The sequence below is a fragment of the Gambusia affinis genome, linkage group LG16 (assembly GCF_019740435.1).
Source record: "Gambusia affinis linkage group LG16, SWU_Gaff_1.0, whole genome shotgun sequence".
Lineage (NCBI taxonomy): Eukaryota > Metazoa > Chordata > Actinopteri > Cyprinodontiformes > Poeciliidae > Gambusia > Gambusia affinis.
This window is the reverse complement of record NC_057883.1, coordinates 14,024,548-14,085,495: the sequence shown is the minus strand read 5'-3', so window position 1 is coordinate 14,085,495 and position 60,948 is coordinate 14,024,548. Positions and strand designations below refer to the sequence as shown.

The 60,948-nt window shown below is 38.1% G+C and overlaps 2 protein-coding genes across 3 annotated transcripts; one reads left to right on the top strand and one right to left on the bottom strand.

Annotated features, from left to right (window-relative positions):
* Nucleotides 1-4,434: 4,434 nt before the first annotated feature.
* LOC122845652 lies at nt 4,435-10,426 on the top strand. Its single transcript, XM_044141963.1, has 6 exons — nt 4,435-4,560; nt 6,351-7,327; nt 7,415-7,548; nt 7,620-7,720; nt 8,699-8,795; nt 9,043-10,426. The coding sequence occupies exons 2-6, from the start codon at nt 6,353-6,355 to the stop codon at nt 9,170-9,172; spliced, it is 1,437 nt and encodes a 478-aa protein (XP_043997898.1). The 5' UTR covers nt 4,435-4,560; nt 6,351-6,352; the 3' UTR covers nt 9,173-10,426.
* Nucleotides 10,427-12,143: 1,717 nt separating this feature from the next.
* Nucleotides 12,144-41,010, bottom strand: fndc5a (fibronectin type III domain containing 5a). Of its 2 annotated transcripts, none has more exons than XR_006373097.1 (6): nt 40,333-41,003; nt 24,424-24,539; nt 22,359-22,551; nt 15,314-15,403; nt 15,020-15,219; nt 12,144-13,994 (listed from the first exon to the last, which is right to left on the bottom strand). XR_006373097.1 is itself a non-coding variant. In XM_044141964.1 (6 exons), exons 1-6 carry the CDS (start codon nt 40,391-40,393, stop codon nt 13,941-13,943), a joined length of 648 nt encoding a protein of 215 aa, XP_043997899.1. In that variant the 5' UTR covers nt 40,394-41,010; the 3' UTR covers nt 12,144-13,940. The 2 variants fall into 2 exon arrangements, 1 of the variants encoding a protein (XP_043997899.1); XM_044141964.1 differs by having other exon boundaries at nt 15,086-15,219; nt 40,333-41,010.
* Between the last annotated feature and the right edge of the window lie 19,938 nt (nt 41,011-60,948).

Here is a 60,948-nt window from a genome sequence, read left to right as displayed (position 1 = left end):
AAATTGAGATATTTATTCGGTTTAGAAAACTTTGGTTTTTAGGTGGTGATGTCATCAGGATTGCGTAGAGCAAACATTCCCCAGAAAAATAGCAAGCCGTTTTAACATAAGTTAAAACGGCTTGCTATTAGTTTTTTTGCACTTTATTTTAGAAACACTGCAGCATATTTGCTACCAAGGGGTCAACAAGTGTGTTAAAGATTTGTGAGATATGGTCGTCAGTATTTCAATACACAGTTTTTATTCTTTTGTTATGCGGTTTGGGTTGGTGAGAAATCTCACTGTCCACCTTTAAAGGAGCTTCCTACTAATTTGCACCTTGTTGAATCCTTCAATTTTCAGTTTGTGAGTGAAAATGTATCTCACAATCAGTTGTATCCTTGAACATCTGACTGTTCAAGGATTCTGAAGAGTCCTGTTCTTTAATGGAGAACTGCTCTGACATTTTGTTGCTTTTGAAGATTAACAAACCTTAAAAGCCTTGGTATTTCTTTATTTGATTCCTAGACCTTAGCATCAACCAGCCATAATGTAATCACACTATAAACAGATTTTTTTCTTTTCTTTTTTTATTGTTGTTGCTGTTTGTTCCCAGGTTTGGTTGTCCAGGTCAACAGTGCTGGTAAGTTTGACTGCACTGTCAGCCATAATGGTGACAAGACAACTTACACCATCTCTCCAGACCCTCGTGCGCCTATCACAGATATGTCTAACTGGGATTTTTCTTGGATTAATGGAACTGTAAGTTATGACCAGTACAATTTCAACATTTGAACTTCCTGCTCAAATTACTTGTTCTCCCCGGTGTTGTTATTACTGTTGTTGTTTACTAAAAAATTAATTAACTAGCATGTTCAATATTATCATTTAATACATGTGTATATATATATTTTTTTATACTTTTTGGATTTTAGAACTTCACAATTGCTGACAACTCAGGACAAATTCCTCCAGTGTTGAATCGCAGCATCTACTCTCTAAATACCTCAAAATGTCTGGAGGATATTGTTAGCACTGTTTCAAAGGTAAGCCTAAATCAAACTGGAAGACAGTGCAGCATGCAAGAACTTTACTTTACATTCAGATAATGTATAAATTAAAAGTGTGTGCTGATAATATTTATCTCTGTTATGTGTTTCCCTCAGAATACTGGAGCAAAAGATGAGTACAGAACCATCTGCAAGGGTATTCCTCACTCTGTTAATCCTTTCCCCATTTATCAAAAATAAAATGATTTTTATTCATTCAATAATTTTAATGAAGTGTATCCTTTGCTTTTGCAGTAAACTGCTCTGACAAAGACTTCAACCGTGGAAAAGAAGGTACTAATCCATGTATATTAATCAATGAATAGAAAATATGTATTTTTAATTTATCTAGACCTGTAAAACTTACCAAGCCAAGAAAAAAGATAAACAGTTTAGTTGTGAGTTTGTTTTTTGGGGCCTGAAAATGTATCACACCATAATGGTGTGATACATTATGGTGTGATACCATAATGTATGGTATCACATGCTCACACACTACTAGGAGTAAGACATATGGTATCACACTAACATGAACTAAACCTTAGCTCATGTTAGGGCTAAGGTTTAGTTCATCTGCCAGAACAATTTTTTTTTTAAATAAACAATGTAATGTTTTTATGCTGCAGAGCAAGAATATTATCAGAAAGTAGCATTTTTTCAAGCAGTGTATCAGGCTAAAAGAAAATGTTTTTTTTTTATGGTGGTTAATCCTATAATGCTGTCTGTTAATAGGTGGACATTCAAAGATTTGGATTGGATTTGGAGTCGCAGGCATAGTTATACTTGTGCTGGCAGGTCTTGCTTTTCTCTGCTACAAAATGTGCAGGTATGTCTTTTTTTATGTTGACTCATGAAACAATTTTTTATAAATCTGAACAAAGCTCTATTTGCATTGTTAGGAAAACCAGCGGCAGCCAGCGTGGAGGGCCTTACCAAACGGTGAAAATGAAAACTGATCCAACACCTGCTGCCTAGATGAGAAACGTACTGTATCAGTCTTATGTCCTGTAACAGCTTGATTGTGTTTGGGACTGTTGGGGGGGATGATTACATAATTTGGTAGTTTCAACATATTTGAGGCTCTGATCTGTTTAGCAAAATTTTATTCTGTGTTTTTATGTGGTCTGTATTTGAGAAAGAACTTGTTCCACTTCTTTATTGAGGCTGTGGAAGCCTCTTTGCTGCACCAGAGTGTGCACTCTGAGACCCATTAGCAAACCTTTTCAACCTAGACCTCATGAAGCCGATTCTACCCCCACAACGGTCACACACACACACATGCTCACACACTACTAGGAGTAAGACATATTGCTGTGGAAGCTAGTATAATCTATATACCTTGATCTGGTCATAATGTTATGCCTGATCAGCATATATTATAAAGTCAATACTGATATTGATCTATTAATATGATATTGATATCATAACTATAATAAAATATCAGCATTAAAGTGAAGTATATAGTATAAATTATTATAAATAAGGGTGTATTGTATCACCTTAAACTGTACAGTAGCATTTGTGTTTTAAAATCTATGCAGTTTTACTCTGTTGTGATTACTTGCTTTGTGCCTCATATAATCATGCACAAATCATGCAGTAGCATTTGCAGTTTTAAATTTATGCAATTTTTTTCTATTGTGATCACTTGCTTTGTGCCTCACATAATCATGCTTGTTTGTTTCTCTACCTATGTATAACTTCCTTTAAAAAAGACAATAAATATCAGCTTGAAACAAAAAAAAGGTGTCTTGATGTAAGGGCTGTGGACGTTTGGGCTGGGTTTAAATGTCGGGTGATTATATTCAGCCAGTGAGGATGAAGGAGCAGGGTGATGAGAGGGTGTGAAACCGAAAGGAAATCGTTTTTTTTTTTTCTTTTAATACATGACATCACCTCGTAACATGACACCCAGAGTGCAACTATTTGTGTGGTTGTACTTTTTCATAATGATAGTAGTGGATCCTCACTCAGGTTTCTAGTATAGATTGATCCTATTGTAAAATGCTGTTGACATTGAGTTTGCAGACGCTGTTAAAAAGCTACGTGTGGTGCGATCAGTTTGAACCAATCAGAAACGTGGAGCAGAAAACCATCTAGAATGGTGATAAGGATTTCCACTTGTTCTTAAGCAGAGAATGGAAAATACCTAAACACACAGGTTACTATAGGTCATTATAACAGGGGACAACGTGAACAACAGGGAGTCTTCCTGTGAAGACTTTGTTTACCAACTACTGGTATTCCCATAGCAACATAGACAATATTCACTGGAAGGCAGGGGCAGCTCAGTTCTTCTGGGAACTGAGCTCAATTACCGTAAGAGGTGCAGGAATCATGTGATTTCTTTTCTTTTTTTTTTTCTTTTTTTTTACAGTCTGGGTGTTTGTGTGGGTAGGTTTGAGAGTTGGTGTGCATGCTGAATTTAATGTTACTGGTGAAAAGTAACAACAGGGACATAAAATTTATAGCAGTTTGGCCACTCAATGTTTTATTTAAATTGATTATGGCGGGAGGGTCTTGTTATAAACACATATTTTATTATGTAGAAAGAGGATGTAAAACTGTGTATTGTAGGTGTCTTCTATCTTAGACAGGGTAAAAATTGCACACCAGCAGAACCACGCAAAAATGTGATAATGTTTACATAACTTCTGCATTACTGAGAGATCACATAGGTGTCTGATATCTAGGGCTGTAAACAGTACTATTACAGGAGATAGTACTGTTTATCATAAGATGTGATTCCATTTTGCTTTTACTCAGCTTTGAAGTTTGGATTGAATCTTTTTCCTGATAGCTTTAAGAAAAGCCTTATTGAAAGTTCATCTTTGACTTTTGATATCTCACTTGGAGATCTCTGACTGTAAGATGGGCTGCAATCTAACTGCCATGGAAGAATTGACCCAAAACTAAATGCTATGTTGGTGATCAGTGGAACATAACAATACTTTATTGGTCACCAACAAAAGCTGTGAACACTTATGTAAATGTGATTTAAAAAAAAATACATTTGCAAAACACTGAAAAATTTTCCAGGTACACCAGTTCTGTCAGGAACTGGCAATAATTACAGCAAACTATTATGAGAAGCTTGTGGATACGTAAAACGTTTCAAACAAATCATGCAGTTTAAAGACCGCTACCAAGTAAGCCTACTGAGTAAATGTGTGTATACTTCTGATTTGAAGACATTTCTCTGTTATATTCTGTCTGTTTTAGTGGCAGACAGAATATCTGCCACTGAGATATTAGTGGCAGGAGTTTTTTATGATTTAACTTTAAACAGCAAAAAATAATTATAATGACAAGCATAATGATAATAAATGTAGACTGTATAAATAACAAGAAAAAGAAACAAAACAAAACAAAACCAAAAAAAGGTGTAACCTGTAACCTTTAACCTTCGCGTGATCATTCTCATGTAAACACCTGTGCTGGTGTCAGTGTCAGAAAGCTAACAGGAGCGGGCAGAGTTGAGCAGTAGGTCGCACTTTTGTCTGCTTGGTTTTCTAAAAATAATAAGAAAAAGGTAAGTTAATTTCATACCAGGGGTGTTATATTTCAATGTTTGTCTTTTCCAGTTCAGCTCAATCGTAAGTTTGCAGCTGAGTGTTTTGAATTTGTTAAAGACGATAACGTAAGTTAGCTTCTGTAGCTGAAGCTATGCTAGAACTGATGCTAGCTCAAAATAACCGCCAACAGGGAATTTTGGCACAGGGGATAAATAGCATTTACTTACAGTTTCCTTTATCTGCGTGAGATAAAATGGAATGGGCTTTGCACATATACAGATTTTGAAATTAAAGTTTTGCTTGCTTTTTCGCCTGAATTCTTTCACGATTTAAGCTATTTTTAGCGAAGAAACGGTCTTGTTTTATGGAGGGAACTTTTCACCTTAAGGTGGGAGCCTCAAAAAGACCTTGTTGTCTTCAATAAAACTGCGCTTGTTTTAATTTTAATATATCTTAAGTGAAAATACCTGTTTGTGGAACTTATAGCAGTTCGTAGTGTTTTGTTTCAAATCCGCTGAGATACTAAATTTACCTACTACTTTAAGCGTCTAAATTTAAATATTTTTTATACTTTACTCATGTTGTTCTTGTATTTAATTGTTACTTTTAGAAAAATATTGAACATTTTGTTTAGTAGCCGTCGTTGTAGTTTTGTCTAATTTGATTTCTACATTCTTTGTTTCCAAAATGCAAAACGTTCTTATAATATTTCAGTCTTTTTTTAAAATAAATCCCCAAGCGTTAATGGTCCTTTTAAAATTTTGTTAACCTTACAATTTGTAACATTTTCTTTTAAATGTCTATGGAATATATCAATCGCATTAGGCTATGTGTTACGAATTATGGAAAATTAAAGAAGCGTCATTACAAACACTACAAAAGGTATCTGAGAGATCAGCTAATGGCTCTTTAGGCACCATCATGCTGCTACAGTACTATTTCCTGTGTATTTTTCATGAATATAGCTGAAGAAATGAGAGCAGTTCTATGACCATGAACAAAGTCTCTACATGTCTTATTTAGATATTCTTTGTTCTGTTTTATTTGAAATAAGAAGTACTTTCTTATGTTTGGGAACCTGTTAATCCCACAAGTCATCCTGAAGTGGGAAAAACAAAATACTTTAATAACAAAGCATTTATCAGTAAAGCAATTTGGATGAAACTATAGTAAATAAAGTTCCTTTGCAAATCAGTGTGCATGTGCTTATTTCTGTGTAGCCTCCCCTGATATTTTCATGTTAATGGAGAGAGTTTTCTCAATCTTATTAAAAAAACAACAAACTAAACTAAATGCTAAGAGCTATATGCCCTTTTATTGCTGACAGATTAAATGAATAAATGAAAGGCGTGCTCAGTATTTATCTTGCATACATCCAAAATAAGACTAACTTTATTTTGTTGTATTTGGTGCTTCACCTGGGGACTTAGAAATCAGGAGGAATGCGGTGTAATTTTTTTCTGTTTTAGGTTGATTCCTCCCAATTAAGTAAGTTTGACAAATATCTCTCTTGAGGTACTCTGGTATTGTGAGGGAAATCTTTTATTTGGTAGGAAATGCAAAGGCTGTAAACAGATTTCAGTTAATAGAAAAGTGGTTGTGTTGACTCACTGCAGGACCAAATGGCATAAGTCAGAATAATTGACTTGTATTGTTGGCGCTGGGAGAGAGTACATTGTGTCCTTCTGTGCTAATATAGCCTGGCATGAATTTGATTTGACAGTCTGCATTCTTTATACAGTTTTTATTTTTTGTAAGATGTTTAAGAAAACTGTAGATATTTAATGTGTTTTCCTTTTCTTAACAGACATGGACAATGACTCAAATGCAAACACAATATTCAGTCGCCAAAATCCACCAAATACGAACCACCTGAAGCCTCTTTCTGTCTATTCCCGGATGGTCATGTGTGACCAACAGAAAGGTCCGCGTTCCCCAATAGAGCCTTCTAATCCTTTCGTCAACTTCAAAATTAAAATAGCTAATGACTCTGGGAGAAAAAGGAAATTGGGGGATAGTGGCACAATCAATGACTACAACAGTCCATGTAAAAAGCAGAGTAGTTCCAATGCTCTGTCCCCAGATCTTGGCTGCTTTATGGACTACTCCAGTCCTCTTACTAGGAACAATTCACTATCCCCCTTTGCAGCCCCGTACCCTGTGCTTAAAGAAGAAACTCCTGCTAAGAGAGAAATTAAAGAAACGTTGAGCTCCAGGCTGGATTTGGAGCATGTTCAGTGTGGGTGCTCCAAAGAGGAGGTAGAGAAGACTGAGAAGATCGTCAAAAACATGTCATCTGTGTTTGACAATGACGTTGATGACATCTTATGCCTCGATCCACCAAAACTGGAGATGGTAGAACCAACCATTAAGGAGGAAAAACCTGACGCTGGCCTTGTGGAGGATGACAGAGGATACGTTTCCTCCGTCTTGCGTTCAGAAGAATGCAAGACAGAACATCCACCAGAGCAGCTGGGGCACGAGCAAGCTTTAACATGTGGTCCGCACTTTTCTTTTTTAATTAAGGACAGTAGCGAGACTGTGAGTGGACCACTGCTGGGGACTGTTAAGTGTGATGGAAGCTTTTTAGAGGGAGAAGATGAGGTTTTTAATATTGGACAGCCAATATTTGAGTCCTCTGTATGCCAGCCATCTGCTGAAGTAGAGCAGAAGAGTGGGCTGTCAGAAGCTCTTAAGATGCCTGTAAACATATCCCAGACCTACAACTCTGGAGACTTCACTGTGGACACTTTATATGAAACCACATTGCCCTTACAGGTGCAGGTAAGTTGCCTCAGCTGTTCTAGTATATAAAGATCAGTTCCTTTCGTTCTGTAGTATTCACTCTAATGATCTTTGCTGTCCTTTAAGGTGAAATCAAAAGTGGTGGTTCCAGGTCAGAGCGATTGGACCAGCAAACCATCATCCTCTACCCAATCAGAACAGAAAACGAGCTCTGCAGACAAAAAGAGGGATAAAACTGTCAAGCGTGGAAGGGGTCAAAGGTAGTTCAGTATCTAAACTGACCTCTAGATGGAGCTGTGACTTTCATGTACATGTATTTCTGTTTTTTTAGACCCAAAATCCTTGACAACACTATGGAATGGGAACATCATAAAAGTCAGTACATATTTTCTGTCAAAAGCCACATGACTGAAAATCCAGGTAGAGCTCAAGGTAAGAAACTATTCCCAGAGAAGGGAAGAAATTCCATTTCAGACCTCTTAGTTGTCTGCATTGGTGAAAAAGACATCTGCTTTACTAGAGCTCCTACTGCTTTAACAATGTTCAACTCAGGATAAATGTTTATCCACAGTAAAATATCAAATGTTTACAGGAACAGAGAACATCAGTTGTTGGGATCATTTGAATGTTTCTGTCAATGTGCTGTTTCATTTCTAAAGATATTAAAAGATCTCAGTTTGTTCTTACTGTAACCTGAGAGACCCAATATTCATACATGTTATGGTGTTTCCTCTGCAGGACCATTTTCACACTTACCAGTTTTATGAAGCTATTCATTTTCCTGTGTTGCTCCCACTGGTGGAAGAAAATTAGATTAACAGGGACAATGTGGAGCTAACATGGATAATACAAATTGCAATAATAATACAAATTATGATTAAAAAGTACTGAAAAATAGTTTTCATGGAACCAGCAGTAGGAAAGAAATTTATACAAGTACTAACCGCAACAATAATTTGTCATAGGTAATTGATTCTTGAAGTCTGGTTGGTCAGGCACTTGTTTTTTGTTTTTTTTATTTAACACTGTTTTATGCTTTCTCCATTTGTGTAAAATTAAAGCCATGGAAATGGTTCTGAAGTCCCCTCCCGGCTGATAGATTAGTATAACTTTTTTCCCAGTCTGTTTATGGACTAGTGGAAATGAACCGAGCTTCCCAAAAAGTTTGGTTATTCAGTTAATTCACATTTTAATAAGTAAAGCGGAGGCTTTTTTCTTTCTTTCCCACAGCTAGCGTGATCATGTTTTTCAGTTCATGAATAAAATTCATAATTTAGGCACTATTTTGTATTTTTTCAGATTGTTTATGAAATAGAAGTTGGTTGACAATCTGAAACATTTTAGTCTGTCAAACAACATGCATAACAACACTATAATTCATGATCTGCAAAATTCCTCTTTGTTCTGAAGGACCCATGACTGAACTTCTGGACTTGATGACGCATGTTGCCGGTCAGACAGGCTCTAATGGCTCTCAGTGGCAGCACCCCTCGGACCTCACATGCAGGTATGCACATCTTTTGCTTGAAATACACCGGATTGATCTGTGATTTGAGGTTATGTCACATTATTAAGAAAACTTAGAAGGTGGACAAGAACCCAAATAGACAGATCTGTAGTTTCTATGTTGTTCACAATCACTTTTAAAAACCTGTTGAGTTGCCTATAAAAACTTCTGCCTAGATGCGATATTGCAGCGACTTTACGTACATTTCCTCAGTAATAGACATATTTAAGATGCTGCTGTTTTTCAGAAATTACCAGAAACGCTTTGGGAACGAAACACCAACCATGACCCTGAGTGAATGGCAGGCAAAGAATAATACTCACCATAGGCGCTTTTCCAAAGTCCCCAAAATTTTCGAAAGAAGCCCCTATCCTTGAATGTGTACTAAAAGAATAACCACGTTGTATTTGCTCTACTCTTTATAAATCTGTATTGTATTTTATTAGACTATATATCAATGTTAGCACTGTTTCTTTTTTCTTGATTTTGTTGCATGTAATCTTGTGTGTTGGCTTTAAATGTTGCCTTTGTTTTTCTTAATATTTTGCATGCACTTTGTTTTAAGAGATTTGGATGTTATTAATGGTAAAGATTTATCTTGTGTGTTTCCAGAAAATAGGTGGACCTACATATATACATATATGTGTTATATATATACACTTTTTTTTACTAGAATTGAAACAACCATAGTTTAATACTCTTTTCATCTGTTGCTTATGATTTAAAGGATCAATCCTCTGATCCTTTAAATCATTAGGAACAGTTTTGTGTGTCGTTTTGTTTGGCAGGGAGACCAGTAATGATGTTTGGCCTGCTCAGTTCATGTAGCAGCTCTGGCTTTGTGTGATTGTCAGCTTCATTCCTCCTACAGTAGTATCTGAGCGCTCTGCAGGTGGATGCTGACAATTTTGACGTGTGAATCTTATCAGTATGGGTGTCCTGCACTGAATAATCTATGCTGTTTAAGTTGAGACTTGTGCAGCCATTTACAGTAATGCAGTGTATTTCCTTCCCTGTTTATGAGCAGGATCACTGCAGCAAAAGAGTTGTTGTTGCTCTGGCATGCCATACAGTTGTACAGCTGTGTTTAGGGTGTCCAAAACAGGGGGAAAATATACATAATACTACGAATTGTGTTACTTTAAAACTCAGTCTGGTTCTAATGTTGAGAAATTGATTTCACAAGTTTACTTACCTTTTCTATTACAAGTTGCTGACTTTTCTATAACTTGATGAGCCAGAAATCAGGTTAGCTGGGGGTTCTGATTTTGGATGATTTTCTTAAAGATTTAATTATTCTTCTATTTCAGAGAAAATCTTTAGTTTTATTTAAAGTTTTGTAAACCTGTTAGCCTTAAAAAAAAAAGAAAAAAAAAAGTGAGTCACAGTCGTGAGTTTCTTACCCAGAAAGATTGCGTGCACCAAATTAAGAGCTCATTAAAACCTTTTTTGATTGGAAAATATTATTATTTTATTTTATTTAAGCATTTACAAGTAAGCATACACCATTGTCTTCATAACTGAAGTGTAAAGATTGTGCATAATAGTTCAACCATGCTAGCCCTCGTGACCGCTGTACAATGATCATAAGTATGAAAGCACTAATAAAGCAGTTCATTTTTTTTCTAAAACATGCTTTTGATTCTCATTCCTGTGTTTTTAAAAAAAAAAACAAACACAACCCATGGGACAAAATCCACTGTCATTTTTGACAAAGTTTTTCATCACAGTCTTCTACTGTTACCAAACACATTTTAAATACAGTTCACTTATCGAATGCCACACTGAAACTAAACCTTCTGTGGTTTGACCCCCAAAGGGCTCGGTTGGAATGTTGCTTTCTTACAGTCGTTAACGTTTGTGGAGTGGTTAAGGAACAGAAATGTGTGCGCTATAAATTCTTGACATGTTCACAATCTGCTTAAAAATGGAGGATCTTTTGAGTCATTTATGGGACAGTCCACAATTACATCAAATGAAAACAAATCAGTAAAGCGATAAAATAGTTTACTTTGATTCAACTAGAAATGTTTATTTTTTTGACTTAAATTGCCAGGTTAGTAAGATCAGTGGGTCAAAGCTGACATCCAAATTTAGTAGTGTCAGTTCACAAGCATTATGTCTAATATAGTATGTTTCAACCAGGCATGCTAACAATGGTGAAAAGTTATCATTGGGGAAAGAAAAGCCCCAAACGGGTCTCATAACTTTAATGGCAATTATTTTTACCAACCCTCTGAGTCGGGATGTTTCTTTGTATGTTTCCATGATTCATTTCAGAAAGTTTCCTCCACAGTCTGGAAACTTTATCGTGTCATTTAAAGATTTAATATATAGTCTTGTCTGTCTATTCATGCATTTCTCTCTTTTCATTTTTTGTCTTGTTTTAAAATTCAATCTTCCTTGCTGAAGAGATACTTGCCATAAGCTCATCATGAACCTTTGAATTTGTCAATTCATTTTTCCTTGTTTCCATATTTTGTCATTTCCTATTCAGTATAGCTTGTCCACTGGTGTAAAAGTAAGTAATTTTAGTCTTGAATCTGTAAAAATGCATCTCAACATGAAGAAAGAGGAAAATTGTTGTTTTGAATTAGTCATTCATCAGGATTGACAGGGAAAATAAAATTGATTTCATTTTTCTACATTTAAGGAAGTTTGTCTTAAGAAAATAGGATGGTGTAACACAAAGATTTGTCTTCAAACACCTTCCACCTTGTAACTTTACGCAAAGTTGGACAGTTTCAAAAAAGCATTTCTTACAACATCCATCAAATTCAATCAATAAAATTTGAATATTTACACAAAAGGTTAAACTATACACTGAAGTTGACTGCATTTATAGGAAATGTGCTCCTTTAAAAAAAGTTGAGACTGTCTGTAAGTAGTCGTGGTATATTGGTCATAATAATAACTAATGCTGGTAAATAAGTCAAAGTGAACATCCGAGTGTCTGTTACTGTGTGAATGAGCTTTGAGTCGTGTTAAGTTTGCTGTGAAGTGCTGTTGTGGCTGCAGAGCACCCAGAAGTTTGACAAACGCTAAATGAGTTTAATTAAATGGAAAGTACCAATGAGCCTGACTTTAAAATCACACTCTGATATCAGCCTCTGCTCACTGGAGGAGCACGGTCTTGAACTTTTTCTCCTTTTTTTCCCCCTAAGAGCTGTGCCAAAGATGCAAGAGTGAGAGTCAGATAATGGTGATAAAAGCCTGCCATTAAATTAGTCATCGTTCTGTCCGCTCCACTCAACTGTAACCTTCACCGATCTCCATTTTCTTTGTGCTCAAGACTGAAGGGGCTTGAGTGTTTGTCATGTTTTGGACTATTTGCAGCCCATTTTCTGATTTATACATGCCAGAGCTTTTTCTTTTTCAGTACTCGCTCCTACCAACTCCTCCTTTGGAACATAAAAGGCATAATGACATAAATAAAAATCAAATAAAAAATAAAATAAATAAAAATTCAAAATAGTAGTTGAAGTCTTTTTTTTTTCTTCTTTTTTTGAAAAATGCTTTTCATAAAACTGAACAGTTTTGACATAAATGTGATCTAGCTTCCCTACAAATCAAGACATTTACATCAGCCTTTTTCCACAAAGCCTCTCTAGACTGACTGTACTAAATAAGTAATTTAAAATATATTTACATATTAGATACTTGTCAATTTCTCCAAACCACATGTTATGTTTCCCTTAACTTTGCACAAACATTTAAATACTGGGTGAAAGGTAAATATAATGCCACAAAAGTGAGATACAAAGCCAAACATCTTATAAGTTATGGGATACAATTATTGTTAAGGCAGTACTACTGAGTGTAAATCAGCCCTCAAATACATCATGTATGCGCTTACCACAATAGCTATTCTCATTACCATGGACTTTAGACACATGTTCGTAGTAATAATAATTCAAAAAGTCTTGAAAGAAGCCCTTCTGTCTCGACAACTGTTCAGGATGCCGTAAAGAAGTCTCAGGGTTCCCCAGTTGGGCCCGATTTAAAAAAAAAAAGAAAAAAAAATTTCCATGCTTGCCAAGAGAAATATTTTTATTTATTTATTTATTTTTAATAGGGCTGAAAAGGCGTTTTTGAGGATCACTTAAAAATGATACCCAAGGTTTATTCCAGCATATTTGAACATCCAGTTTGTTACGACATGCTGACAGTTTTCCTTTGTCAGAGGATCCAGAGTTCAAGTTCTGACTTCCTCCGTTTCCTCTGAGGGGCTGTTATTGCTGATTGAAGGGATCTCTTCTGCTCAGACGTCTGTAGAGTCCAGCCCCATTTATAGTTAATTAATTAGATGAATGAACTCCATTAGGGGAGTTCTGCTGCTCACAAAAATGACGTGAAATCCATCACGCTCAAAAAGAAAGACACCAGGAGGTACTAAAGGGCTCGTTGAGGGAGAGGAATGTTACATTTTAGAAGTCTATAATAAAAAAGACGAGAGAAATTACAGGCCAGACTTGAAGAACTATGCCATATGTATGAGTTAATGACAGTGAGTGATTTTAGTCGACTGATCCCTCTAAAGCTGCTCTGGTGACATTGCAGCCTGTACTGGAAATGGCTCTTTTGTTACCCGGGGAAAGTCTGGATTCCCTGAGGGGGGAATACAAATGTACCAGAACAGCAAAGAGTCTCTGCACTTGTAGATTTACTGAAAAAGCCCAAACAGATACCAAAACATCAAACATATTGGGTAAGCACATGAAGAAATAAGCGTTAAAAGAAGCTTAAAGTACCACCCAGAAAAGTTAAGTACAAATTCTTCTGGTGACGGTTTCTGGCTCTGTTTGATCAGCCTTGGTCCCTGGGGTTGGTTCATCTGCAGTCTCTCCACAACACTGATAACCGTGACCCCAGTGTACTGTCACTGAGCACAGACCTGCTGCTGAACTCTTCCTGCAGTCTTCCTGCTCTCCTAGAAAATGAGGCCAAACTCAGCCTCATTCCGCCACGTCCTCTGGAGTCCCTGCAGCTTCACCCTCCACACCAGAACCGGTGTTGAAGAAGAGAAAGCGGCGCCTGCACGCCTAGAGTCCCTCTGTCCCAGCGTCATCTTGACAGCTGATAGACCTAGAAGGGGCTCGTTGTTTGCATGAAGTCTTCTGAGTAAAGAAAAAGACTTAACGGCAGTCACACCTCAATGATGTTGACAGATGGCAACCTGTTGTTGTCGTTCTTGGGGAACTGTTGGAGGGGAAAAAAGAAACGTAAAGACTCTGTAAAAAAGAAACTTTAATGAGCATGAGCATGCCTCTGAGAATTTGCTTGGATCAGTAGTTTTCTGCACAGATGAGTGTGATATGGGGCTCTGCAATGTTCCAAGCAGGACAGTGCAAAGGTTTAATATCGCAGCTAAAATCTGCATGTTTTGCTTTCAAGAGGCCAGACTTTCTCACAACTGGGTTTAGTGGCCAAAATACCTGAGATCTGAGATTTTTGGTTTTATGCTAGTCTCTGCTTAAAAGCAAAAGGTAAAAGTGTCTCTTGTATGAATGATCCTATTTTTGTTAATTCACATATTATGTGGATTTTAAAAATTATTGAACTGGAAGTATTGTTTAATGTCTTAGTCTCTTGAGAATGCAGTTTTGTGGAATTGGGATATATTTTTGAAGCTGTCATGTGAGAACAGTTCTAATTAGTTTCATCTTCCAGGATAGATTATTACCTTCTTGGTCTTTCTGTACTCTGACCAATGTAATAATGTAGAATCCATCCTTACTATTGGCTGTGTAGCACAATATGGCCTTCTTGTGATTTGTTGATCAAACCTCCGGGGTTTTGGACTCTCCTTACTTTATTGAATTTAAAATGAAGATTGTTTGATGGAGAGGAAGGAATTGCTCCAGATTTGTCTCCAAAGAGTTTGATCCTGAAAGTTATTTCTTACTCAATTGTATTTAAGCACAGTTTTAAACTCATATTCATCAGCAGTTCCCCAAACAATCTGAGGATATTTCAGTTTTTTCTTTGGTTGCTTATGCACAAAAAATATTACAAGAAAGTCTGACTCTTTGGAAATGATGCATGACTCAACACTTTGTTACAGTATTAGAAATCGTGACTAAAGTCCTGTTGGAGCAGAATGACTGTAGTCATACACAAAATGTCACCATGCTCAAGCAGCAATGCGCTGATGCTGAGATGATACTGAATAAAAGCTAATGACGTGTCGGAAAATAAGTGGAGAAGTGGCCGGGACCATTCACCTGGCCAGCGTCGCTGAGAGGGGAGGCACCCTGGGAGAGGAGAAGGAGCAGAGGGGTGGGTTATACCTTACTGCGCAGCAGCCCCCCCGTCGGGTGTTCAGGAGTGCTGCACTCCGAGGAGGTTTTGGCTTTGTCCTTGTTGTTGTTGGGCTCATTGTCTTTGATTATGTCATATTGACGACAGAAGAGGGCAATCACACCTGAAGGGAGAAAACAAGTGGAGCTCCTGTTGATCCATTTATTTTTAGGAAGCAGTGATGGTGGATTTGGGTTATTAAATAAGCCTGTTCTCACCTGCCCACATGATGAGTACGACCACAATGATGATGAGCTCTCCAGCCCTCATCTGAGTCGCCTGACCCACCTCCTCCATGGTCACTTCGTCTGGAAAGGTCAAGAGGGAGAAGGTCATTGGCTATAAAAACTAAAATTAATTTCCTACAGTAACAAATGGGGATTTCTCATTAATCATTTTAATAACTTAGAAGATTTGCTTTAGGTACTCTATTCATTAAAAGAGCCAAGGTCACCTTATTTGGGTCTAGAATAAAAGTAACTCCAAGTCTTCTTTTATTATTGACATATTCATTAATATTCTCCTCACTATAATAAATTTTCTATACATCTTGACGCGCCACCATTGTTATCACCAGTGTCTGCCTATCATGTACTTTAATAAGCCAAGATTTATTAAATTAGTAGAGTAATGGGAGGGAGAGTTCAGAATAATCATGGGTATTGATGATTTTGTTTAATAATATAGATAATTGTGATATTACAGATATTGGTCGCAATAATTTTCTCTCAATTTATATCATTTAGAATGATGTGGGAAAAAATGTTACGATTCTTGAAGTAAAAAAGAAAAGTGAAATAATGTGAGGGTAAAAACAGGTTTTGACTGTAATCAAGAGTGTGTGAACGCTCTGCTTTATCAGGAAAAGTTTTGAAATTTTATACAAATATTTCAAAACAAAGATGAAATTCTTTTCACTTAATTTTTTTCAAATTCATGGCAACTTTGTCATTTTATGTTTATTTTCCTTGAAAACCTTGACTGCAGTATTATTATTTGGAATGCTGAAACAAAAGGTTACGATTAAGTACAGATCTGATAACATTTTAAGTTGGATGTTTTAATCGTATTCCTGGTATATCGGCACATTTAAAACTTCAGAACATCAATGATATTTGAGTTCACATTATTCTAAAGTATACAGAGGAGTGATATAGACTAGCAAAACTCTTAAGATTTATGTTCTTTAGCCTATTAGTATAGAGAAGCTTCAGTCACTCTCATTGAGCCTGCCAGCTTCTCATAAACTTCAGAGTGGTATTTCTTGTCTTCAAGCTCCTGTTCTCTGCAGGGATTTTTCCAAGAGTTTTCTCTCTCTGCAGCTTCAAAAAGTGTCACAGCACACTGCTGTGGAGCCGCTGCTGACACTGAACTGCTCGACTGTCATTTAGTCCAATTGGGGTTTCATTGACAGACTTTTCCCACAGCTCCTGTTCAAGGCCTGTATTTGTACTCAAGCAGGCTTTTTGAACATTTTTGCAAAATATGTGAGAAAATTACAGATTTTTTTTTTTTAATGTAAAGATTTTGTAGTCGACTTTTTCCCAAAAATGTTTCTTGCGTTCAGTAAATCGTCTCCTGTTCTCTTCTTTAAGGGCAGCGGAATATAGCCCAGGCTTAAAACAGTGATGATTTTCTATTGATTTACACACAAATTCAGTGACAAAAAGCCTTTTTTCCATGCACTGTTGTGTGACCTGAAGTTTACTGTGACACACAGAGCTTTCCATCCTTTTATACAACAGCAGCGGGTGACATTTGGTGCGCCCCGTGTGCAGGATCCCCATGCTCCAGTGGCTTTTAGCAGCAAGCAATTCTACCAATCGATTGGTCTCACAACAGCCCCTGATGCTTTCAGCTAGCTGACCAAACTGGACTGACTGGTCGCCTGGAACACCTGACAGAAGCCTGTTTGCTGCTGGGTTTTTTTTTTATATGTGTATATATCAGTCTTGAATGGCAATCAATATCCTTCTTTTAAAGAAATGGCTAACATTTTTGGAAACAATTATTTTTTTGAAGGTCACAGCAGATGTTTTTCCCTCTTATGGTAATTCTACTTGTAGAAGAAAATTAAACCGGTTAATACTTGAAAATGAAACAAAAATAATCACAAGAAAACGTTGAATCACTTTGACTTTCCTGACTCTGCATGTATGTGAAAGCCTTGGAGAATATTTGTGTAGATTAGTTAGTTATGTATTCAACAAATCCAGCCTTTAAGTTTCTAGATGTGCAAGGCAGAAAGGAAGAGATATAGCGATCTTTCAATTAAAATCTTAATAAAATACACAGATGTTTGAGGGTTGCAATGTGATAAAATGTAAAAAAAAAGAAGTTAAAATTCAACTTTGAACTTCAAATCACTGTTTGAAGTTATTTTTAACTTGTTTTAACTTCGCTCAAGATAAAATTAGTAAATTTTACCTTCTTGTTTTCATGATAAATAGAAATTGTTTGTACAGCTGAATTTAAGCTTAAATCCCTTAAATCCCTTGGTTTCTCTTTTTTTGTGTGTTGGCAGTTTTGCTAATTTGTCTCTAATGCAGATGAGCTGAGAGGCGTTTAATTGGCAAACATCTGAAAACATTTATGAAGACAAAGTCTTCGAGCCGTTACAAAGTGAAAGTGATGGAAGTCCTTTGTGACGAAGGAAAAGCTCTACTCCATCATGTTTTGTATTTTTTTAACCCAGTACCACAGAGAGAAGCTTCACATTTATTAGATCCAAGGAGACCAATCAGCCTTGTTTGCAGTCTGTGCATTCTCCACATCTGGCATCTGATTTGAGCAATATTCCTGTCTTTCTCTTAACTCATTGCCACATCTTTTTGCATTGAGTGCATGTTATGCTGGCTTCTTTTCAACCCAGTTTTTTGTTCTTTTGAGCTTGTCTATCTCAATCCCATGATGAAAAAAGGACAGTAATCTGGCATTTCAGGCTCATCCTTTGCTCCTTTTTCTCAGATCAGTGAGATATGGGAGAACAGTAAGGCTGCACAGCTGAACGCGAACTGTGAAAATCTCTTTTTATTCCTCAGGATGTTCACCCAGCATGTCTAGACAACAGCTGCACTGAGATCTGCTCCCATTCTGTAGACTGCACCACTGTCTGCTAACAAACTCTTTTTATGTCAGATTTACAGCACTGTTTGCTTTTCATGTTCTTAAATCTGTTCCAGTATTAATCATATGTCTGAGTGATCTATAGAAATGTTGCAAACGGAGGTGTTGTAAATGTAAAAGAAACAAAATAAGATTATTCTGAGACATATTAGTGCAGCAGTTTTTATTATACAACGTGTACCTTTCCAGGTTTTTGTGATAGAAAAAATAAATCGATCAGACTTTTCCTACTTTTAATGTGATATATCAAGTAATTTTTAAATAAAAACAAATATTTACATAATATATAATTATAAAATATTCAATATATGCTATTAGTGAGGAGAGGAGCATTAAAAATCCACAGTAGTATTCAAACATGACACAATAAATAATTAGAGAGAATATCACACAATTACAGCTTTACCGAAACTGGATTTTTCTCTATATTCTGGTGAAAAAGTGAGGCTGAAATTTTTCATGGAGGCTGCCAAGAGATCAAAAGCTACACAGGTTCTGGTTGGTACTGGGTGTGTTCACATTGCACCGAGTGTCCCATGTGTTCCACTTAAGTCTGGCCTAAAGAGGACTGGAATCTGTTCTTTCCTACAAAAAAACCCTCCAGATCCGACCTCAGTCTTTCAAACCTTGTGGAACAATGTGTCACTGTCTCATCAAACCAAACTCAAACTCTTGGACACAATTACAAAACGTGCCAGAATTAACAAAAGAGTGGATACATGAGAACTGGCGACCTGTCCAGGGTGAACCCTGCCTCTTGCCCAGAACGTAGCTGGAGATAGGCACCAGCAACCCTCCTGACCCCATTAGGGACGAAGGGTGAATAGAAAATGGATGGATGAATGGATACATGAGAGGTTTTGAATAGCCAGGTCAAAGTTCAGGACTAAATCTTATGAAGGTTGCTGACGAGAGATGAGATCAAAATCCGATAGATTTGAGAACCTTTGCGAAGCCAGAGTGGGAAAATGACATCAAAGGGTAGAAAATGTTTTGAAATAATTTAGCATAGTTTAATGATTTCCCTCCAAATATCTGTCTTCTCAACAAGGGAGTACGGACTTCTTATATTTACTACAAATCTAGAAACCTAGACAGTCCGTTAACTGCTTTTTAGTTTGAGTTTTTGCATCTAAACATTTCTTCTCCTACTCACATTTGTGTTGGAACTGAGTTGAATTTGATCAGCGTCTCAGTCATTTGTAAAACAAGCATCGCTTTGAATGCTACTGTAGCAAGAACTTCCTGTGAATTGAATTACAAGATATTTACTCAGAGAAAAGCTGCTCATCTGCCACAGCAAAATGCTTCTCTGTTCTAACCCAGTCGAGTTAATTAAACAGACATCCTTGAAAAAGCACTGCGAATGAAAAAGAGGACGACTGGTGCTGTGCCAAACCGCGAAGAGTTGGTCTCTGAGGATGCTCAATCTTTGATGATAGGAAAAGGTGCGGAAGAGGAAATCTTTTTCATTTCCCAGTGAACAGGGGCTCGGTGTGCGCATCGAAACACTTCATTTGTTTTAAACTGCAAGCAGCGATAACCTGAAGAGACAGTCCAGTTTGGTGAAAATTTTACTTAATCCTGAAAGTAGGTTTTCAATATTTTTAGAAAATAAGTGCATATTTCTTTGTTTTCTTTCACTGTAATTTTATTTTACTGCAACAGTGTTTGCTAATAGTTCAAACGTTTGACCGATGGATGAGTATATATAAGGAAGTCATTCAATTTATGGCAAAAAGTCACCGAGTTTGACTCACTGCTGGGCTTAACAGTTTCCTATCTACATTATTTCTCTATACTATCACTAAAGATGGTCTTCCACAGGCCTTCACTCTTTACTTTATATGTGCTTTATTTGCTTCTCTTATAATCTTTTATAATACTTTAAACATATCTTTCTATAACTTTTTTGAAGATTATATTTACTTTCTTATTATGTTTAGATATGTAATTTAATAATGTTGCTTTTGCGAGGGTTTCTAGATAGTTACTAATTTATTTTGCCAGTAAAGTATTGTTTTACTATTATCGATTATGATTTTTTAAAAAAAATCTTCATTAGAAGAGTATAGTTCCTCCTAAATATGTTTCAACAGTATTGAAATATTAGAGATCATTGAGCATTATTCATGGTCACGGCCAGCCTGAGCCTCCATAGGGCCCTAAGCGAAATTTGGTTATGGGGCCCTTTAGATCTGCTAACAATGTGGAGTGGCTGCAATCAGCAGTCCGATCATTAGATCATCCACACACCTGCTATATAGTTATTGCATCTCTGGCAGTACTGTTTACATTATATACATGCATAATATAGGATGAATTTATTGGCCAACTGATTTATCGACCAATTGATTTCTGGGCACTGATTTCCTTAATTTTGGCCAATACTTACAAGTGAAGTCCATCTTATCTTTGCCAGCAAAGGTTTAAAAATCACCCTCTGTCCTCTTCTGCTCTACAGTGAGAGGTTTGACTGACAGACCGCCCCACCAGGTCAGGTCTGAACGTTTACAGTAAACAATATTCACCCAGCTGTTGCCAACTCAGTGACTTTCTTGCTATATTTAGCAACATTTCAGGCAAAAAAAAAAATCATATCAGCCAAAATCAAAATCGGCAGGTCAGGCTATTTAAAGACCGGTAACCAGGGATCGGCCAGAAACCTGCAATCGGTGCAGCCGACATTCTTTGATTAAATAAATTTCTCTTAAACGTTACTCCAATAGCTAAAAATGTCATTTATTCCAGGTGAGTCTTTCTCCCTTGGACGTTTGGATGCGCTCTGCACGGCAGCTTGTTACCGGGGAAACGTGCGGTACCTACCGCAGCCACCAATTAATTTTTTTCTTTTTATCAATAAAATAATCATTTCTACATACATAATCAAATATCTATTATTGTAAAAACAAATCAGTTCATATTGAAATAGTGTGTTTTTGATATTATAATGACAGAAATTATTACTAAAAAAAAAAAAAAAAATCAGCTCCACTGAGGGGGTCCCACAGTGGTCCTGAGGCCCTAAGCGGCTGCTTAGTTTGCTTATGCCTTGGGCCGGCCCTGTTCATGGTACTGAAATTCAGTTTGACATTTTAGTATCACGTGATCCCAAGTGCTCAATGACTTTGACAAAGTCACATTTATTTTCTTTTTGTATGACGTCTTTATATCTGAAATTTTAAAACATATTATGAATAATATATTCTGATGTTTTATGTATGCTTCTTCGATTGCCGTGGAGTGTTATATGTTCATTAGAAGTTAAGAGTTCTAAATAAATTACGTTATTCGCGTTAAAAGTGTTTTTGTGTTTCGGTTTAAAATAAAAAACAAACCAAAAAAAACATTTCTGTCCATTTATGTGAACTATTTAGTGTTCGGAGTGACAAAAGCAACAACATGTAATTACATAATGTTGTAAAAAGATCCAATTAAAAAAGTGTTTGCTTGTGTTTTGCGCGGTGATTGATCTCACTAAATTCCTCCCTGCTGCATAAATAACACTCAGACATCGTATTCAGTATTAATTAGGTCTTGGTGGTCGCCAGTGCATCTCTTCAGTGTTCATCACTGATTGTTTTTATGTTCTACATGTTTTCTGGCAGCCCACTTCCAGCCTCAGCAGAAGTTCAGACTCCCTCTGGCTCCAAACAGTGCGGAGCATCGCGGCAGCTCATATGAGAGAAGAGTGTGAATGAGCGGGGGGACAGATAGAGCAATGGCTCAGCCAAAAGCACATCGATTCTCCACCCCTTACAGCTTCCTTACTACCTCCTCCGTCTGTCTGATAAATGCCTTTTCTCATTTTGGTTTACAGTGACGCTGTGCAGGGTGCATACAGAGTGGCTCTTGCGGAAAAACATCAATAAACAGTGAAGTATGCTTCCCCTGTCGGGCGTTTTGCTCCTTAGCTGTAGTCAGTAGGGGAGAGATGGAGCAGTCTGCTGTGAAATTTCATTTCATGCTTTGTGTGTCTATTGATTTCTTTTGGATTTTTAGGCCAAATCTGTCACTGTATTGTCTAAAGGCCAAGTCCCTTTTGTACTTATGCCCTAAAAAAGGAGCAGAAGAGCTCTCCATCCTTCTAGGTGTAAATTACTAAACAAGTGAGTGTATTTGCATGTGAGTATTTACTCTTAGAGGCTTGTGTCTCTGCCTCCTTTGGGGTTCGGAAGCGCAGCGGTTCGCTCAGCGGGCTCGTCCCGGACATACTGACGGACTGGACGTGCACAATGTAGTCTGTCTCCTCCTCCAAGTCCCATAATGCACAGGAGTGCGTGGTGGTATTGACTTCCTGGATAAACCGCAGCATGCGCACATCTTTCTTCTGTTGAGGCAGGAAACAACATGGAGGTTGACTGATGAAACAAAGACTTGAAAACACACCCAAACAATTTGCCTTTTAAAGGTAGAGGGAAAACCAGGGCATGCTGCAATCACCACTGAGTACCAGGAGGACTTTTGTGAAATTTTTTTGGGATTACGCATATTTCCATCTTTGCATCTTGGCAAACGCAGCGTTGTCTCATTTACAAAATGGGTAAACTGGAACCAAAAGGATCTCTGCAACTGATCAAAGTGGCACAATCGAGCTTTCCAGACAGCATGAATGAAAGCTCCTTGATTGTTTGATCTCTCTGGTATTCAGAAGTAGCCAGCTTTGTTGACATGTGTGGTTTGTACATAGCCTTAAAATATATTAAACTATAGATGTAGCATAATCTCACCATTCAAAAAATAAGTCTAGCCTTTAATTTGAAAACATTTAGTCAGTGACTGGATGGACAGCTATTTATTCATACTTTACCAGTTTAATGGGTTTTATCAATACATTCTAGTGCAACCGGCCTTTTAAAAACATTAAAATGTTTGATATGGCCCAAAATGAAACTGAGTTTGCCTTAGACTGATCAGTTTCTTACAGTTTCTAATTTGTAATTCGTAACCATTTATTTACCAGAAGTTTAAATCTGATATGATGCAGAGGGCCATTTATTTTAGCCCCTGAAAAAGGCTGAATGAGTATCACTAACACTGTTTGTTTAGAAGAAAAAGGAGCATAGACTGTGTTTAACTCAACCTCCAGCATGTAGAATCACTCACTTATCAAAAATAAGTACCTTTAGGAGAAAATGAGTTCCACCTCATTTCTTAAGCATCTTGAGATACTGTGAAACGTGATAAATGCTCATTAGCACTCTTGTCTTAACTCTGAATACATACTGTGAACTGAACTCCGTTGTCAATCATGGAAGCAGGAGATAGCATCGATGCACAAAGTTATGTTAAAAAGTAAAACTTCAGAACAGAGTCCCCCCCATGGGATTTAACCTCAGTATAATTGCAGGGGTACTGTGAAGGTTTAGAGGTTTCTTAGAGAACAGAACAAAAAGCAACATGAACAAAAAGCAACATGGAGACCAGGGAAAAATATGGGACTGTAGTTGTGCAAAAATATAAAGCAGGGTTATTTTATAAAGCAATATACCGATAAGTCAATCTAGTCAGTCTGACTAAAAATGAGCTGTTTTGCAATTATTGCCCTCCATTGCTCTGCAAAGCTAGTAGAGTCCAAATGTAGCTCTAGAAACTAGAGAGTCATGGGAGTTTAAGATTAATGAACACCACACTGCCCAGATATTTGTATGTTATTTTCCCTCAACTTTTCAAAACACTTTACTTTACATTAGAGTAAAGTGTGTAACTTTGCTACACAAAATCCCAATAAAATACATTAACATTTGTGTGCAAAGGTTTTTTGAAAGTGCTGTAGACCTCTGCAGTTTGCCAACACAAACATTCACCCAAACAACCATGTGGCTCCAGCCTCATATTTAATAGAGCAAGAGAACAATGCTACAGAACCTTCTCATTTCTAATTCTATGAATTATTGATCATGTAAGTCCTCAAATTCCCAAACTGTTCCTTACAAAAACAAGCAAGTGCGTTACTGAAACACTGTAAATGCACATATAATAAACATTATTGTCCTAACTGATGTTTTCCAGACAGAGGCTCTGCTGTACACCCCCGGTCTGTGGAGCAATGTGTGTTTGTGGATGTAAAATGAAGTGAATGAAGTTCAATTCTTTGCCTATTTAGACTATTAATGCACCTCGGCGTCTTTTCGTAAATCCGTCTCTTCTTCACCTTGTTGTGTTTTGTCCACTGATGTCTCCTACACAATCTGTTACTCACCTGCTGTGTGATGGCAAAGCCAATGACGGGGTCTCCCTCGGGGATGTCCCATGACACCACAGCAAAGTTTGCTTTCACCTCTTTAATGGTCACATTGACGGGAGGCGACAGGCTATCTGCAAACAATGAGACAGGAAGAAAAGCCTTTTGTTCACGCTCTGATATAAACTAAAAGCTCTGTTTCTGTGTTCTGCTACAATGTCGGGAGGCCGAGTTCGTTGGTGTGAATAAATGGCTCAGAGGAATCCATTTTATGAGGTTGGGATTCATAGTGGGGAGCAGGAAGAGAAAAAACAGTGAAAAATGCTGTTTATTTTCTTTGGCTGTATTTTGAAGAAGCCTCAGATTGGTAGACAATGACTGCCAATCTGTAGTCATTGTCTACAGATCAAACCACCAGAGGTCAGTTTTACTTTTCCAGGTCAGTAATTCTACATAGAGACTTTGCTCTGCAATCCTCCTCCAACCTGTTGATGCACAAGGCCAGTCAGATAGCTGAAAGGTTGTTACACTATTTTCTTGCTTAAAACAAGCAGGCAATGAAGTTACTGAATCTAATGAAGTGCTGCCCCTCATTCTAATTAAAGTACGACTGTTTTAAAACTACAGGCAGAGGCAGCACATCTACCACAGCCAGCATTCAGTTGTAGTTTTAGCATTTATTATGAATTACCTTTTTGGAGGCTTAAATACATCCTAAACTCACCATGTTTTGTACAGAAATATGTCACAGTTATTTCCAGGATTGTTAAAACTTTGATGTAGAGACTATTTGCAGGCAAAGCACTGATTGCGTCATTCCTAGCAACCCAGCGTTGCTGCTTAAGCCAAATTGCTGCCAAGGTTTGAGTAAAATTTATGTAAATACCATTAAATTCTGGAACCGTGGTAGTTATACAGTAGCCACACGGAAGAAAATCAAATAAAATCAGTCCTTTGGTTAGTTTAAACTTATGTAAGGGTGAAGCTTTGATCTTCACATGCTTGTAAATGAAGTGAAATGAAAGGCTTTTTTGGGGTTTTCATATATTGTTGTGGAATGAAACACCCATATCATTGTTTATAAATAATACATTTTTAATCAAATAAAATCTTAAAAATAATGCCATTAATTTCTTTATGTATTCATCCAATTTGTATTTTGATTGCAAGCTTTAATATTTAGCAAGTCCTTATTAAAATTTCCCATTTTCTGTCTCTTTGTAAGCATTTGAAAACAAGAGCAAAAAAAAATGCTCCAACACAAACCAATATAAAGAGACGCTAATGACTTTTGACTCGTTATCAGAATATGTCTAACGGCTAAACAACAGTGTGTCTCCTCGTTGTGCTTTTGGTGTCGAGATCCAAACACACCTCCGGTTTAATGAGGGTCACACTCTACAAGAGCTGCGAATAATAATTTGCCTTCATTACATAATTAGTTGTGAGATTATGTGTTGCTCTCGGTGCACTTTGGTGGCCTCAGCTGCTGGGGACTTGGAGTCTGTAATTACGAAGCTCAAGGCTGCACACGTCTGCTGGTAACTGAGTGTAGATCGCATTATTAAAGGACTGGAAAGCTAAGGGAAAGAACAAATGATCTGTTAAAGGTTCTGATTTAAAGCAGGGGCTCATAATGGACTTTTACACTTTATTGTCAATACAAGACACAAAGAATGACTGAAAGTCAAGATGAGTAGTGTGGGCCTTTTTATTTTAACGATTATGCCCTCGCATCTGAACTCTATTGCTGTGGAATGCTGGATCCTTCCTTTAAAAAGCTCTGATTGATATTTGCTTTGCGGAGCCGAAAGGTGAATAAAGACGAGACGTTTTAAGCGCGGCCTCTCCGAGGCCTTGACGGGTCATAAATCTTACTCGACCAATCAAATGAAATCAATGAGTCATTGAATAGGTTAATGCTCACTTGCCCTCAGACCCGCAATGGTCTCAGAGCTGGTAATTACAGGACAATGGGTTACTCTAGTGCTTGTGTACATACTGTACATTCAGAAACAGGAGCAGCAGTCCAGGGGCTGGTTTTTTTTCTTTTTTTTTCTTTGCTTTTCTTTTGTTTTGCGCTGCCTCTCGGCTTGATGCCTGTGGCTGACATCTTGATGAATGACCTAACTAACTGCAGATGACAGGATGGAGACTTGCTGCATCTCTTCATCAGAAATAGGGGGGCAACTTTGATGTTTGCAGTGGATTTGCTTTTGTTTACCGTCTGCTGTTTACTTGGTTAGCCTGGAGGACGGGCGTCTGGGGCTCCGGAGCCAAATGAAACCGTAGGAATCACAAATGAAGCTTATCATCTCTCTATTGGTGCTCACTTTATTTTCTGTTCTCCCTCCTGGAGCACATTTATTTCTGCCTGTGACACCATTACTTACTTTACTCATGCTAGACTGCGGTTTAAAAATAATGAATACAAGTTCTTCTGCACAGTGTGAAAACGAACATATTCATATAGCCTACATTTTCATCTTACCTATCACTTCACATTACAATCCTCATATTTTAACATTGAGGAAAGCTGTTGCATAAAGTGTGAGACTTTCCTATTAAAGCAGAGTTTCCCAGCCTTTGTCCTCGTGGTTTTGGTGCTTAACATTTAATTATAAGTACTGCTGAGCAACAGGCATACAACAAGCTTAAATCATTTTAATCAGCTGCGTTTTGAAAAAAAATAAGAAAAAAGAACAACATGTGACACAGACGACGTTTTAAAGAGTGATTAATCCTTTTCCTGACTCATTCAGAAAAATGTTGCTCTTGATGGATTTCAAACTCAGCTCCTTGAAAGAATCCACGTCTTGATTAAGAGTAATCACAAGTAAACCTATAATAATAGGAGAACTATGACCGCTATGAATGAGTGGATGTTATAATTATTTGTAAAACTTGTCTTCTAAATCTGAGAGAGATTCCTCTAACCTCCACAAATTGAAACGTCTTTCACTTCGGTTATCTGATTATTGAGGCACATTAACATGCTGACATCCTGACATGCTAACGCTATCCAAGCCTTTCTCTCAATATATTTGTTTCAGCTAAATTTGGATAGGTCCGGTGGCTAACAGAAGATAAATAAGGGACATATCAAATAAAACTTAAAACATGTCCTGAGTTTGAAACTAATTTTGGATATTTTAGAGCTTTCTAGGTTTCTAAATTAAACAGACTTTTAATCTTATTAAAATCATTTGTTTGTTGTGTTCTAGAGGAACCTTTACAGTGGGCTACTTTCATATAAACAGGCAGAACTATAAGAATATACAAAACACATTTTTTAATAATCTGGCTAACTGTGTGGATCAGAGGTTGTTTGAAGTGAATCTAAAGTCCAGTTTGGTCTTTCGAAGAGATCTAAGGAAAAAGCCTCAGCTAGTGGAAAATGGGCTTATGTTTGAATTATGAATCAGAAATTTCTGTCCTATTGGAGAAAGCTAACTTTAATCTTTGACTGTCTCAGTGGCTCTTTTATATTTTCACTCCAATGTTTAATATTCTGGGTGCTTCTTGCGTTTTGTAAAAAAGACATACGATGGTCCTACATTTCTCCTTCAGAAAACAAGTATTGATTAAAGTATTTTAAATTGAATAATAGTTAAACTTCAAAAGAAGCAGTGCAAGGTGAATATGCATCAAGTTCAAATGTCCATATATTGCGTTTATAAACCCGCTCTCCAAGCGTCCTCGTGTCCCAGTACTTTTGGAAACTTTTCCTTTTGTCTTTGCTCGTCTCCTCTTCTCATGTGTTTCTCTTTGGGGACAGACAGACAGAGAGAGAGGATGCTGGGCCGTGACCGTGTTCCTTAAATATCCTCATGACACAGGAGTCAGCCCTAATGAAACACCAGACAGATGTCTTCATAAACTCTCAGTGGCACACAGCCCGCTTCGCTCTGAGACAAGGCGGGGGTGACTTTGAGCCATGACGGATTTCTCTGTTGCGTGTGCGTCTTTGTTATCCTGATGATGATCAGAGTGACAGCTAATTGTCAGTCCCACGCTGAGCCGTGTTGAGGATGACAGCTCCTTAATGCTCCCTAACATTTAAAAGCTCTCTGAGACATTGAACATGTTAAAACGTGGACAGTACAGGGGGGAATGCCAAGTGGTCCATCATTGTTTTATTTGCGCTCTCCTCGATTCTCCGTCGACCTGAGTCGGACAGAGTTTGTCTGCCGCATGTTACCAAGGGTGCCGACACAGAAGCGTGGGCTGAGTTGGAGGGAGATACTCCAGGTAGCCTGAGAATATGTAAGGTGGAGCGTGTGCTGATGGGTGCTATAAAGACCAAATGATTTTTCTTTTCATGTTCCCCAGCTGAAAAGCTCTGCTTTTCTGAGTGGTCTATGTGGAGCTATTTCTGCTGCCTCAAATCATTTCGTGTGGGCCCATTTGAACATGGCATAAAGACGTAGTCAGCCGAGTTACCGGAGGTTTATTCAAATTAACAAAGAGGCCTTAAAGTTCACTGCAACGTCTTTATACAGTGTAAATACTTTAGTAAGTATAAATCTGTAGTCAGTCTGCCTCATGGTGTAATCTGATGTAACTAGGCTGTCTGAGAATTTATCCAAAAACTTGATTTTATATGAACAGACATCTAAATAAAAGAAAAGTTAATATTAGCATATTCATTCAATTCCATTTTATTCATTTAAAATGCCTCAATGAGCTCCAGGAAACATGCACAGCTAAACTCAGAAGCATTGAGCCAGGAGTACTTTCTACTGAAAAAATTAAAACCCAAAGAGAACAGAAAGTTATTGACAGAAATAGCTCCATCCGGGAAAGAGATGCAGCTAAAACAGCAACGCTGGGCCAAATCCGCCGACAACAGAAAGAAAAAACAAAGAGAGAACAAAAACTACAGCAGCAATAACTGCAGGTGGATCATGACTGCAGAAAATAGTCAGTATCAGGGTGATCCATCAGGGTCGACATGTGGATACATTCATGTCAACACATTAGAACCGAAAATAATGTAAGACATAAACGGTTTTTAAAAATCCCCCAAATTCTGGTGTTCATTTAGACTGAGGTGAAGTATAACTTTTTTGTAAGCATATAAAGGAGTGTGAATGTAGACAGATGGAACGTGTGACCAGTTGATCCAAAGAGTATTTAGATAAACTAATGCAGCTAGATGCTAAATCAATGATCACATTGCATTTAAATTGACCAAAGGTTTCAAAATATCCCATATTTACTTAGTGTCATAAATTCAAGCATTTCATCTTCAGTTTAATGTATTTACAGTGAGAAGCACTCGTGTGATGATTTACTGAAGGTGGAGTGTCGGAAAGAGTAGGAGCTTCTTAAAGAGACAAATGCAAATTTTGTAAAATTTATGTTTTATATGTACAGCATTTTTACCCACAACTGCAGGTAACACAGTTAGTTGATTGTGCTATAAAATAGCACTATGTGCACAGACAATACATACTGTCCCTTTAATAATGTAAAAGTTCTATACCGTGCTGTGGAAGTGTTTTCCTCTACAGATTCTTCTTCTTGTTGTTTTTGTCATACTTAATGTCTTAGAACCAGGGGTGGGCATTCCTGGTGTTGGAGGGCCGGTGTCCTGCAACTCTTACTTGTCTCCCTGGTCCAACACACCTGAATCCAACAGCTGAGTCAGTCAGGTTCTCCAGAGTCCTGCTAATGACCTCATTATTTGACTCAGGTGTGTTGAAATAGAGATACATCTAAAAGTTGCAGGCCCTCCAGCACCAGGAGTGCCCACCCCCATCTTAGATCTTCAAACAGACAAGGATGACCTTAGTGAACCCAAAGAAGCAGTTTTCAAGTGATGGTTCAATCATTAAAGAAAAACACTTAGCTCCAAACCAAGCTAACTCCATGGGAAAAACCAATGGCCCTCCTTGTTAAATCATGAATTAAACCTAACTCCTAAAACTGCATATAGAAAGAATATTAGATAGCATACTTGTATAACTGAAAAACTGCAATGGATGTCCTTAGAGGACAACGTTTTTACAAAGCCACACATTCTGAATTCAGCAAACTCCATGATTGTAACCGGTTTAGCGACAGTACACCCTGTTGTCATTCCTGAATTAAAACCACAAGCATGCAGGGTGGTGTTCCTGCCTCCATCCAGCCCCATGGGGAGACATGGATTTGTACCACCTTATTACAGCTCTGCAGTCATTAGAAATGCCTCTCTCCCAGATTCAGGCCCCTTGGCTAGTTCTGCTCCCCAAGTTGCTAATAAGCTAATCTGTGGGCTTGTGAGTTAGGGTGAAAACTGCCTGCTATAGCTCCATCATGTTCCAGCACTATCTGGCCTTTTAAAAGGAAGCACGGGCCTCAGGTGTTTAGAATCTCTCTGCATCACGGTGGGCTACTAATTCAGATTTAACAACATCCGTCTCTATAAACCATGTTATGGTGCGTAAACAGTCACCCTACGCGAGCTTCAATAACCTGCTGATGGGATAACATATCAAAACAGTGTTAATTTGAGGAAACATAGATTAAATAATACAACTTTTAAAGAGCACATTAACCTGCGGGGGAAATAGCAGCTATAAATTAAACCATAATGATGAGTATCTTGTAGGCGAACAAATTGCAGAACTGGGTTTTCCATTGAATATAAGAGTGTTACATAAACCTGTTGAGACATGTGGCTCATATTTCCTTCTTTTATTTTAAATTAATTATCTAAAGAGAGATTAGAGTTTGGAGACTCAGAGTTCAGAGGTTAAGTGATAAAAAACAACTTGATACTGTCAGTTTCACCTGAAAGCCAAAAACATGTCAAGGCTGTTCGCCCCAACCTGGTTGTCTCTCAGCTGTCAGCTTGAACCTTTCTCTGTCAGGCATGAGGTGTAGTCAGGAGTTACACTGATCTGACATGTGGTGATCTACACCAATTTTTGGTTTCCTTGGATGTTTGCTGCAATTATTCAGACACCCTTCTAAAGAATATGAGACACAATTGAGAAAAAAATGCTGCAGCCTTTTTTCATAACGGTGATGTTTGTGAATCCTTTAGAAAATGGAGGAATTACAATTTCAGCATCAAAGCAAATCATCTTGCTCAGTAAATGCGAATAAGGATTCCAGCAAGACTCATTTGTCAGATTAGAAGTACCTTTTGCAAATAATAACCTTAAAGCAGGTATTACATGCCTATCATTACAACTCGTATTTCTGTATCCAAAATGTTTTATTTGGTCTGATGTAATATTCTGATGTTAAATGTTATATTTTTTGCTGTATGGGAAAAAGCTTGTCCTAATTAACAGAAAGCTACTTGTGACAACATCAGTTTGTGTGTAATTAATTTAGAATGTGTTTCAATTTGTGATTGAGTTAATGAAATGAATGAACTTTTCATGAACAATCTTGTTTTTTGAAGATGACTTCACATTCCTAAACTTTTGTCTGTTTTTAATGCTTTTTATTACTGAACCAATCCACTGAAAACCAGCCTTTCCAGTTTCTCACCAGTTGATTGGTGTATTTTTCCTGCTGGTCAACATTTTCCCTGCAAGATCTCTTCTATAGGAAGGGATTTGCTTGTTCACTTTCCATAAAGAGACTATATGTGTTTTTGCAGCGCTCCAGATTCTCTGTAGAGTTAATACTCACCAAGTTGATTCAGTCCTTTGTCTGTGTAGCAACAGAGCTGAATTAATTCTGATTGGCTGAAAAGCTGTTGGTTAAAAACACACACTGGAATTGGTGAAACCTTTAGGAAACAATGAATTAGATTCCAACAATATTTTGTGAAATACTAAATTAGATAGTAAATTACAGTGATGTAGTTGACTACGCATTGAGCTTTTTTTTTTAAGGTTACTGAATAAAACTGCTTATGTTGCATCAATTTAACATGACCGTAGTTATTGCATGTTCAGTAAGCTGGAGGCGTTTCAGAGTTTATTAGGAAGCAGAAACATCTGGTAGTTAATTAAGAAGTGCTAGCTAATTTGTGTATGATCACGCTGTGATGCTTTGTCATGTTTTATAACTGATTGCCGGTAATGCGTTCGTTATTGAAGGCAGCCAGCTGGTTCACAGCCACATTTCTTACTGTCACTGCTTAAAATATAACCGAAAGCCTAAAAGAAGGCGCCTCATGGATGGAATCCCCCTTTTCTTTGTTCTTTATCATTTATTTCAGTGTCTTGCCAGATCCTTAGGATTTACAGCTGCCAGAAGAAAACCATATATCTGTATTAAGTTGTTTTCCGAACCTTTTTTTCATGACTGATACGGACACTTGCTGTAAAGCCTCCCCCTCACAGACACCCGCGCTGTCTGTGTTTTTTTTTTTTTTTGGTCTCTCCTGCTTTTCATCCACGTCTGTCTCCCTTCTCGCTGTATTTCTGTGCCGTGCTTCGGAGCTTTTGGCAGCCACTCCATCGTTTTCTGCTTGTAACTGACACTTCAATGGAAATCCAGCTACAGTGAGGATGTGGTGGGTGAAAAGGGGAGATGGTGACTCACTCATATACTATTTTGCTATTGATTAATCTCTTCCTTCAGTTGGTTTACAGTGTAGGTTGGGAAACGGCTGTAAAAAGAAATGTTTTAGCTTTGAATGTGGGATGTATTTACAGTTGGATCACTTCTTATTTGAAAACTTGTGTTTTTATTTGTTTAGACTATGTTGTATTTTTTTATGCGTGCTCTATGGTCCCCTTTGCTTCAGTACATAGCTCTGTCAAGTAATCACGCTTAATTTTTTTTTTCAGTCCCTCTGTGGAGGAATGAGTTATTTACTCGTGGGAAATGAATTTTCCAACCCTGCCGGCCAAAAGTGCACTGAGGTAGAAAGGGTGCGGTTGCAAAACACCATATTTCTACTTGATAAAATGCGCACACCACCAACATTCCTCTAATTAAATGTCAAAAAGCTGAGTTTGAAAATCAATGCAGCATTGTGTACAGAGAGAATGCAAGCCAGCTAATTCAGAAAGGCAAAGGAGCGCCGTGAGCCTGATTATTTGACAACCCCACTGCTAATGAAATCTATTCTCAAATTAGGAGTAAGCTCCCCACCCCGCTTTCTCCTGGCCCCCTAAGGCAAACAAGTAATATGAAGGAGCTCTGAAGGAGCTCACAGCTTGATGTGAGGTTATGAATGTGATATTAGCACTTTGTAATAGAAAAATGTTTAAAAATGAAAATATTCAAGCAGTGGCAATCCCTGAATTAAAAAAGGACAACTGAAAAAACTGAGATGCTCCTAAATATTGAAATAAACAGAAAAATAGAGTTTTTTTTTTTAAAATCATGATTAAATAATAATATGACAACTGATTTAAAGACCAAGGATAAAAAGCAAAAACAAAGCAGTTTCCATGATGCTTTGCTGCAGACACAACAGATGCAGTGAGCGTAGAGAAGAGATATTTCAACCAGTAAATCTAGTTGCTATTTGGACTTATAGTGCTGCAAGAGAGGCTCTTTAAAAAAACAGTATGAGTGCCGTAACCTTCAGCCATATTTATGACCTCCTCAGCATGGTGCGCTTTCCTGTTGAGCTTGTTGAAAGGATTTTATCTGAGGGTCTAATTATCCACTGCAGCACAAATAAAATACTGACAAGAAACTTCATGCCTGCAGGTAGAGAAGCAGCTACAGATTATGAGACAAGACTTCCTTTAAACCCTTGCAATAAAAGCCTTAATGACTATAGATGTGCAGATATGCTATAAGCTTCAAAATAATATTTTTGAAAATTAATTTAAATAACTGAAGGTCTCTTCTCCGTTCACCTTAATGCTGCCGCTGGGTGTTCGGGATGCAGACTGGCATTAGTCCATCTCATCATTTATTAAAGAGCAACCATCAAATTTGTTAATTGCTACTATCAAAATGAATAGAAATGATCTCTGGGGAGTTGTGAATTAGTTCATTAAATATTTTTATGAGTTGTAGGACTTTTTCCAAACATTTCCTACAGTAATTTCTTTTTTGAGACACAGGGATTAATTACCAGAACTAAAACAAGGAGTTTAGGAAACGCCACACATTTTGGAGCCATTTGCCTTATTTGTAGGTGACTTGCTCTTCTCTTTCCTATTTTGAAGCATCGGCAATAGAAGTGAACCTCTGTGTTACGTCAAATATACACCCCAAGGAAAAATGTAGACTGAGAACCAAAACACTCTAATGAACTCAAAGTAAATGGAACATAATTAATTGTTTGTTTTTGTAAAAATGATTACTGGTAATTTACCTTAGTTGTGACCTATGAATAAAAAATGATCTGAAATACAACAAATCAATGCTGAAAAATAAGCAATGTTCCATCTGGCTTTTTTAGACTTTTGAAATATTTGTCTTGGGAGACAAAATATATTTAAACTGGTATTTATACAGAGCTGCTGGTCTACTGAAAAGGATCATAGGATCTGGTTTGTCATGTCTCTGTGTATAAATAACATGTCACAGATGGTGAAATTATTCATCGCTAACTTCTGAAAGGTCAGATGGAATAAACATTTACATTCTTGGAAATACAAAAAAGCCTCAGACCCTCCCACTGCTGGGACATTTGAGCGACGACGGCGTGCGTCAGAGCGCCGCCATTGCCACGTCAGACTGCTGGCATCATCACCTCTTTCTCCCGTGGGCTCAGTGTTCAAACGACGGTGCCAATCTGTCCTGACACATCGCACAAACAACGCCATCAAAGAAATGTGGCGCTGAAATCAATTTCTGATGTAAAGAGATGGCAATCTAAATGATTCTCTTTGTGCTTGAACCTCCCGCTGATCCTAATCCTTGTGTTGCTGCCTGATCTTATAACTTTTGCAAGTTTGAGCCATCGCTATTAACCACAAGGCCATTGCTCTTTTCATCTGCTCCTTGCTAAGCCAGAAGCTCTCAGCGAGCTCAAAGAGGCTTTATAAAATGAAGGAGAGTGTTACACGGTGCCAGAGGAAAGAACAGCAGCAGATTGATACAAACACTTGGCTTTACTCTTTGTTTTTCACTTCATCTTGCTCAGCTCGTCATGGAATGATTAAAACGTAATACGCAGTGAGGGAGAGAAAATATTTTTTGAAGTCAAATATTTTATTGAAATTACAGCTTCCTCTTTGTGTTTAAAAGTCTTTTCTTCTATGACTGTTTTATGCGTTTTATGCAGTTTTAGATCAAAATAAGTGCTGACTGAGGCGAAGATTTGTACAGTTGAATGTTTTGCAGCAAGGTGAAAGGAAACATTGCTGCATAATTTGGAGCTTTTCTGTCAACAGTTTATAAATGTGAAACAGAACTGTGTGAAACTTTTGTGTCTTTACTTATTTGTTTATTAATGACTTGCTTCCTACTCCTTGAAGTAATCTTGAGTAATAGTGCTATTTTTCTGAAGGTGCTTTTATAGTTACCTTGGATTTAGTTTAAACTTTGGACACCTTTCCTTTCATAGGCAAAAACCCAGAGTTGAATTTATCTGCAGTTTGGCTTCTTCTGCTAAAGAATCTACTTAATGTAATAAACTTTTTTTTAGTAAAGGGGAAGTTGAATCGCTTTGGGAAATTAGAAAGAAAAAATCAGCCATTATGCATTTGCTCAATAACATTCTTACATGCTCCCATTCCCAAAGATCAACATGGTTAAATATTGTTTTAAGTATTTAGTGGAAATTAGGTTGGCATGGTTTAATTTATAAAGATAAACTGAAACATAATTTCCAGATCAACTGGACCAGGAGTCCTGAATGTTCCTCTAAAGCTAACAATGGACCTTTTCTGTCAGTCAAGCAGCAATCCCTGGTCTAAAATGGAGCATGTGACTAAATGGCAAAGCAGAGACAGCATATGAGTTTTTACTATACAGTAGTGACGTATTTTGTGGGAGTTTTTTTTTTTTTAGATCAAAGCTCATTTTCAGCCTTTTTTTGCTTTTCTCCAACAGCACATCCGTTCTAAGGCTTTCATGAAAATTACATGCTTTACGATCGCTTACTGTGAGAGACGGAAGGACTTTAATACAGAAATGTATGTATAATGAAAAGTATGTTTAATACTTAAAACAATGAATTATTATTTATGAATCGTTTTTAACGGAGCAGAAAGAGAAGCTGACTCAGGGAGAAATTTTCTAAAATATCCTCTTATTGAGGAGTTTTCATTTTTTTGACTCTAATAAGTGATCAAACACCAAAAACTTCCAGATTTTCTTCATGCTCACAAAAGGCATGAAAACCAGAAGCTTCCATCTTTAAACCATGTAAACGAATCAACAAACAAGGAGCTGTTTGATGTTGTTTTTTGTTTGAAAGAAATCAGATTAAGATCAGTCGCTTGATTACATAAATACAGATAATCTTCTTATTCCTTTATTTTCTATTTTATTCAGAATGTCTGCACCCAAACAGGAAGCCTGCAGAATCCGTTTCCTTTTGTTGTCAGTTTCTTTTGTTAAATTGCACAGCTATGGTTTCATTTAATCCATTCTGGGGTTTTTTTTCCACATTCTGCTTTTTCCATCATACTTGCTCCAAACTTATTTATTATTACTCCTGACCTGTTTATTTCTCTTTCCATTAATTCAATCAAGTTTTTTCTCCAGTTTTGGTTCTGCCTAAAACCTCTGCGGCATGTTTGTTAATGCAGAGCTTTCTACATGTCTGCAACACATTTTTGTTATTTGTTACAAATGCTTTTTCTAAAAGAATCGCAATGTGTTTTGGCCGTTTTATTTTAAGAGATGCTCTAAAACACAAATTACACAACAACAACAACAACCAATAGGAAGCAGTGTGACCTAATGCATCACATAAAATCTCCCCTAAAACTGCAGAAAAAAATCCATGCAACTCTGACGGACGTTTGAACAGCTGGTGAAGAGGAGAAGCAAAAAAAAAAAAAAACAACAAAAAAACCCCCCCAAACATATAAAACGTTAATCACATCCAATCACATCTGGTGGGAGGCTTTTGGTTAAGAGTCTTCAAGCTAGTGAGATGTGAAAACTGTTCAAATGATTCAAGATGAATTGGAACAAATTCTTTCCACAAAGCACTGAATCAGCACTCAGCGCCGGGACAAAAGCCCAGACTTTGGCAGACATGAACACTGCAACATGTGCTGCACATTGAATCCTTTTTTCTTTTTTTTTTTTTTTTTACTCTGTTCTGAAACATGGGGGACTTTTCACACTTTCCAAATACATATTGAAATCATTTCGGTTGAAACATGATTTCTTGTGTTCTCCAATTTAATGTGACCCAAAATAGCTTTTTCTAATTTAACCACATTCACTTGGTAGCTCTGATAAACATAAACCGATCTGCAGTTTCTTGAGGTTCAGGGCACATTGACGTGGCGGGGAGGAAACTGGAACTGAACCTTTGTCTCTTTGAAAACAAGGCAGCAACACTTCGCATGGAGCCACTGTTGCCCCACTTTGCTTTCGTAAACTTCTGTATGATTCATAACTTGATGATGATTAAATAAGGAATATTTAGTTTACTGGTTTCAATCTATAATCTACTGGGATTTAAAAAAGTTGAAGATGCCATGCATGCTAACTCAGTGTCTTTGGAAAAGAAGCATTCTCAAAGTGTTACAGATCCTCCACCTTACTTTGCAATATTTATCCTTTATTTCAAAACAAACCCATACAACTCGGTGAAAAAGCCAAATATAGTATAATCCGACCAAAGCACATGGTTTCAGATAAAGAGTTTAGTAAAATCCTCTTCTTTATGTGTAGCAATAGGACCATACTGCTTATTAAGTGTGCTGGAGCGATGATATAACCTGTTTGTATGGTGGACAAAGCAAATAACCTTCATTTTATCATATCATTTTATTTATAAGCCGGTTAAACAGAAAGTTGTGGATTTCTCTTCAAATTGCACTTCAAATTTGTAAAACAAAAAAAAATTCTTGGATTTCTTTACTGAGTAAATGTCTGATTTGTAATACATGTATTGTTGTGTTTAAAAAAAGATAAAAAATTGTTTAGCTTCTTAAGCTTTTCTACCGGTGCATCTGTAAAAGACAGTCAACAAAATTAACAAAGTATTTCTAAATAATATGCTATTGTAAATTAAATGCCGTGTAGATTCACGGTTCTAAAATGGCCTCAAAAAGTGGTTTCCCTTTGTAGAAACCAAGCATTACCCCAGGAGGACCGGAGGGTGGGGCACAATTAAATTATTTGTCTCAATAAACTGTGCAAGTCTGTGTGTATCAGAGAGCAGCAGCCTGGTGATCCATCATCAACGGTGAGGGTGTGGAAGTGGGAGGATGATGAGCGAACCAGAGGAGCATGCTGACGGCAGGAGCGAAGAGAGGCTCTCCATCTCTGTGAGCGCTCCAGAGTGCGGCAGAGTTTGGGCTTTTAAAATGGATGTTTAATGGATGCAGGTTGGAATAAAAAAAAACAAAAAAAAAACCCAGCACTCACACTGGATGCGTTAGCAGCATTTCCGTGCAACAGCAGTCCCGTATTTCTAATGATCTGGAGTCTTTCTTGAAATAACACATCTGATATTTAATTTTTGCTAAGTCAGCTCTGATTGGCGATTGGAAAGTCAAATACTGAAAACCTCCTTTATTTTTCATGCATCAAAACTGAAAACTTCCACCATCTCCTGTCTGTCAAAGGAAATGTTTCGATAGACATTTTTCCTCATGTAGGCCAGCTTTCCACAATCATTGAGCTAGAGGACGGGCACACCCTGCACAGGTTGCCAGTTTGTGACAGAACAACCCCCAGTTGACCTGCTATCCATATTTTTGAACAGTCAGTCGAAGCCAGAGAACCTGAGAACTCACACATGCACCTCGAGAACATGCAAACTCGTTTTTTTTTAAAACAATCTTTTCGATTCATTAAGCATAATATTGTGTATGACCTTAGAAAGTTAAATAATATTTGCATTCTTTTAAAGGCGGCTTTAGTTTTTAGAAAGGCCCTGACTGGGATTCAAACCCAAACCTGCTGAAAGGCAGCGGTGCTAGCAACTGAGCCAGATCAAACCACCCGTGTAATATTATTTTATACCTGATGCATAATAAATGGGCAATCTGTTTATTTGTTCAATTTAAACACTACCTCAATCGAAGAACCTGCAATACATTTTATTGTCTTTTTGGTATTATTGCGCATTTAGTTTCATTAAAAAAAAAAACAGAAACAGCAACTTGTTTTTCTCTCATTAATGTAGTGTAATTGAAATACTCCACAGTCCCTCATTTGTATAAGCTGTAGTGCATTGTTTTCTCTTATGACTATTTTTATTACAGGTTCTCATTCTTCTCTCTTAAAGTCCTCTGAACATTCAACACATTTCTTTCCTTTTTCACATGTTTGTCAATTCAATTAGAAAAAGACAAATAGAACAATTGGTTAGAATTTTAAGCCAGATTTGTGAGGTACTGGCCAGGAAAAGCCTAATCATTGCATCTTCATTTATGACCAGAACTCAAAGGAAATTCCCCAGAAAAATGCAGTTTTTCAACACTGTAGTCAACTGAAACAAAAAGAGGCTTAGTTGTCTAAAAGATTTACGATGTTTGCCTTGATGCTTTTGTATTTTATGAGCTTCACAGCTCAGGTTTATTCCCATTAACACACAGAGGCAGCAGCAGCAGTGTGTCACAGGTCAGTTCCGTCTCCACATCCCTCCACATGTTCCTCCATGTTTCTCTGACCAGCTGCAGCATGTTGCAAACACACAATGAGAAGCAACTGCAACCCAACACACACACACACACACACACACGCACACACACACACACACACACACACACACAAACACACCAGAGAGTCAGCATCACCTCGCATGCCGATGGAAACCCCCCGTAGCGAATGCTTCGTTCAGTTTCGCAGTAAATGATCACCACAGCTCAGGTTCACCTGGCAATAAATAAATAAATAAATAAATCTCTCCCAAGCCACAAAACTTACCCGCCGTGACTCGAGAGACACCGAGGCAGCCGCTGAGGACGAGCAGGAAAATTCTCTCCATGATATCTCAAACGCTCGGACGACGTGCGGTCCCATTTATTTACCCGGGCCGTGTTACGCTGCTAGGCATCCACGTCTGTTCACGCGTGCAGTCTGGACGGGCGGGAAAGGGGAGCGGTGGGGAGGAGGAGGGGAAAACACGGCGACTCCTCAGCACCCTGGACAGCGCCTCACGGCTCATTCAGCTGCCGCGATTGTCTGCAGAGCTGCAGCCAGCATCATCATCTTCATCATCATGGACTGCGCCGTTTCACATGCGTCCAAAATGTGCACCAGTCAGATCCCTCCTCCAGCTCAGCAGCCTGAGGCTGCATCTGCAGACTGAAACGCGCTGGCTTTGTGTGTGAGGTTCCTATCGCTTAGAAATACAGCCGGGATCGACAAATAAAAAACATTTAGCTAAAAACAAACCAGAAAACAACAAAAACAAAAAAACCCGCTTATTTTCTCTAATCATGCCGAGGATATGTGAATTCAAAGCTTTTCCCGTCGTATGGGTTTGAAATTGCAGCCAAAAGTTGCCGCCAAACACCGAAGCTGACCTCTAGAGCGCGGCGCAACCGTGTGGGATGAGCAGCTGATCAAGTGAAAACTTGTCACCAGCAGCCCTCTCACGCCCCTGCTTCACTTTGCCCACTTGGTGAGCCAGATCGCTCCGAATTATCGCTGCCCACTCTTCTATTAAATATGCATACAATATCCCACGCAAACAGTCGTCTCTGTGGAAGCGCGTTTCTCCACTTCACAGGCAAACACGTGTCTCTTGACTTCACCACTGAGTTGACACCCGCCTCTCCACCTCAGGTTTGTTTGCGAAGCCCCCGGAGCGCACGGCGAAGCGGGCGCAGAGGTGGTGAAAGTCCGCGTTACAGTACCTGACAGGTTCCCCGCAGCTCGCTCCAGGGCTCGAAGCTCTCCAGGATGTTTGTGTGTTTGTTTCTGCCCGTGTGCGTGTCCCGAGTCAGGAGACAGCCCACTGTCCCCTAGCAGTGTCCCCAAGAAGTGCTGACTTCGCCCCGCTGTGCGCCTCCATCCACAGCCCGCCGCTGCCTCTGACGTCTTACCAGGTGGTGGAGCGAAGGGGTTATTGTTCTGTTTTTAACATGCTTCACTCTCCTCTCCCCTCATCTGCATGTTCGCATGTAAAACCGAGACAGTAAGATTGTAGGAGCAACTATTGTAACCCATGAAACTTTATCACATTTTGTCATTAAACAGGCTCTGACTTTAATGTGTTTTATTCCGATTTTGCTGCTTAGATATGTTGTGGTTTTGTATTTAGTCATTCTTGGCTCGGGATAGCACTGAATACAATGAAATACAATTAATTACTTTTCTATCAGTGAAGCTGTACACGTTTACATCTAAAGAGGTTTATAAAGCAATAAAGAGAGACCAGCTAGCCTAACATACACTTAGGTTGCAAAACAATTTCGCTATAGCTTTGAACACATAAAATGCAAATTAATAGGTGAAATATGATATTCATGCCTATTGGTGTATGGAATGTTTGTCCTGTTCTGTACTGACAATCATTTAAAACAGAGCTGCACAATTACAGAAACCATTTCTGAGAGTTGAGACGATTAGAATAAATGTTCTAATGACAACTTTAGTCAGATCAAAACATACTTTTCAACGAGGCCACATTTGTGTATTATAAATATTGTTTTTCTTGGTCTGATGTAATATCCTGATCTATGTTTTCATCTTACATCATCATAATTCATAATTAGATAATATAAAGGCACAAAAACAGGAATTTGTGTGTAAATAATTTATATAATGTGTTTCTCTGGGTGAATTGAGATACTGAAATAAATGAATGAATGATACACTAATTTATTGATTATGACTGTACACCCAACTGGAAAAATATATTATCAATACACCAAGAGTGTACACATAACATGTGAAATATTTTACCACGTATTAAACCCATGAAGAACTTTGCAATTGCAGTATTAGACACAATTTGATTGTGATTCAGCTCTAATTTAAAGTGCTTTTTTATAAATAGTTCTTTAGACTCCCTGAAGGTTTTTCAAATGTTTTACTTAAGCTTTACCTGCAGATTTTTAAATACAATTTTACATCCCATTTATGTGCTTTAGTGTTTAAATACCACATGTTGTAATCGTCGCGTGGCAAAGTTAAATCTGCTTTTCTTGTGGCTTTTATATTGCTAAAACTGCCTGTAGGATAAATTCACACGTAGCCCTGCGATATGATCTCCCCATTAAATATTACAGAAACCAAGCTGCAGCTTGGAGGAGCGTACAGTTTACTCAGATGTTTTGATTAAATTTGAAGCTCAGACACACAAGGACTAAAATGTCAACCGTTTCTTTACTTTGGGAGGGTGAGACTATCGAAGATCTCTCAGCGTCCCGGGCCAACAGAATGTTAATGGCCTTTAAATTCAGCACTCAGCAAACACATAAAGGACTCAACCCAAGCGGGTAATTTGCTCCTGGAAATTGGCCTCTTTGATGCTTTACATTCTTCACCGTTAAATGCAGATGAAGCAGAAAGTCAGCTGTAAATCTCATGTCTTTGTGGCTGTTCAGGTTCACGTTTGTTCCTGTGAGTTTCTCCTTGGTGAGCGGAGGCCTGGTTTGTCTCAGTGTGTCTGTTTGTTCTTTGCTGAGAGACAGATATTTGTATGCTGTCCTAATAAAAGTGGGAGCAGGAGGCCATGAAGTAGAACGTCAGTGTAAAGATAGAGTTTACTCTCACCCAGCATTCCTTTGAAGCATCACTTCTGTCGATGCTGATGTGAGCCGCTCTCAGCGGGCTTAAGGCAGAGTCTCCATCCAAACCTGTGAGTGTTTGACGGTCAAAAGGGATCAAAAAGTGGCTTGCAGATGAATTTTTTCACACTTAGAGTTTCATTTTCAAACATTCAGAAAGTCAATTGGCTTGGACAACTTTTTCCATTTCCCTTTGAATATACATGAGCAAAAACTTGCTGGTGGAGTTAATCTGAGGTCACTTTATGGAGATAGATGGGCGGCAAAGATCTAACATTTCCCCCTTAATTACATTAATAAAGCAATTCTCTTTCATAGCTTGTGGTGTGGATTGTGCAGCTCTCTAAGTGCTCTCCTGTGTAAGGCCTAATATTTTAAGTGTTTGCCCATGTGTTTACAGTTGAGCTTTACTCTTTCAATTTTCAGATGATCTACTGATCAGAGTCCTTTGAGATGTTCACAGCTTTGTTATTGTTCTGCAAACAAACTCTTTAAATGTCTCTGCAACCTTCTACTTTCTGTTTGTTCACTAACATCCTCTAACAAACCTCTGAGGGTTTCACAAAACAGATGTACTTCTATTGACTTTGAATTAGAAACCAGCAATCTTTATTTACTATTGAGTAATTGTTTACACTGGAATTTTGATTGGGGTGTCATATAGAGGGCTAAAACAAAATCAACTAACCTTTTGAGATTTATACTTGTTTCCATAAATATATTGAATTTAACATAAAAGTTATGCAGTATTTTTTTATATAAAATCCCAACTAAAAACAAATTTATGTCTCTTATTGTAACATAACAAAATGTGAAAAAAGTGACCTTTGTGGATTTAAAGTGTTTTTTTTATTTTTTATTTTATCATTCAGTTTGTTTAAAGGTCAGAGTTTATGGACGTTGGAATAAAAGATATAGTCATGCCCCAACAACCTACTGCTGGGAATAAAAACTCTGTGATTGGTCAGCAGAAAATCTTAATCCCGAGCCTCTATTATGGGACATATGTTCATTCTTTAGCTGGAAAATATAAAATCCTGTGCATATTACAGGCTGTGAGCATCCTCCCATGGTTATTATAGACAATTGACAAAAAAAAAATTAATGCATTTAATTTAAAATTGCTGAGGCATCCAATGATAATCAATTTGACTCAGAAAGTATGGGCATCACCAAGCATTACAACCAGAGTGGATTATTAAAAAAAAGAGAAAGATGAGGGCTGTGACACAGTTGGTAAAATCCCCAACTTGATTTGGCATTTCTTTCTTTAAACACAGAACAAATCAGCATGTAGGACACCTTGCCATGAATATTTTACACGCATCAATATTTTGCGACTTGACACTGGAGCTTACGGCGACTTTTCTGCCTCTCAGAATGATTTTGAATTATGAGCTCTGGCAGGTTGCTCAGAGGTGGCAACCCGGACCAGGATGCAGAGAGGGCAGGATGGCAGGTTTTGTTCCTGTCTCAGCCTGATAAGATTGGGAATCCGGCCCAGAGAGAGGAGATTCAATAAATACAAAGCTGTGCCAACTGGAGTCGGAGGGAGGGTGGGGGAAGGGAAAAATGCTAATTTATTCATAAAGTTTTGACAGCCCTCTCCGACTTTTCTGCTTCTCTTTAGTCTCAGTTTGAAAAGTTTGATTGGCACTCAGTGTTGACACATTAAGACGCTCCAGTCCATTAATTCTGCTGACACGTGGAGCAGCTGTAGCTGCAGATGATTGAGTTCTTGTTCGTAATCCCATTACAGCGCAGCAGATTCAGAGTTCATTTGCAGCTTTGTGCGAAGACATGCTTCCATCTGAAAATGGGACAAATCTGAATTGGCAGTTGCTCGGCGACTCAAAGCTCCTCATGGCAGCACATCAAGGGAGAAAGTTTTAACGGAAAAAAAATAACAAATATTAAAGTAATTTTAACTGGCATCAAAAAAAAAAAAAAGAAAAAAAAATCTAACAAATCTGCTGTAAGAAGAAGAGAGACCACTCTTCTGTGTTCAGTCTATTAATACTCAGAGGTCGAATGAAGAGATACTTTATGATGAATAATAAACTATTTAGTTGCATTTGTTAAATGGTCGTCTTATTTTAGTCCAGCTCAAAACGTAGGCAGGTTTTTCAAGCTTTACTGCTAATTATTTGTTCTAATGTAAAACTTGATTAAGTCACATTTTTAAACGAATTAATCTTAAAACTTATGAAAGGATAGAATTCAGTATTTTATTGAAGTCAACATAAAATTTTACACTTAATTGACCCAGCAGATAACAAATATAACACAAAAATTGAAACATTACCAGACTAAAACTACACACAACTGATTAAAGACATTTTAACTTGCTTGAAACATATACACTATTAGGAGCTTGCAGGTCTGCTAAAGGCCAACCAGAGATTATTTTTGGTTATATTGTCAATTTTTGCACCTCCTTCTGATCTAAAAGGAAACAATTAGAAAGGGGCCTGGAGTCAGTTTTCAGACAGTAACCAGAGTAAGAAAGAACAGAGCTTCTCCACCAAATTCTGTCTCCGTGGACATGATCGTTGTCAAAGCCTTCTCTCAGCTTGGATGCCAGCTTATTTTTTTGCATAAGCAGCTCTCTGATTGAGCCATGGTTGTTCCAGTGCTGCTGCTGCTTCTGGCAAAACTTGTAGATGTCCAGAGGTTCTCATTTGGATCACAACCAGATTCCTCATACACTAACTAAACTCAAAATAAGGACAATTTATGAGGCTGGTATAAACTGAACATTTAAAGTTGCTGAATACGGAGACATTCCGTATTCGATTAACTTCTTTTCTCAGTGAGGTTTCTGATGAAAAAAGAGTCGAGTCCACAGACAAGAAGAAAAGTTAAGTTTGGGCTGGAGTAGAAGTAGATCAGAAATGGACCACAGGGTAATCATGCAGTGCCATGCAGTCATCTTCTGTATTGCCTTTTAAGATGAGTCCTAGAGTAACATTTTAATTAATAACTCAGTGGAAAGTCACTCTGCTTGATATAGGATGGTTCCTGTTAGAGACTGAGAAAGTCGAAGGTCATAATTTTCAAGAGCCAGGGTAGACAAAAATCAACAACTACTGAAGTCATAATTCTGATGTAGAAATTCAGTGCAACTAGAACAGCAGCTTCAAATCCATACAGCTTTGAGTGAGTTGCCTCAGAAAGAGGAATTTGGATGTGAGAATGACGTCAGTTGTCCTGAGTTGAGCACTTTGTAGGTATACATTTGTAGGTAGCTTCATTATCATGCACTCCAACGCTAAAGACGTATGTTTCCATGCAGACATTGTGCGTCCACCCTGTGTCCATTTAGTGGAATGAGATACAAAATGTTATTACTCAAATTCTCAACACATTTCCTGAGCACGGCAGATAAACCTGAGAGATTAAAGTCGAGTTGGCTCCTGGTTTTGGATGGACTTCTAACTGATTTGTTGGGCTTGAGACCAAAAAATCTCTACAAACAGATCATAAGACGAAGATGTAAAGTGTGATGAAACTTGGCAGAACAAACTTATTTCCACGCCTGATGATGATTTGTGTCTCGTTAATTCGTTAATCACTGTGGTTGGGTCAAGAAGCAGCCGCCATGAAGGTCAGGATTTCTGGGTTAGGCAGAAGACAGCTTGGTTCTGAATCATGATCTCATCAGATCTTCACGTTGAGTGTGATCTGGTGATTTTGGAGTCTGAGTCAACTGTTTTGCTGTGAGGCATTGTGAATCATCAAGATATACTGTTTCCAGAAAATAGTGTGTGTCAGCTGCAAAAACATTTGTCAAATATGGCAAAGCAGCAACAAGATAGATGGCAGAGAGACTCTTTGCCATCCTCCAGTCTCCTCTTCCTCCCCTCATCTTTCGCTCTCTTTTTAAAAAAAAATATTTAAGGTTCCTTTGGCATGTGCAGTGGGTCAAAACAGCACGTCTTGAGCTGTATAATTACCTTTTTTGTACTTGCTTTTCCCTCCTAGCCGCTGTTTCTTACTGAAAACTGAATTCATGCGCCGACTCCTGACGTTCTGCCTAATGAATTCCAAGTCCTGACAGCTTCCTTTGTGATGAGATAATCAATGTTATTCACTTCGTCAGTGTCAGTGGTTTTAACTGTGCTGCTGAGTGGCAGACGCGCATTTGTCAATTAGCTGGATTTTGTCAGAGAATATCTCCCTGACGAAGTAATTATTAGGCGCTCATTCTGCCTGTTCAAAGCATTGCTGCGCTTACTTTCTCTAGTGAGGTTTTATAAGTATCTGAAATATATTTAAGCCTTCCTGCCTGCAGATAAAGGGTGAAGGTCAGAGGACTGGAAATAGCTGAAAGTGAAAGTTGAGGCTGGCTTAAAACGGAAAGAAAAAATAAGTAAGGGGAGAGGTGGATATAAAGATATAAAACACATTCTTCTGTCTCCTCCTCGTCCTGCTCAGCTCCTTGTTTTAGTTAACTGGTTCTGAGGAATTAAAAACTCATTAAACTCAGTTTCAACTCCTGACCCTTAGATTGGCTTATTTCTCTGCCCAATTGTTTGGCTTTTTCTTCTTTTATCATCTTAAAATTGTGGCAGTGCTTTATCTACCCACTCCCAGCCTATCGTCCCTCTTAGTTCAGCGATCTCTTTGAAAATGAGTTTCCGATATCATCTCGCAGTCTTTTATGATATTCCCTTTTGAGATTTGAGGCTTCAGGTCAGAGCGGTCCTGCATGCAAAAAACAAACCAAAACAAAACAAACAAAAACAAAGACCATTAAACAAACAGAAGAAGAGACAGCAGGATTCACAGCTTTGATGCTTTAACACCCTAAGTGGCTGTGGACTGTTGAAGTGTCACGGGTGAGTCCAACTCGACTGATTTCACTTTCAGAGTTAGTGCAGTGCAGCCAGTGTTTTTTTTTCTTTCTCTCTGTGAAGACCAATTAATTGGGCGTGTTTTGCATCTCAGAGGACAACTGCAAGCTACTTTGTTTTTTTTGTTTTTTTTAGAGGCCTAATTTGAATAAAACTGTCTGACTCAGCTGCTTCACCTATTTATCACACATGTAATCTCTATTGAAATGAAAAAGAGTTAATGCCTGCTTGGTGGAAGGAAAATAACAAGTTTCTGTTTATTGAGTATTGTTTAAAGATGTTAGCAGCAATGAGAATGTTTTATTGCCATGATAACATCACCAGATGGTTCTGCAGCCATCATAAATTGAGCTTACTTGCAAGATCCAATTGGAAATATGTAGATTCAATTTCAAGACCACTTTAAATGCAGGCAAACACCACAGAAATACTTTTCACCGTCAAGGACTGCTTTCCTGCCAGGTTCCTTAAATATGTCCTTCTGGACCATAGCATGAATGCTGAAAAATGACTACATGACAAGATAAACAATAATCTATAATTTATGTTTACCTGTTAAGCTTAATGTTAATATTTGTCATAATTCTCATTTCTTGTCCTTGGGGATCCTGGTATGGAGAGTTGTTCGATCTGAATCTTGGTCCCATTTCTTCTTTCATTCTTGTCACTGATTAACATAGATATTAAAGTTAAAATATGACTAAAACCAGTTTCCTTTGCCTGCTGAATGTTGGTCAAATCTTTCATAATGTAGTAGCAGTATTTTGAATGTTAAATTATCTTTTCATAAGACTTAAAACCTTTCGATGTACCTTCCAGGTACAGTAAAAATTGTTGCATTTGTTTGTGTATTTCTGTAGCCCAATTACTCACTGATTAATGAAAATGAATACTTGATTACACCAATTATTAGCTCCCAATGATTCTTATCAGAGTTGTGAATGAAGAGTAATTATCTCTGATTGGCTAAATACATCCGAATGTTGAGAGATAGATGAGAATCTTACAATCTTTCTTTAAATGTGTGACACAGATTGCTCAGAGGAAATTTAAAAACATTTCTTGAGGCTGGTTTTGATAGTGATTTATTTATATAGTTTGGCATAGTCTGCTCAGCCCGAGAACTTCAAAACAGAAAAGATTAGATTATTCCCAGTGGGACTACCAGAGCTGCTGTTGATCCAATACCTACCAAAAAAATCACGCCATTAGCAACATTTTCCCCACAGCCTTCATCAAAGCTGCCTCTGGATCCGCCTGTACAGAGAGCTCTCAGTTTGCACCAATCAGATGAGATGAAACAACAAGGATTGATTGGAAAAACTCCCCTAAGCTGCTTCTGCTTTGTGACACTTTGACTCCAAATCCACTGAAGATTCAGTTCTCCAAAAACACATTTGTATGGATAGTGAGAAGAGGGAAGGAATATCATAGGATGACATCATCTTTGTGTATTACATAAATATTCATAAAATAGCAGCCTGAGCAATGTGTTGCTCTTCGCCACAAAGACCCGCCAAACTGGTTTGTTATTTCATCTGGAGATGAAAGTGCTCGTTTTACTCATGTCTCAGTGGTCTGTGACTGTGGAGAGGTCATTGTGTCCTGCTTGGCACTGATGGAGCTGTCACATCCACTGATGTCACTGATGCTCCCACTGGGAAACACTCACACAGTAACCGGCTTCAGAAATGGGTTTCATGAATAAAAATACACTTATGTACTTTTATTGTGCAAGAAGTTCTGTGTCATCTGTCATTTCTTTAGATGGTTGTCTAGTGAAAAGGAAACGTGGCAAGTCTTCTAACAATCTGAATGTGGGGCGTGTATGTAGATCCGACCCCCTTCCTTCTGACACCCCTAAAAAAAAAATTCTTTACAACAAACTGCATTGAGAGTCCACTTGGATATAATTTGTGTGAAGGCTTTAGAATCTTGTTTATAGACAAACAGCTCCATGAAGACCCAGGAACACATCAGAGGTTTTGGAGATGGTCGAAGCTGGCTGAGATTATGAAGCAATATTCCCAATCTGAGGTGTCACCATTCAATCCGTCATCAGAAAACAGGAAGAATGTGACACAACTACAAATCTACCAGGAGATCCCCCTCAAGTGACAGAACGGGCACACCTGAATAGAATAATTAAGGCTCTGGAGAACTGATCTACACAAGGTGGAGGTAATTAAGCCATTTCATTTCAGTGTTTTGTACCTGTGGCACATCTAAAAACTGCAGGACTGCGGCCCTCGAGGACTGGAGTTTGAGACCCCTGCTCTAAAGGGTTACCATGACATTTCTAAAGGTGAGGTAGTCCAGCGAACCACAGTGTGAGCCGTTCTCCACCACAAATTAACCCTGAACCAGTGGTGAACCTTCTAAGGACTGGTGAATTTAATAAAAGACACTGCATGGGCAAAACGCTGATCATCTTATGACAGAATGGGGAACAGAATCTGATTAGAGTTAATTGTTATCCTGGCATTTTTAACACTTAATTGAAACCCATTCTGTTGGTGCTGTTGAGCCAGAAAAAAATGTCATCTTTCTTTATTATTATGTCATAAGGCTCTCATTCCTAGGAGCTTACTAAGCAACAATTATGCAACTAATATGGCTCTTAATGAACAGTTAATGGCTGATTTGTGTGCTATAATATAAAATGCTATTCTTTTGAGATACTTGAGTTGATTTGCCATAAAACATCTGCCTGCTTGCCAATGTTACAATCCCTTCCTGAACCTTTCCCTGCATTTGTTCTCACCGACCCTTATTCTGCTTGCGCCTCCTCCTCTCTTTAAGAAATCCATTTGATCAAATCTGAGGAAAAAGGAAACCCAGAGTCTTAATAAAGAGTAAGATTTCTTTAATGCTCTCTCCGGGCCAGCAGATGTCCATGTGCGCACCTACTTCCACGCAACATGTGCACCTATGAAAAGATGAAGATTAGAAAATAGATGATTGTGGCTCAGAAAACGAATGAAAGCAAATAATAGCAACAGGAGGATCGCTCTGAGCAACGTTACGCAGCCATGCTGAGCTTGCGGGGGTGGATTCAGTGGATGAAGAAATGTAATTATGGACACAACGATGTTGTCATGTGCCTTCTGAAATAGCACATTGGTTGGTGTGGTTTCACCATCATTCTGGTTGGCTTGACTATGGCACAGTGAACTCACTACTGTTCATTTGTTGGATAATGCTGCAGTTGTTCTCTGATAAGCTCCTTTTTCCACTTCATTTCATCGTATTTTATATCAAGAAATAGTTTTCCATTATTGTTTACACACTTGTTGTGTTCAGTCGGAGCAGATTTGTATGTTGCTCCAGTCTTGGTTTACTTGAGTTCCACAAAGGCATGCATGAAAAAAATAAGACTGTAGGATCATATATAAAGTATATATGGAAAGTTTGGAAATTCAGGAGCTTTGTAAATTTACATCTCTTCTTGTTGCTATGAAAGTTCTGTAAATTTTCTGCATCAATGCTCTACAACATCCAGACGTTTCCCTCCTCTTTTTAGTTTTATCCTACCCATCATCCTCCTCTCCTGTCTCTCAGTGCTGAGCAACTTTAAAGGTCCGCCGAGCACCAGTTTGTTGGAAATAAGAACTCTGAAACAGAGGTTTGTAGGCTTATTGACTGTTACATTTTTCCGCCACATTTGAATTTAAATTTTACTCTAGCAATGCTGATGATTTCACATCTGTCTCTGTAAAAGATTCCCTTTCATGTTGGTTAAACCAATGGCTTTTTGGACTGACATGAATAAAAAAAATTGACTCATGCCAATGTCATTACCATTGTGATAATCAGCTTGAAATCATCCAGACAGCCGATCTGAAGTGCAGTGTTTAAATTGTGTGAAGCATGTCACGGACGGCTTTCTCACAGGGACTCGACACGATTTGTCTCATGAAATCAGAGTTTGTGTCTGTCAACATTTTCTGCTCCCCTCACACTTGCTCTGCTGCGTTTTCTTGCATTGTGCAGTCTGCATGTCTGCGCAAGTGTCTGTATACTGAGGAAAGGAAAGTGTTTGTATTCAGGGAAGAGCTGCAGGAGGAACCGCAGCAAGGCTCCTAATCCAAAGCCTGTTTCCCCGCAGGCGCCCCCTCATTTCAACTCCAGGACCAGCAGGTCACTTTCACACACCTACGCCGTTTAACATTCTTTTGTTCAGCCGACAAAGAATTTGCGCTGGGCACAGCTGTTGTACAGCAATGGCAACAAAAACCTGAACTTTAAGTGTGGAAAACCTTTAGCAACAGAATAATCAGAATATCTCAGAAACATGCAAAAAAATGTTTGATATTACAATGTTCTTTTATGCTACACAAGGTGTCATGCTCAGAAGTAGGGCACCAACAGACTATTTTTGTTATTAGCAAGGAAAAAGGGTAGACTGAAATAAAAATAGTGTTTGCAATACTAATATTGAAATGTTAATACCCTTGATCCTTTTGTGATTTTGTCAGATTGTAACCACAAATCTTTAGTTTGATGTTTTAAACTGTAAAATAGAAATAAAATGTGAAATTATTGGGCTACTTTTTGGCTGATCTTCACCAAATAGATGAACTTTAACAAACACTTGATTATGACATCACCATGTTTCATGTAGGAAGACTATATTCAGTGTGATGTGCAATATTAGTTTCCATCACACATGCTGGTGTGCATGTAGGTTAAAATTGTCAAAAGGTCATTTAACTGAATCTGTTTTGCTCTGTCCCCTACATAGCTTGTTGCAAAGGACTCTTCCACAGATGTGAGATTTGTCAAGTGTTGACATTTTTTAGATTTTGTTTTAGAATTTAAACAACCTTCTCCCTGACCTCTCTGCTATTTTTCTTGGTCTTAAATCACAAACACAAGTGTCCGTGATATATCTCCGAGTGAACTGTGTTTATTAGTTAACTTAGTTTCACTTGATTTTATCTAGGGGAACTAAAGTAAAGAAGGCTAAGTAAATTTCTATCACACATGTGCATCTCTACTTTTAAAGGTGTTTTAAATTGCATTTTTTTCTTCTAGTATTAAAATACTTATTTGAATATTGCTTTTAAATTTTCTGAGGTTAACTTTTTGTGAGATCTAAAACATTTGAATGTGAAAAAAAAAAGAAAACTGAAAATAATCTGGAAGGAGGTAAAAACTTCCATGGCACATATAGAACCGTGGCAGACAGCAGACATATTAAATCAGAACTTGGAAATGCTCTGCGACTTTGGATTTAACATGTGAAAGATTTGATATGAGAAGTTATATGTTAATGTTTTTTTTTTTCTTTTTGAGACTCTGAATTTATGACTTCCAGATATAACCCAAAAGCAGTTTGCAGAGCAATTACTTCAGTTGTGTGAGCCATTTTGCTGCTGACTAACCCTCCAGTCTGCAGGAAAAGTTTCCCCAGTTTTACTGTTAATGAGCAAGAAATTCTTCCAGTACTGATAACTTAAACATGCATTTGTGTTGGCGTTAGATATTGACTGATAACTGATTTTCCTGTTGACATGCTTTCTCTCTCTGCAGTATCTTTACCTAAACCTTATCGAGATTCAGCAATAAATATGCAATTTATGCTTTATAGCGGAGTCAAATACACAAACAGGCAGTGTTTTACCTCCCTGTTGACACTAATTGTTGTCTCTTTGCGTCTCCCTTGTTATCTTTTCCCCCTCATTGTTTCTGTGTCGTGCTGATTATTCCTGTTAGACATTATTCAGGCTGACAAAAACCTGCCTGCTGCGAGCTGATACGACCACAGAGCACTGCTCCAACCTCTCCTCTCTGATCTGATGCCACACACACGCGCCCACGCCCACGTTCACACACTGTAAATCCTCTACATATTTAGCACACTATGAGGTGTGTGTTCAGAAACCTGGTTAAACCAGCAAGAATAGAAGCATTAACATCTAAATAGTTTTCTTTTTCTTGGCCAGAGAACAAAAAGAGAAGTATTTTGTCCATAAAATATTACTGATTTTGTCTGGCCTTAATGAGATGCATTGAGAAAATGACAAAAAATGAGAGTGATGGATGTAGGTGACAGTGAAAAAAAGGAGGACATCAATAGTTCTAGCAGTGGCACATAACAGATGAGGATGTCTGCAAAGCAAAAAACAGACAAAATGGTGTCTAGTTTTTGTGCGACCTCAGTGGAAGTCAGTCCCAAATCAAGCCTGCTGCATGTCATTATTCCACTTAAGCAACCATGAGCTGAAGCTGCAGTTACACATTTGAAAATATTTATGTAAATGTAGTTCAACCAGAGTGGCCTTGAGGTTATGCTGAACTGTCCTGGTCAGGTGGGAGTGGATGATCAACAAAATAGACGAAGAAAAAAAGAAGCAAATTGGTTCAGAGCTGACAATTATTATCTGAAGTATTCCAGTCAAAACAAAGATAATTTCTTTTTGTATGTTTTAAATCAGTTGGATGAATCTTTATGTCTAAGAATGTCTTCACTTATTCTGAGGTCAGATAAGTGAGAAACATATTTTACCAACACACAAAATGTTTCACAACAAAATCAATCAACTGCTGTTTGAGATTAGCATTCATACTGGATTTGTGTGTTTATACACTTGTTTGCAAAATTATAGTCCTTTCATTTTTAACAACAACAGAAAATATATTTTACAGAAAAATTTCATAAGAGTTAAACAGAAGCTACAGTGAAAAAGCAGCTTGTGCGTCACTTCGGGGCCTCCAAGACATGTAATTTCTCTCAGGCTGATCTCACACAGAGGTATTTAGGTCCAGCAGCAGCTGTTGTGTAGCCACCTGCTCTTTACAGAAAAATGTCACATGAGCTGTAACAAGAGAAAGTCAACTTCTACTGACATCTTCTGTTATCTGTACTGTTAAAACCATCCAGAGCTCATAAATGTTTCCATATGATGTTACTCTTAAACTGAAATGTTGGTGTTATTTATACATATTGTATGTGTTAGACCCACACAAAGTAACTGTGAAATGAAGGAAACCAAATAAAAAGCACAGAAAGGCACAACTGCATGCACAAACAGTCTTTATTAGTTTTTAACAAACAGAATCTGTCTGTTATGCGTCAGAAACAACATGATGTTTATGAAGCAGGTGATTAAACTCTCCCCTCTCCACTGAGGTAGACGAAAAGGCTTTCTGCTGAAGTGGCGTGCCGCTTGCTGTCACTTGTAGAATATATTGGGGTTTCTCTCTGCTGCGTGAATGATGAGAGACACTACTGCAGAGTGGGAGTTGGCAGCTGAAAGAGGTTAGCCCAGAGCGACTTCCATTAGCTGAAAGAGAGCAAGAGAGGAAGTCTAATGTAAGCGGAGCAAGTGCCGGCCATGGCTCCCAGTTCCTTAGGACTGATGATCATAAGAACAGGGAATCACTATCCTCCACCGCTGTTGACCTCAGAGTGTCAGAGTGCTGAACATCAAGAGAGTGGAGTTACGGAGTGACTTTCTGACTTTAGCGAGGGTGTTTCTGAAAACAAGGAGCTAATTTTCAGATGTGTTCTGGCAGTGACGTCAAAGCTTTATCTGGGATTATTGTTATCATTTCTCTAATTTCACATAAAATAATTTCAATACTTAACATGTTATGTGGACGTTTCTTAGAATTAAGCTGAATATTTAATAGGGTTTCCATATTTTTTGTGCTTGTCTGCACACATATAATCAGAGAGTGGAGAAAAGGCAGCACACCTTTCACATAAATTGTGCTTGATGAAAGACTTTTATGCAGGCTTAGAAAGAAGAAACAAATGATGCCTCTTAAAAGAAATAAAAACATATAAAGTAAATCAAAAGGCCAAGAAAGAGCAAGGAAACAAAAGTGGAAATTGACTTGTCTTAAGGCCTTTCCGAGAACAATTAAAGGCTTCTGCTTTTCAAAGACCTGATAAAGAGCAGGAGTATGGATACCAGACTACAGCATTGTCTTACCACGTAATCTAAATACACAGGGAATTTGTCGAAGGAAGGTTTTTCTTCATGTGAAACTGATGGAAAAAAAATAAAACTGTCACCACTGATAGTTTGCCAGTCCTTTAAAGGGCAGCACACGGACACACAAGACAAACTAATACTCACATTTATTCACACCTGAGGACAAATTAGACAGGTTAATTAAGCTAACATGCAGGTTTTTTGACTGGGAGGAAATCAGTATATCCATAGATGATAAAGTACAGAGGAGAAGTTGCAATAATCAGCAAACTACTTATTCAAAGTCAAGTCCAATAGTTTCAGTATGTAAATAGTAACACTGTTTTACTGAGATGATGAATGATAGATAGCACACCATTCCTCATAATAATAAGAAAAGAAAAATAATTGTTTAGTTTTTTTGCCAAAGCACCAGAGAAAAACCTCTTCTCAACTTTTCCCCTGGATTCTGGAGTTTCTATATTTTGCCTGTGTTTGGTCATCTCTGTTCCCAGCTGACCTGCCAGTTGTCGTATTGCCATCTGCTTCAATCTATCTAATAAACGTTTATTCTTCTCTGGCATCCTGAGAAATGACTCTTCCCCACTGGCCTAATCAGCCCACAGGAGCTTCAGCCCCTAAGGCAGCATCTGTTTCGAGTTGTGCCCAGATTGGTCATTTCATAAACACTCAGCCTAATGAAGGAAAGAGCTGGCCGTTTGTACTCGGGTCTCCTTTTCTGGAAAAATACACTCACTGACTGCTTTGTGTGTGAAACTCCAAGAGTTAAGTTTTCAGAATATGAATCATGTCTACATTTAAAGCAATCTCATTGCCAGCTGCAGCAAAAATGATTGTAAACTGGGTTTTATTTTGTTGTTCTTGTGTTTGATCCTTTATTCGCAATTGGTCGTTCTTTCAGTATATATTCTGCTTATCATATTCTGTTCATTCATAAATTCTTTTCACTGCTTGTGTTTTGTTTTATTCATGGTTTCCATTTAATGGTATCCAATTCAGTTCTCCATCTATTATATTTTTTTTCACAACTGAAAACAGTTTCCCATGAGTTTTGAGTGAAAAATCTTGTGACACAAAATATGTTTTTGTCATCTCACTTAATACTCTCAGCAACAATGCCCATTGCTGGCAATACTTCTTCTTTCATGGCCTTAGTAACTAAAAGCTTCTCTGAAACTGAATGCTGCCCCCTTCCTGACCTTTACACTGTGTGTTTGCAGCCAAATTCACTGTTACTCTGTGTGTTATGTAGCATATTATTGGTGTTTCCCATTTCGTAGTAGTCAGCTTTGCTGCAATTTTGTTTTGGCATATAATGTTTTGCTGGCATCGATACACAGAGTTATTTAAAGCAAACTGGTTGCAGTCCTTTATGTCATGAGCGTATCATCAGAGAAAGCGCTTTCTGTCTTGTAGGGGTGAATGTATTCATGAGAGGCACTCATGTTGGCCCAAATTTTGTCACAAAGTGGTGTAGATTTGGGCACAAAAATTACCATAGGATTTGTTCCACATCTGATTTATGAACCTGTGTGCATAGTGGGCTATCCTAGCAAGCAGATAAATGGGTGTTGATAAATGGATTGCATGAAACAATCATAAATTAACAACCACAGTCATATTTATTCATAGTCACGTGCTGGAAGAGGTCCTCTTTCTAAAGACTCTAGACCCTTATTAGTTTATCACGGCAGAAGAACTGCAGGAACCACAATGAAATCACATTTTCTAATCCCCAGTGGTCCCTATTTGAATGGGCATTTCCCAAATCTCCCTTTGAAAGGAACCACTTTCAAAACGCCCAAGCTTGGAAAGCTATCACTATGGAGCAACAGGTTTTTCTTCTTTAAATGTGATTCTAGATGTTGGTACAACTCAATAATGAATCGTCTGGGAAAATAAAATAAAAGAAGCTTGCTTCCTGTTCATAACCAGACATCTTTTCAAATCTTGCTGGAAATTGTTTTGTACTAAAAATATTTTGTCAAGCTTAACATGAAGCTTCAATTTACAATTGTCCCTTTAATAGTTGTATAAGTTCATACTGACAAAAACTTGAATACAGCTGTTCATGATATGAATCCTGGAATGGGATGTGTGTGTACTCTATGGTCTGGTCCAAACTGGTCTCACCCATTTTGTCTGATCTGGGTCACAGGTGTGACACCATTATCATGAGACCATCAGCATTTTTCTTTTTCTTTTAGAAAAACTTTCACTTCCCCAGAGTAATAATAAAATAAAAACCATCCAGCATACAAATGCATCTGGAGATTAAACACTGTCCTGAACACAGGTGTGCAGGTATGCTTTAACATGATACCAAGACGAGAAGACAACAGCAATAACTTTAGAGAACCTATTATTGATTCCCCTCACTGTGGGCTATGAGCCAATCAGAGCACATTTTTGTGAATTGATGCTATAACAGTGTTTCTCAATGCAGGCCCTCAGGAACCTCCGCCCTGGGTGTTTCCCTTCTGCCACACACCTGATCTCAATAAATGGGTTACTAACAGGCTTCAGTTGATCGCAGGAGCAAATGCAGTCATTTGAATCAAGTGTGCTGGATCAGAGACATGTCTGAAACATGCAGGGCAGTGGTCCTCAGGAGCTGGGAGGGAGAAATACTGTGATACATGAATGAACCTGATTGAATTTAACTAAATGAATTCTCAGTGGAGCGACAAGCATTTTGTTAAAATGCAGTTATAGCTCAAGGCGTCACCGTTGTCACAGGCTGGTAAATGATGCACAGCCACACTAGTAAGTTTATAAAGAAAAAAAAGCCTAAAGTTGCTATAAGTGCTTTGTGTTGAGATGTTGAATCAGTGATGAGTGACTCTTGTAATTTGACTTCACAACAGGAACGTGGCAACTTTTCTCCCGTTTCATCACAAAATGAAGCAGGGTATAATATTTGTATGTTGTGCAACAGTGATACACAGATAGCCTTTTTGTGACTGAGTTATTTGATCTAGGCCTACTTCAGAGCCTCTCCATGAATCCTTAATGTAGCTCTGTGTAGATAATTTAGTTCTTATATCAACGGATGCTTGAAAGAAGCGAGTTCGGTCAGAGCAGGAAAAGTCGCTGATTTATGTCTCCGGGGCGCTTCTGTTGCTGATCTTCTGTAGGCAGCAGAACTTTCCAGCGTCTTATGACGCTGTGTTTTCAAGCAAACCTGATTTATACGGTTATTCTCGGTGAAGTAAGCCCCAGCGACAATGGTGGTAAATTTCCATTTAGAGGAGTTTTATTGAGGCTGCAGAAATGATAAAGCAAATGATTTATGATTCTGTTCAATCTAATCCCCTTCCAGTATGGTGAGAAGTAACGGAGTGGGTGGGTTTGAACACCAAGTTCTCTCTGAAGCAATGAAGAGGCCAGTTCGGCAAAAATGCAGATGGTGTATGGAGATGAGAGCCGGGTGCAATGCAAATAGATACAGGTTTTGTGTGCTGAATATTAACACTTTAACATGACAAGAGCGATGCATCACAGATCACAATCTTCACCGTCTGATTCTTCTGCCAGCTGCACCAACTTTACCCACGATGAAAGTTATCAATCTAACAAACCCCTGCTGTCCCCATTAGATCCCATCTATCAGGGTGAGAGTGTGTCTCCGAACATGAAGGTTAAAATCAACTTGAAGCCAAATATGCATCTTTTTCTTCCAGACTTGCCGTGTCAGAGCAGCATCTGCCGATGTCCTTTGGCTATTCGGCGCTCATTAGCAGACGGGCTGGTGGTGTAGAACCTCTTCCATCTGGTGGCCTTGAGCAGAATGCACTGTACTCCACTGCGAGGAACGCAGAGCTCAAGTGGAGGATTACTGCAGATCAGGGAGCTTGACATACAAGGACAGTGTTGTGCAAAAGTTTCAATTCTTCAAACATTTCACGTGTTGCAGCCAAAAAGATGGCATTTGTCAACAGATCTGCAGGACATCTGATGATCTTTCAAAGTTTATTTGTTTATTCAATCTGGGATTTCATCTTAGAATTGAAATTATTTTTAACTTGTATGATGTGGTATGAAAGAGAGTGATAGCCTGCCTATCACTCTCTTTCAGAGCACAGCAAGCAGAGAAATCTGCTTGCTGTGCTTTGGTATAATCAGGCAGGAGACCCTCGCCATTAACTTTCCAGTTGAACAAAGTGAAAAGTTCCTAGTGTAGGAAAACATCTCTAAAATCTTTGTGCACACACATAAAACAACTATGTATTATTTAAATTAATGTTAGTGTGGTCCTTGGTCTCTATTATGTTCATGTTTATAAATGTTCTTCACTAATTTTATGAGGTCTTCACAGATAAATATTATTTACACTGGGATTAAATCACACACAAGTGGAATAGATGTGACTTCCAAAGTCAGCTACACTGGGGTTTTATTTAAGGGTATCTGAGTGAAGGAGGCTGAATGGAATAGAAATACAGGCAATAGGTTTTAGATTTTAATCTGTAAAGTTTAAAAAGCATGAATTATCCGATTCTCCCGCCCCACGCTTCATTTTATACATGTTTGGAGGTTGACTGATTATGTAAAATAACTTCACAAAATGGGGAAAGTTTCTAGAACATGTCATATTTTTGTTAAATTTACAGTTGGTTACACACGATTTTATTTAGGACAAAATAATTTGGAGGCAAATTAATATGATACTTTACAAATTTCTGCCTGTTAATAAAATCACACCCCTTATTTTGTTAGGGGAAAAACTAATTCACCTTATTACTATATATGAACGGCTGCTTAACGTTGCCATAAAATGCTCCAGATCTTCTTAGAGGTGCCAGACGTTTTAGGACAAAATTAAATGAAAGTGAACAGTTCCACTGTCCAGACTTCATCCTTTCTCCCCTTGAAGCCACCCATCACTCAAATCAACCTCATTTCCTATTTCCTTCTCATTCCCAACTCACTCCCTAGCACGCCTTCTCCTCTTGTTATGTCCCAGCTTTTTCCATCCCATAAATCATTCGAAGTGTGCAG

Coding starts and splice junctions, on each gene's coding strand:
- LOC122845652 (XM_044141963.1), top strand. CDS start 6,353: ATGGACAATGACTCAAATGCAAACACAATATTCAGTCGCCAAAATCCA. Junction 7,328..7,414: donor CATTGCCCTTACAGGTGCAG/GTAAGTTGCCTC, acceptor CTGTCCTTTAAG/GTGAAATCAAAAGTGGTGGT. Junction 8,796..9,042: donor CCCTCGGACCTCACATGCAG/GTATGCACATCT, acceptor GCTGTTTTTCAG/AAATTACCAGAAACGCTTTG.
- fndc5a (XM_044141964.1), bottom strand. CDS start 40,393: ATGGAGAGAATTTTCCTGCTCGTCCTCAGCGGCTGCCTCGGTGTCTCT. Junction 24,540..40,332: donor TGTCTCTCGAGTCACGGCGG/GTAAGTTTTGTG, acceptor CATTGTTTGCAG/ATAGCCTGTCGCCTCCCGTC. Junction 15,404..22,358: donor AGAGACACAAGCCTCTAAGA/GTAAATACTCAC, acceptor TGACCTTTCCAG/ACGAAGTGACCATGGAGGAG.